The 72089-nt window shown below is 33.9% G+C and overlaps 6 protein-coding genes and 1 long non-coding RNA gene across 12 annotated transcripts; 3 read left to right on the top strand and 4 right to left on the bottom strand.

Moving 5' to 3' along the window:
• Positions 1-11239: 11239 nt before the first annotated feature.
• On the bottom strand, positions 11240-14230 carry LOC144566457 (annexin Gh1-like). Its single transcript, XM_078316482.1, has 5 exons — positions 13892-14230; positions 13618-13763; positions 12846-13064; positions 12102-12314; positions 11240-11703 (listed from the first exon to the last, which is right to left on the bottom strand). Exons 1-5 carry the CDS (start codon positions 13965-13967, stop codon positions 11416-11418), a joined length of 942 nt encoding a protein of 313 aa, XP_078172608.1. The 5' UTR covers positions 13968-14230; the 3' UTR covers positions 11240-11415.
• Positions 14231-15778: 1548 nt separating this feature from the next.
• LOC144566454 (branched-chain-amino-acid aminotransferase-like protein 1) lies at positions 15779-25349 on the bottom strand. 6 transcript variants are annotated; one of them, XM_078316475.1, is made up of 20 exons: positions 24773-25345; positions 24247-24345; positions 23766-23837; positions 23179-23271; positions 22658-22795; positions 22332-22390; positions 21886-21988; positions 20966-21160; positions 20787-20887; positions 20450-20504; positions 20259-20345; positions 20109-20160; positions 19807-19892; positions 19209-19262; positions 18806-18889; positions 18355-18426; positions 17823-17903; positions 16399-16434; positions 16182-16310; positions 15779-15976 (listed from the first exon to the last, which is right to left on the bottom strand). In XM_078316475.1, exons 1-19 carry the CDS (start codon positions 24848-24850, stop codon positions 16182-16184), a joined length of 1674 nt encoding a protein of 557 aa, XP_078172601.1. In that variant the 5' UTR covers positions 24851-25345; the 3' UTR covers positions 15779-15976. The 6 variants fall into 6 exon arrangements, 5 of the variants coding, with proteins under 5 accessions (XP_078172601.1, XP_078172602.1, XP_078172599.1 ...); XR_013515198.1 differs by lacking the exon at positions 15779-15976 and having other exon boundaries at positions 16012-16310; positions 18355-18458; positions 24773-25348; XM_078316476.1 differs by lacking the exon at positions 15779-15976 and having other exon boundaries at positions 16012-16310; positions 20966-21107; positions 21886-22011; positions 24773-25349.
• Positions 25350-30803: 5454 nt separating this feature from the next.
• LOC144566694 (uncharacterized) lies at positions 30804-33705 on the top strand. Its single transcript, XR_013515264.1, has 5 exons — positions 30804-31044; positions 31444-31503; positions 32255-32315; positions 32810-32951; positions 33343-33705. It is a non-coding gene; the product is annotated as an uncharacterized LOC144566694 (long non-coding RNA).
• Positions 33706-36330: 2625 nt separating this feature from the next.
• Positions 36331-39990, top strand: LOC144566262 (TLD-domain containing nucleolar protein). The gene is made up of 8 exons (XM_078316237.1): positions 36331-36658; positions 37299-37819; positions 38255-38327; positions 38425-38505; positions 38590-38653; positions 38738-38825; positions 38924-39008; positions 39605-39990. Exons 1-8 carry the CDS (start codon positions 36551-36553, stop codon positions 39686-39688), a joined length of 1104 nt encoding a protein of 367 aa, XP_078172363.1. The 5' UTR covers positions 36331-36550; the 3' UTR covers positions 39689-39990.
• A 624-nt stretch (positions 39991-40614) lies between these two features.
• Positions 40615-42948, bottom strand: LOC144566365 (uncharacterized). The gene has a single exon (XM_078316383.1). It carries the CDS (start codon positions 42010-42012, stop codon positions 40831-40833), a length of 1182 nt encoding a protein of 393 aa, XP_078172509.1. The 5' UTR covers positions 42013-42948; the 3' UTR covers positions 40615-40830.
• Positions 42949-49656: 6708 nt separating this feature from the next.
• Positions 49657-54873, top strand: LOC144565897 (inactive TPR repeat-containing thioredoxin TTL3-like). The gene is made up of 5 exons (XM_078315737.1): positions 49657-51248; positions 51998-52193; positions 52624-52796; positions 53152-53485; positions 54342-54873. Exons 1-5 carry the CDS (start codon positions 50263-50265, stop codon positions 54504-54506), a joined length of 1854 nt encoding a protein of 617 aa, XP_078171863.1. The 5' UTR covers positions 49657-50262; the 3' UTR covers positions 54507-54873.
• Positions 54874-56641: 1768 nt separating this feature from the next.
• Positions 56642-57998, bottom strand: LOC144566862 (nucleolar GTP-binding protein). The gene has a single exon (XM_078316900.1). It carries the CDS (start codon positions 57859-57861, stop codon positions 56860-56862), a length of 1002 nt encoding a protein of 333 aa, XP_078173026.1. The 5' UTR covers positions 57862-57998; the 3' UTR covers positions 56642-56859.
• Between the last annotated feature and the right edge of the window lie 14091 nt (positions 57999-72089).

The following is a 72089-nucleotide window of genomic DNA, read 5'->3' as shown; positions in this document are numbered from 1 at the left end:
CGGTTTGGATCGGTTATTTGAACTTTGAATCGATGATTTATGGTCCAATGCACAAGGGTGCCTATGCATTGCAATGCACCATAGCCCATCTCTCTCTCTCTCTCTCTATATATATATATAGAGAGAGAGAGATAGGCTAATATGCTTTCGGTAGCATATGGGCCGAAATACACACGGTCCAAATTTGAAATTTCAAAATTCAAAAAGTCGATCTGAACCGTTCATCTTGTTCTCCATATTAATATGTGCTTGGAGACCAAATTTTACATTTTTGTGAATTTTTTTACTATTTATTAAGTCACTTTGAAAATTACTGATCTAACGGTGGCTTAACAAAACAGTAAAACCGTTAGATCAACGATTTGAAAATTACTGATCTACCGAAAGCACATTAGCCTATCTATAATATGAGAAGGGTTAAAATGCACATTAGCCTATATATATATATATATATATATATATATATAGAGTAATGCTATGCTACTTCGCGAATTAAAAGGGTCGTTTTAATTCGCGCTCATATCTCTAGTTTTGAAGACCAAATAGCCGATCCAAACCGTTAGATGTTTAATCTATATTAAAATGTGCTTGGAGACCAAATTTTACATTTTTTTGAATTTGTTTACTATTTATTAAGATGGTTTGAAAATTGCTGTTTTTATTAAAATTCTGCACCATTAAAAAACAGTGATTTTCAAACCATCTTAATAAATAGTAAAAAAATTCCAAAAAATGTAAAATTTGGTCTCCAAGAACATTTTAATATAGATTAAACATCTAACGGTTTGGATCGGCTATTTGGACTTAAAAACTAGAGATATGAGCGCGAATTAAAACAACCTGTTTAATTCGCGAAGTAGCGTAGCCTTACTCTATATATATATATATATATATATAATATGAGAAGGGTTAAAATGCACCATTGGTTTTGTGCTCCAACCATACCCCACATCTCTATCTCCGTTTACAAAGTTCAATCAGTCGATCCGAACCATTCATCTTGTTCTACATATTAAAATGTGCTTAGAGACAAAATTATATATTTTTTGGAATTTTTTTACTATTTATTTAGATAGGCACAAAATCACTACATCTAGACCATCCAAAAACAGTGATTTTGTACCTATCTAAATAAATAGTAAAAAAATTCTAAAAAATATAAAATTTGGTCTCTAAGCACATTTTAATATGTAGAACAAGATGAACGTTTCGGATCGACTGTTTAAACTTTGTAAACGGAGATAGAGACGTGTGGTATGGTTGGGGCACAAAACCAATGGTGCATTTTAACCCTACTCATATATATATATATATATATATATATATATATATAGAGAGAGAGATGAGTGATCAAGTTACCACAATCATTTTCTACATTTTCAAAGTCCAATTAAATCGTCAATCCAAACCGTTAGATGTGATCTCTACAATAAAATGTGCTTGGAGACCAAATTTTATATTTTTTGAATTTTTTTTTTTTTACTATTTATTAAGATGGGTACAAAAACTAGTCAAATTCAGACCATTGAATTTTGTATCCATCATAATAAATAGTAAAAAAATTCCAAAAAAATGTAAAATTTGATCTGGAAGCACATTTTATTGTGTGGATCATGTTGAAAATGGTTGTGGTAACTTGTTGTAACTTGATACCTCCTCAATATATATATAGCATGCTACGCGTAGCATAGAGGTCCTCCGTGCAACGGCTCAATATTTAACTTTTTAAAATCCTAACGGTCGATCTGAACAGTTTATCTTGTTCTTAATATGTATTTGGAGACCAAATTTTACATTTTTTGAAATTTTTTTACTATTTTTTTTAGATTTATTGAAAATCGCTGTTTTTTTATGGTTCGAATTTACTGAAAACAACAATTTTCAATAAATCTAAAAAAATAGTAAAAAAATTCCAAAAAATGTAAAATTTGGTCTCCAAACACATATTAATATGGAGAACAAGATGAATGGTTCGGATCGACCATTAGAATTTTGAAAAGTCAAATATTGAGCCGTTGCACGGAGGACCTCTATGCGACGCGTAGTATGCTAGCATAGTCCATATATATATATATATATAGGGTCTGTCTAAATTGCTGCTGGCAGCATTTCAGCAGAGGTGCTGCCGGGGCTATATTTAGCCGTGTGATATCCAAACAACAAATCCAAACCGTTAGATATTTAATCTATATTATAATCTACTTGGAGACCAAATTTTACATTTTTTGGAATTTTTTTACTATATATTAAGCTGGTTTGAAAACCGCTGATTTCAGTAAATTTCTGCAGCATTGAAATCAGCGGTTTTCAAACCAGCTTAATATATAGTAAAAAAATTCCAAAAAATGTAAAATTTGGTCTCCAAGTAGATTATAATATAGATTAAACATCTAACAGTTTGGATTTGTTGTTTGGACATCACAAAATAAAAAAAACAGCGGCAGCACTGCCGGCAGAAATGCTGCCGGCAGCAAATTAGCCACAGCCTATATATATATATATATATAGAGAGAGAGAGAGAGATGGGCTATGGTGCATTGCAATGCATAGGCCATGGTGTGCATTGGACCATAAATCACTGATTCAAAGTCCAAATGACCGATCCAAACCGTTCATCTTGTTCTCCATATTAATATGTGCTTGGAGACCAAATTTTACATTTTTTGGAATTTTTTTACTATTTAGTAAGCCACTTTGAAAATCACTGATCCAACGGTGACTGTTTGGAACAGTAAAATCAGAAGCCACCGTTGGATCAGCGATTTTCAAAGTGGCTTAATAAATAGTAAAAAAATTCCAAAAAATGTAAAATTTGATCTCCAAGCACATATTAATATGGAGAACAAGATGAACGGTTTGGATCGGTCATTTGGACTTTGAATCGGTGATTTATGGTCCAATGCACACCATGGCCTATGCATTGCAATGCACCATAGCCCATCTCTATATATATATATATAGAGAGAGAGAGAGAGTAATGCTACGCTACTTTGCAAAAACCCAAAGCGAGAGACGGCAGAGGCGAATCGCAACTCCATCTTTAGCTCTCACCTCTCTCTCTTTCTCAGTCGCTCAGTCGATTTCCCCTCTCTAAAGTCTAAACCTAGCGCCTCTCTCTCGCCTTAGATCGCTCTGCCTCCGACTGGTCACTCGAAGTTCAGGTACTGCCAAATTTCCGGGTGTGAGTATGTATGTTTCAAATATTGTGTTTCTATCTCTCTGATGTCACTGATATTGTGTTTCTACATTACCTGTCAATCAGATTTTACCAAGGAAACAGGTACCAGTATGGTATCATTTAGACTTTTTTTTAGTTTGATTAAAGGGAAAGTTCAGCAAGAACTTTCTGAGATTTCAACAGCCTACCTCTCATGTTCTCTATTAAATTCAATTGATTGGTAATTTCCATGGGGTTACCATTCTGCGACCTAATATTCGTTTCTAATTTTAGAGAGTAGAGAATGAATCGGTGAGGCTTGCTCGGGATCAGTCTTATATCGCCTCAATGGGAGTTTATGTCTTCGACCGACAAGTTTTATTTAACCTTCTGAGGTAATTTTTCTATTAATTTGCTATTTGTTCAATTTTTTGCTTAATGTTTGTTTAGGATAGTGAGCATGATAGACATGATATCCAAAGAAGAAAATGCCTGCGATGAAAACTTAAAAGATAATGTACCATTGTGCCTATATTTTAATAACTTCCCTTTTTTTGGTAAAATGGACTTTTCATGTAGTAGCTTTAGCTAAAAATGGATTATATTTAGTTTCCCAATTTAGAAATCTACTGGCCCCAATTAAACAGTTGCAGAATCAATATTTGCACTATTAAATTTACAAAACCCATCAATGACCTTTGAAAATCAAATAACCAACAAGATCAAACACCTTCTCAATTTCACCTCTTAAAGGAAGAGGTCTGATTAGTTCTAATTCTAATATAATAGAATTTAGCACGATTTACTATAATTGAATCTTAGAATGCTTAAGAAATGACAAATTAAGATTATAAAAAGCAAAACTAGGATCGATGTTCTTAAAATTGTGGTAAGAATAAGACATATTTGTTTCATTCTTGATAATCTGAGATTGACAATACTGATTTTGAGTCACTTCACTTATGATTTACGTGCAGGTCGAATCTAAAATGGACCATTTACTAATAGATGATGAGGTAATTATTGAAGAGCCTTTGATGAGATGACAATTTGAGCAAGAACCTTCAACAAAAATACACCATTTGTTTAATTTGATCCATTGGCTCTCTTTGTTACATATATGTGGAGATTGAAGGATAAACAAGTGCAAAAATTTTGATTTGTAGTGATAGGATGAATGCTTTTGGAATAGAATTATGATGTAATTTGGGATAGTGATACAAAGTATATATTGGTCTAGTAATCAACAAACACTTGGTAACGTGGCACATGAAATTTGTGCTTTTTGTGAACTCTGTAATATGCTTGTATGATCATGATCAATGTATGATGTTTTTATTAATTTGTGAAAGAATGTATGTGTTAGTATTTGAGCATTCCCTTGTGGTGCTAATGTTGCGGCCCTTGATCTGCACCTTGTAGTAGGTCAATGGTTTCATCAATTTGCACTAATCTGGACTGTTTGATCAAAACTTTACAACACTAACACTAGGTAATTGTAGCATTTACTAAGCAAATATATTCTCTTTAGATTCATTTCAGAAGTGACACATCCAATTTGCTCTATTTGGTGTTTTCAATTTGCTCTATTCAATTTCATTTCATCAAAATTACTTATCAGATAGAAAAATGCACAACAACAACATTCACCAAATAAACACCATTTTTTTATATTTATAAAAAATGCATACATCCAACAATATGAAAAAAATTAGTACATAACCATAGAACAAAGCTTAGAACCATCTAATCTTCATTTTCTTTTTTTCTTTTTGAAGGTCAGCAAGCAATGGCCTGCTAACAGTTGTATTAAGAAAAATCAAAGAGTTGTTTATTTACAAGATTTCCTAGGCTATCTACTCTCATCCAGAACAAGCCCTGGATACTAACAATGTACACAACATTTCAAAAATATTGTAAAAGAGTGCAGCTCGCTCTCTAGCTCGCTGTTATTGTCTCATCTCAAATAAAGTAGTGCCATCTTTGTAGAGTGGTCTGTGTATCATAAATTAACAATTAATGACATAATAATTAAAGAAAGAAATAACATTATAGATGATACATGCTCTAGGAAGAAATTGAATTATTGATGCCAAGAAGAAGACATACTATCAGTACAAACATAAAATAAGCAATCTGCTAAAAAAACTGAAAACTGAAAATAAATATTTGAAACATACAGACTCACACCCGGAAATTTTGCAGTACCTGAACTTCGTATTCTCTGGCAGCTGTGGGAATAACTTCAGATCCAAGACTCTGCCGCTGCTTAGGATCACCACCGCTGGTTAGTCGACTCTGCCGCCCTCTCTCTTTCGTTTTGGGTTTTCGCGTGAGGAAGAGAGGAAGAGAGGGTCGGGGCTGGACGGTGTCGCCTCTCTCTCTCTCGCTTTGGGTTTTCGCTTTAGGTTTTCGCCAGGAGAAAGAGACGGAGAGGAGTCGGGGAGGTCAGGGGTTTTAATGGGAGATGTCCATTTCGGAAATTTACAGACAGAAATTTAAAAGGGTCCAACTGGAGATGTCCAGTTCCGCATTTTTTACATCTCATCATCTCTGATTTTCACTATTCTTGAAGGAGATCGGAGGGTCAGAAACGCGAATTAAAACAGCCCTGTTAATTTGCAAAGTAGCGTAGCATTACTCTCTCTCTATATATATATATATATATATATATATATATATATATATATATATTGAGCTGGTGCAAAAATATATGCATCATGCCCTCAGTAAGATTGTCAACATCCTCCACAAATTTTGTACACAACTGCGGAAAAAGATATATCAGTCAATGGACATGAGTTGTGCATGTTATTTTGGAACATTTTTTTATAAATTATATATGCATTTAAAAATTAAAATAATACATTCAAGTTCACAACCCATGTTCAGCAAACTATCAAACTATATATTTGAAATTTTAGCAAATTGTGTGTAACACGCGCTGCGGTTTTGTAAGTCGAAGATTCGGATCGGCATGCCACGTCGTTATATATTCCTTCATATCTATTCGCGCGTAGTTGTTACCTATGTATCAGTGCAAAAAATGTGTACCAGTAATTATAATTAAAACTTCAGTGCTGGAGATGTTTACCACTAGATTAACTACTTTTATTGTTTGAAAAAGAGGCTAATGCCTGTTTCAGTGAAGAAGCTTGTTCAAAATACAACCATAAGTCCAAAATTGAAAATACTGCTAAATGAGACAAATGGATTAACGGAAACTTGAAAGAAAATAAAAGTGTTTATGATCATAGAATCACATTGCATTAGAAAAGCATGAGCATTTATTTATTTATTTATTTTATATTTGTGAGATCAAACTAAGTTAATTTTACAAAATTTGGACTGGAGCTGAATCTCGCACAAAGATAATGTTTCAAATTGCCTAATATTTATTCCAAATATATCCATTATGATTCATGTTTTTATTAATATAAGCAACTAATTAAGATAGTCAAGAGGCATTATAAATTCCCTGTGCTAGCAACTTATTCCTCTAAATATATAATTTAATAGTTAACTACAACCACCTGTTATATAGTAATCACTTGGAATTAGTGTCGGCTGTTTATAGGTATTAGTGTCGGACATTAGGCGACACTAATCGGGCTGATACTAATACTTTGTAAATAGCCGACACTAATGTTTTTTTTTTTAAATAAATTTCAAAAATTCACTATAAATCATAGAAAATTCTAAAAATGAAAATTTTTGTTCTGGAATGCTCATATATTTTTGCTGAACTATATATAAAACAAAGATATCAAATAATTCATCATAATTTACAAATAACACTCACTAAATAAAATATCATCCAAATTGCTCATTTATTGTTATTCTTATAAATGGTTTGTGCAAACCCTAAAACAGAAAATACATAAAAGACATGACGTCTGTTTAAATACAAACCCTAAAACAGAAAATACATAAAAGATACATAAAAGACCCTAAAAACTCTAAAATTATAAAGAAAGGTACAAAAGTCTATGAAGGAAGACTCGGATCGCGAATCTGAGCCCGCAAAATGGCGAAATGACAGTTTTGGGCTGTGGAGTTCCTGTCAAAATTTCAGCCCGATCTGACGGACGAATCAAAAGTTACGCCCCTTTTCGTGAAGCATGCGCAGGACCATATTGCATCACATCTTCTGGTATTTGCCTAGAAGAAGCGGCTAGGTTTGAGAAGATCAGATCGGAGAGAAGCGTGAAGCGAAGTGAAGACTATGTTTTAAACCCTAGGCGTGCGTTTGAAAGAGGTGCGCGGGACTTAAAATAAAAATTTTTTAGCTTTAGTGTCGGCTGTTTATAAATAGGCGACACTAATAACTGAGAATTAGTGTCGGCTGTTTATAAAAATGCGACACTAATGTATTAGTGTCGACTGTTTATAAATAGCCGACACTAATTGTTAAGTATTAGTGTCGGTTGTTTATAAATAGCCGACACTAATACATTAGTGTCGCCTTTTTATAAACAACCGACACTAATTCTCAGTTATTAGTGTCGCCTATATATAAATAGCCGACACTAATATTATTAGTGTCACTAATATTATTAGTGTCACTAATATTATTAGTGTCGGTTTTTTGTAAATGGCCGATACTAAAGTATTAGTGTCGGTTTTTTAAGGCGACACTAATTGTATGTTCTCCACTAGTGAATTAAATTTTGATAGGAACGACTATAATTTAAATAAATTTGTGAGTTTTTAAAATTTAGCAGGATAAATAGGACATAATAATTTTTTAAAGAAGAAATATATAATGAAAACTTTTGTAGAGTTCATATACAAAAAATTCCCTATTTAAAATATAAATTTCTGAAGTTTTAGTTGACATTACTTTTATTAAATGATCATATACATCTCAATATTTTTTTAGATTTTTGTTATTTTTCATAATTGAACATGCGTCTCTTTTAAAAAAATACCATGAATCATACAACTACACTAATAAAATTAGATTTAAATACGTAATTAAAATCCACGATAATATATTCATCTTCACAAAATATGTATGTCAAATAGGTAAAAATGAAGGATAAATAAAATCTATACAGAAACAAAGCCATAATAATAATATATATGCGTTTTTCTATGCTCTATTTGAGGCGAATTTAAAAAAAAAATAACTTGAGGGAAATTAAATTAGTAATTTCTCCAGAGCTTCTAGGACTAAATTTACACTATGAATGAAACAAAATGCACAATTAAATAGTCAATAACTTTTCAAGAAAACAGCAGAAACTGTAAACAAAAAAAAGCTGCTCGTGTCAGCTCCAGAGAAGAGCATGCACCGCCACATCAGCCCACGACAAATGATCTCAGTACTACAATGTGACAACACCTCCTCCCACGTGTCTCCTGCGAATACAAAAACTTGACACTTATTCTCGGGTACGGCTGTAACACTCGTACATAGAGAGAGAAAGAGGGGGAGAGATCCATGGACAGCTCCAGCGTGGGGCTAAGCGTGCAAGAGCACAGGCAGAGGTTCTCCGATCTGAACGACCACCTGTCGTCGCTGGAGCTGAGTGATATCATCAGCTTATCAGGGCTTCCGGCCGGAATCAACTTTGCCAATTGCACCGCCTGGAGAGCGAGATCATGGAAAGGAGACCTTGTTTAGCTCCAGAAGGAGAAGGAAGAAGAGCTCAAGGGAGACACATGATGAGCCTCGATCATAGTGAGGCAAACCATATATTTTGCTTTTCCATTTCTATTTTTTTCCCAATTTTATTTATTGCATGTTTTTTCTTGAAGATGAACTGGTTAGACTTTTTTCATCCTTCAATTATATATGTCGAGTTGATGTTCTGATGGTAGTGGTTGATTAAATGTAGCACTTATGGTTTCTTTTCATGTATCGATGCAGTACCATGAAAGTTAAGTTTGTGATAAAATTCAATCATAAGTTCCAAATATCTCTGTGACTGTGAATGTAACATTAACATTTGTATAAATAGAACATTTATATATACTATGGATCATGCAGAGTAAAATTGGCATTCATTGGCAGCATGAAAATTTTATATAATTGTTCTCCATTCACATTTGACCCCTATCTCGTTCTGTCCCATACCTTGAAAGTCTCGTTTTGTCCCTGTCAACGACATATATAACATGCATTGATCCAATTCAAATTCATTTTCGTGCTGGATCATGCATGGTTATTAAATATTTGTATTTTTTTTGCTCTTATTAATTGCTTAATTTTTTTCAAGCAATGTAATTATCTTATGTGAATTTGCATGTAATTTGCAGTTGCAGATGACCGAGCATCCACAGAAACAAAAAAATCGAACAGCCCGAAAGCACAATTTCTCAGAAAAGGTAAAAAAAAAACTAGCTACTGTCTTAATTAATTGATGCGTGTTCAAAGTTGCGATGTAAGAGGTGAAGCCGGAGGACGAGAAGGGAGGGGTGAAAGAAAAACATTCATGTTGTTTTTGAGTTAAATTATAGGAGGTAAAAAGATATGAATGGAAAAAATATCTCTTCATTTATTTAAATTTTATTTTTGTTCAAAATTGAAGGATAAAAATTAAAGTTAAGAATCTTAATGTTTAGATACATTATTTACCAATTTTTAATACTTGTAAATAAAATAGAATAGAATAGAACTTTGCCTATGAATTAGACCTTGTATATTAGCTTCTAGGAAAAGTCCATATGTATCTCTTCAAAATATGCAAAATAGACTGTTGAAGGATTTAAAATGCTAATAAACGCTGATCTCTTGAAATTTAACACTAAAATGATGTTTAAACTATTAAATATTTTGCTTATTTCTAGAAGCGTCGAGACAGAATTGAAGCCAAGATGAAGGTTTTGCGAGAGCTCATCCCAAATTCTCAGAAGGTAGGAATTAACATGAATCAACAAATCGCCGCACAAATCTTTTGCTAATTTCTTTTATGCTTGATTTTTTAAATCATTGGATACTGAACTATGAGCCATTCATTTAAGTTGGACAGAGCTTCTCTTCTAGACAAAGCAATATCTCCGGCCATTTTTATTAATACCCTTGACAAAAAAAAACTTAATTTTAAAAATGTCATTTTGTATCGTTTTTTGTCAAAACTACCCCGACCGCCAAGCCCACGGGTGGCCCAAATATCCAACCAAACCGCCCGTGGCTGGGGCGCCTCACGGGTTTTTTTTTTTTAGAGATCTTAGTATTTTGATTTAAATAATTTTATGAAGAAAAAGTTTTCTTATTTATAGTGTATGTCAAAAAATAAAACATTTGATATATTTATGAAGTGATGTCGTAACTCTTTATAACTATGATTTTTATTTTTTATTTTTTTTGGTGAACTTTGATTTTATTTGTCAGTTGGATATCACAAGTCTAAATATAACACTAATTAAGAACTTGACTTTTATTCAAAAAATTTTAAGTTCTGACAGTTTATTGATCTCTTTTTTTCGATTTTTATAATATATGTATAATATATACACATACATATAAACATACACATATACATATATACACATATATACATATACACATACACATATACACATACACATACACATATATACATGAGGAGGGATCAAGTTACAACAAACATTTTCTACATTTTCAAAGTCCAAATCGTCGATCCAAACCGTTAGATGTGATCTCTACAGATATAGTTATAAAAAGAAATAAGGAAACAGATCGCTAGATATTCATTCAATTTTAATTGTGACAAACTATGTAACAGTCTGTGTGGCGAGTATGTTTTTAACTAAATTTAGACTTCTACACATAGAATAGATATATTTGATCAAAAGAAGACAAATTATGTAATTAGAGAACTGATATTCAATTCAAAAATTCATCTTCCAATCTCAACTGTTGACAGATCAGGACAACTACGTGTATAATATAAGAATGAAGATATATATATGAGGAGAGATCGGGTGACAATATTCTCATTTGATCTACAAGAAAAATATTTTTGGTTTTGAGCTCTACTGAGAATACTTTTTGTTTAGCTATAAGAAAAATCCGGCTTTTCTGACCTCGGGTTATTACAGAGCTTGAGAGATTTCGTTTATGAACCTAATTCTAATAGCAAGATTACCGTGCTAGAAAAAAGAACTTATTCCATTATGCAAAGCAACATACAAACCTCAAGTCTCATTACACTCAAGTTGTAAGTAGTACAACCGGCAAACTTCAAGGTCCTGTTTCCAGTTATTCCTGAAACCAATTTTTGTCTATTTCACTTCAAGAGCTCTAGTAATAGAATGCAAACACTGAAATTTCAAGCACCTAACAGAGCAATGAGCATATTCTCATAATCACCAGAGGTGTCACCAGCCACAGCACGATCAAGAGGCACACTGTTTCTCTTGAGGTACGCCTCTTTGATCAACTTCATGTCAACTTCAGTACGGGTTACAATAACCCTAGTTAGGGCATTTTCATCAGTTCCAAGCCCCTCAATGGCCACACGAGCAACCTTTGCAAAGTATCTTTCTGGGCAGCAGAAGCAACGCACTACTGCCCTTAGGGAAGCAAGGAACTCATCCTTGGGGTCTGATTTCAGATTCTGTTTTTAAAAGAAAGAAGAAATTAATGAGCAGATATTGCGGCAAAAAGATTTCTGCTAAGAGATTTACAACTGAAGTATTTTCCTATGAGAGAAAATTTTCCGTGCAGGCCCAAATTCAATTAAACCATTTTAATGAAACTAGTCAGGAAAAGGTCCAAGGTGTAGTTTTCTAATAATTAGTAAACAATTCTTTTAAAAATGATAGTTTTCTTTCTTTTATGATTCTTCTTGGCTTCTTTAGTACTTCATTGATGTACTACTGGAAGAGCACTAAACCGAAGCTAGAATCCCAAATTCCAAATACATGCTGCAATGATTGTGTACCGATTCATGACATGTAACTATAATGCCTTATGCAGCATGATTTGCACTGAACACAAATATTTAGTATTTACCTTGTTGAAAGCATTCCCAAATTCATTATTGAACTGATTGAGAGTGGCAATGAGTTGGGGTTTGCTCCTGGTAGAGAGAATCCTGATGACTTCTTCATGATCATAAGCCTTGTCAGAGATTTTCTCATGCAATATCTTTGCTTCAGACTTGGCCAACTTCATGTTTACCTCTGGACCCTCATAGCGGTGCGAGCTAACAAGTGGTCCCAAAAGCTGAAAAACATGAACAAAAGTTAACAGATACTTAACATTATGAAGTTAGTCTCTTAATAATAATCTGGGTATTGATAAAGTAACAATGCACTGATCTGACCCAAGTTCAATTAGTTTGCTCCATATAAACAACAAACATATCACAATAATATGAAAGATATATATACATATCCAGCAAAAATGCTAGATGCTCAAATTAATAACCTAAATTTACAATGCAGATGCTCAAACATGAAACATGAAAGTACATTACCCATAATCCACATGTCATCTCTTATAACATAAATTTACCACTTAATTTTATAGAATTTTTTTTTTTTTTGAGAAAAATAGAATTTTATTATTTGATTTGATTTTCCTGGCACCATTCGCAAACTTCAAGGGCTTAAAAAAGATAAACATTTTCTAATTTGTATGTGCCAAGTGCTCAAATTACTTAGATTACATCAGGAAACTGCCAATGGCTTAAAACTAAAGCATATTGATGTGCAAGTCAATCGCTGAGTGTGACAGCTAGAAGATAATTGGTACCTTCCGGAAGCTTCCAGTAGTGTGTGCAGCCACATCCTCCTCAAGAGACCTCTTGAAGAGGGTATGATAAGCCTGCCTCACTGCAAACAACTCGCTGGAAGTCCTGGCACATGCAATTTCTATGAGCACCGGATTTCCTGGTTTCCACTTTAGCACTGCCTCATTCGCTAGCATCGCATCCCTCTCTGCCGGGTCCCGCGTCCACAGAATCACTGCTCTCTGTTATTAAAATCACTTAAAGTAAATCAAGGTTGGAATCCCAAATAAAAGGGGAGAGATTTCAGGAAATAAATTATATTGTACAAATTACTGCTGAAAACCACTACATTTCTGCGGAAGCGTATCCTCTGCGGAGTTTTTTCGTGCGGAGCTTTTAATCTGGTCTGTTCGTTTCGGATCGGACGGACCCGATTAAAAGTTCAGCAAATTTTGATTTTTTTTTCAATTCGGGCAAGATCTGATCTGGTCCGTTCGATCCAAAACGAACAGACCAGATTAAAAGCTCCGCACGGAAAAACTCCGCAGAGGATACGCTTCCACATTTCTGCTATATTGCAAACTTCCCTGTACGTTGAAGCATATTGATAGTTATGCTAGAGGAGGTTAAGGATTTATTGATATCGAATTGAAGAAAACACTCAAGCAATTCAGATCAATCTGAGAGCAACGAAGAACTATTTTCAGCGAGAAAAATATGAAGTCATGGAGATTTGCATTTCACGATGTTATATAGACAAAATTTTAAGTGAAAAATAACAGGAAGACAAAAAACCTCAAAATCTCCGGAAATCTCGTCATTGAGCGACTTGAGCAGCTCCTCTCCGTAGATCTGAGAATAGGTACTGCGGATCAAACGGCGTTGCAACGCATTGCGATGAGCCAGGATCGAGATGATCAGAGCCTCGTTTGTGCCCCATCCTACAAAGATATTGAGCAGCGTGATGAATCCGAGTTAGATCGAGAGATGGACATCATACGATCGGGATGAGAATAGAATGCAGATCGAGGATACAAAAGGAGAATGAACGAGAACAGGAAATGCATACCTTGAAAAGCCTTGCGGAGTTGCTCGCAGTCTTCGGCAGGGGAAGGCACGGTCACAGGTACAGTCAAGGTCGCCATTGTTGATGGAATTGAAAGGTTGAGCACTTGAGCTGGAGTTCCTGCGAGTCTCCTCTCCTGGTATGGGTTGTACTAGTTTTATGAATTTTGAGAGGGGTGGTTGGGTGGGTTTTAACTTTCGAGGGTATGGGTCCGGGTTTACGCGGGTTTATCCGCTGACATGGCCCTGGTTCGGATCTGCTGTTCTTAGTAAAGATATTTACAAAGTAATTCTTGCTTCATGCAGCGTAAGTCACATGCAACACTGTTTCAACTCCAAAGTCCATGCGCTGTATGAAGTAAACTGCTCTGTCAATATCTTTATCCATGTCTTTCTCAAGATTTAAGAGAGGGAAGGATCACAAACGGATCTGATCCACAACCCGAATGTCCTAATGGGTTGTTTAAAATTTTGGTTGGTATCGATGATCGATCTGGTCCTTGCATTTTAGATCGGACGGAAGAATCGTAATACCAGGGTTCTAGATATAAGGCGAGATAAGCAGCGATATAGATAATCCTTCCATTTGATGATATATTATCTTATCCGAACCGTTTACTTATTTATAATCCGAGCCTTTCCGCCTCCCAGCCTTGAATAGTTTAAGTGATATAATATTCTGTAAATATGATGCATTACTTGGTAGTTCATAGTTAGCATCCACAATCAATTGCATCAAGTCAAAATTTAACATTATCCAATTTGCTTTTTTTTTTTTTGTGTGTGGCAATAATAGCATTAGCATCCAATTAATGGATTGGAACAGGGAAGCATGAGCTAACATATTTATTTACAAAATCTATTAAAATATAATAATACTTTTCAGAGCATCTTCAAGACGTCAACTAGAGACACAATGACAGGAAAAATTATATAGTTTCCATTTCTTATGAAATGAGTTTAATAAAAAAGGGACAATTTTTTTATAAAAGTCCATAAGCAACGCAATTCACACTTATTAATGTGAGCTTTCTGATCGAAATAAATCTGGGAATTTGAGGAAGTAAAATTGCTCCAAGCCCTCGTTTCCATTTGATTATAACAATCAGATTCCAAAAAAAGTATCAAATATATTTTTAATGCATAAAATTTTGTTATTGACTCTGAGTTAGAGGTGTAAACGGAGCGAATTTCGGAGCAGATAATATACTTAATATTTATATCTTAAAATTCATAAGACTTAATTATCTGATAATTATTCATTTCGTATCTGTATTTCACAAATTATCCGCTCCATATCCATATCAGTTTAAAATGGATTTGATTTTATATTTTGACATCTGTTTACTAGTCATATTCATATCTGCTCATTGAAACGCGGATATGAAATGAGTAAAACTAGATTGTTGTTAAATTTATGAATTTTTTTGTGAACTTAACTCTAAAACTTATTAAATTTGTTTTAAACGAGAAATTTATACTGTTGAAATTGATATACTTCACAAGTAATGCATTTATATGCAAAAATAAATAAATTATTGAATTAATTTTATAGAGTCAACTAGTCAAGTGATAAAAAAATATTCAAAAATTGAATACATTAAAATTAATTTATAACCATTCTAATTTTGACTGCTTGACTTTGTACTAAATTAGTTCTAAATTTTAAATTTCCGTATGTGGACGCATCACTCGTAAGATATATCGATTTCAATAGTTTGAAGTCATTCCAATTATTGATTTTAGAGTTAAGATCACAAAGAGCCTTAAATTGAATATTTTTTGTAAATATCCAAAATTTCTTACTAAATAACACATTTTTTGTAAATATCCAAGATTTTGATTATTGATTTTAGAGTTAAGATCAGAATATTTACTATCCATAAATTTCTTACTAAATAACACATTAATTATTCACAGAATCTCAACAAATATCCAAAAAACCTTTACTAGGGGTAAAATTATTATAAAGGAAGAAAAAAATATATATCTTCATGCACTCAGCAAATGTCCATTTTTTATAGTATGGATCAGACGATTCATCCTGTGTCAAGACTCAAGCATGCTGTCCTTGTCAAAAAATCATGTACTAAATAATGAAAATTTGTGGGTCATTAGTACAAATTGGAATTGGTGACTTTATTAATTGAGCATCTTAAGATATGACATGTTGATAGCAAGTACACTTGGAGCTTAATCATGACAAATCAGAGAAATATGTAATATCAATGGAGAGAGGGGGGAGGGTTCTAGTTATACAAAAAAACATACAACATAACAACAGAAAACCCCACCTAGGCCATCTCGCTCCTTGGTATAAGAACGCCAGAATCTTCGGTTATTGCTTTATAAGCATGTTGGATCTGTTTGGTAACTGGCCCGACCTTTCCATCACCAATAATCCGTCCGTCAATCATCAGGACCTAAATGTAAAAATAATACATAATGAGAAAAAAAAAATCTTGTAGATCTCAAAAAATAAATAGACATCTTTCATATCACTTCACTTACGGGTGTGATTTCTCCCATTGTTCCAGTTGTCCATACCTGCTTAGTGAAATGTCATTCAGTTGATACAATTGGAAAATAAATAAAAAATTCATATAATAGATAAACTATAATTAACAAAGAAGAAAAAAGAGTGTTCCTGTCCTTGCTTTTTATCGTTTTGGATTGTAACAGGTAGATTCAATACAGATTTGAATGTCATCATTTTCTTTTTCTAATTCATAAAACCCAATTAGGGACGAACAAAACAAATCTAAATTAGAAGGACTGAAGAGAGGAGATCATTCCAGTATCCCACTGGTAGGGGTGTAAACGGTCAGATACAAATCGGATAGTGGTCAAACCATATCCTTATCCGTTATAATTTTTCGGATACGGATACGAATACGGATAGTCTCGAATACGGATACAGATCGGATATTAAACGGATACGGATACAGATCGGATATTAAACGGATACGGATACAGCTCGAATATCGGACGGATACGAATACGAATATGAATATAATTCGGATAATTAAAAATAAATTACTAATGTACATTATAGTAAAGAATAATATCTAAATATAATTTTTTTATTCATAAATTAGATCTAGTATTTTTCATAAGAAGTTTGTTGGTTGCAAAATATATATATCAAAACATTAGTCACTAATCATGTCATAGTGTTATATAGCTCGTCAAAATATATATGTATATACATTTTAATAAATCATTAGTATGTATATACAATTTAATAAATCAATTTAAGAACATAGTACATTTGTTGTGGTAGGGGTGTAAACGGTCGGATACGGATAGTTACGGATAGTTAAAATCCTTACTGTATCCTTATCCATTATAATTTCTTTGATACGGATACTGATAGTCTCGAACACGGATACGGATCGGATAATTTAAGTAATTTTTCAGATACGGATCCAGACGAAATCGGATAATATCCAATCCGTTTACACCCCTACCCACTGGTATTGGTTCAATATTTACATGCATTTAGACTGTCCGTGGCCTTTTGCACCAAATATTTTGGCTAATTTTTTCCTATGAAGAATGTTTGGCAGTTTTCAATCTTGCAATTAACATGTGGTGGTCTGTATGATACAGTTGCAATTCACACCTAACAACTTGAACAGTTTGACAGAAAACGACAATGCATCAAAGTATTGACAGTTTATCCTTAAGATTATATGTCATGAAGCCTCTTTGGAGGCCCGAATTGAAAAATTAATAAGTACGTTATGCTTGAACTACTTGCACTTCATCTGCTAGAACTAATGTAAAAATTCAGGAACAATTTGGTCATTGTCAACCTGATGATTTTGAATATTAGTTAAATACCAACAATGAGATGTTAAATTTATTTGCAGCTATGAAAATGATTGGAAGTAATTTGCAAAGTCATTCAATAATCAGTTGCTTTATTATACCTCGTCGGCAGCATGAAATTCTGAAAGGCTGATGCGTCTTTCGTGAAGTACAAATTTCTCTTTCACAACAAGATCCATCACCTACAATTTGATAGAAAAGATTTGTTCATTTCCTATATTCGGGTCTGTATAAATATAAACTATGTTCAAGTTGGGTTCAACATACTATTTCCTTTTTTTGTGCAGCCCTCTTGATCTCTAAATGAGGTGTTTAACAGGGTCAAGGTTCATTTCTGGGTTAAAATGTTGCAGCAAAAATAAAAGAACTCTTGAGATTGTTCATCACTAGTTTCGAAGGAAACTATGCCACTGTCTGAAGCCTGAACCAAACTGGTAAGATGGAGCTAGAGACTGATCCTATAGGGTAGTAGAAGCTTCAAGGCAAGCACAAAAAATTGAACTCATATAGTTCGTAGATTTTATAAATCTCTACTCCTAATATTTTTAGTGCTTCTCCCATCTTCCTCTCTAAGTTTAACCTGAGTTGGTATGTGAATTGGTGTTCATTAGTTTAAAAGTAAATATAACTTACAGTAGCACGAGTGATGCCCGGTAGGCAGTAGTCGGCATGAGGTGTGAACACTTGTCCTTTCTTAACCATAAACTGCATAAATTATATATTCCTCGTATTAGCATCTTGGCCACAGACACACACAGAGGATAAGATAAGTCAGTCGTGCTCATCTGAATTTTTTAATTTTGTAATTAAACCATTGTTTTCATTAAATTATTTTGTCGGAAACTCCCAATTTATTGTTGTTTGAAACACACCCTTGATTTTCAGAAGATACTTTATAAATAAAAAGGAGCACAAATTTGATAAGATCACCTTTTTTTCCTAAATACCACTCTGTCCTCTTAAATAAGTTAGTTTACTATATTTAAAACCCGTACTTGAGATTTGAAAAAGAATATCTCCAACCCACTGAAAAGACATCCTCTTATCATGGTGTGAAAAGATATGGTGCAGTAAGCACACTTACGATATTGGTAGCATTAGTTTCTGACACAAAACCATCTTTGTCTAGCATAATAGCATCTTCAACTTGAGCAACATTCCCTTCTATCTGTATACAAGATACAAACCAAAGATTTAAAAGACTATCAACAATTTATCAAATTAATGAAATTTCACCTCCCGCATTTTCTTTTGAAAATAACTAAACAAATGCATTACTTTGTGCAGAAATACAAACCTCATCACACAACATTAATTTTAATCATTTACAGAGAAATAATAATTTAAATTCAGTAGCAAGTGAAAAGCAAATCTCATGGGTCAAGTGGTAATTTTGCATTATGTGGGAGTGCTCCACATGAAATTCAAAAAGGTATTCTTTTGCAAAGACATGAAATTCAAAATGTCTGGCATGAAACTTTGACAACCTTTGCGAGAATGTTGTTGATCAGGTTATTGTGATGGATCTTCGAATCTATGCTCTGCAATGCAAGTGAAAAAAAGTAAAAATCATTTGAATATAATCCCAATTTAAAGTTAATAGCATATTTCATCTTATCTTTTAGTTTAAGCTTCATAGGAACTTGGGTATAGTTATACAGGATAAACGAGTGTAAGGGCTCAAGTTGGTCTAGGTATGGTTTCTTTTTTTATTACTTTTGACTCATGGCAAAGTATAAACAGATTAACTTTAAATATATCAACTTGAAAGATATCAATTATGTCCCCCAAAAAAAATACAAATCCATAAAATTTTTGTATCAAGCAAACCCTACAAGCAAGAAAATATCTTTTTGTACCCCTCCTTGCAAACTTAATTCAGAAGAATTCCAAATCACTGATCTACAGAAAAATGAGAGGACGAACGACTGAGAGATATTTTGGGTACTTCCAAAGTAATCTCATGTGGAGCGTATCTGTCATACTCTCCATATTTTAGACGGGCATATGAGATATTTATCGTTCGTAGCAATATATGAAAGAGGTTATTTTTTTTTAAACCACGTTCATTAGAGAAAGACGTACATTTGGGGAGTTTCGGCGAGTTGTAGCTGTTATAAGCTTGATCCCACCTGTGTTATCATATACTGGCGGCTTCCATTCAGCAAGAACTAAAGTTTTTCCAAATTATATGCAATTAGATGACTACTGAGAGCAAAACGGAGTTACCAATTAAATACACAACAAAAGAGTTCGCGTTTCCTTTCTTAATTGTGCTACTTAAAGTATAGATGTAACCTTTATAGAAAGTAACCTATATCAAGTAAATAATTAACTTTTACTAAAAGAAAAATAAATGATAAGTTAAAAGCAGATGAAAGACTCACCAATTAATGTGCATCCATAAAGATTAAACTCCGGACTCATTCCAGATGTAACCTTTGTAGAAAGTAAACTATTAGGAAAAATACAATACAGACAAAACATCTAAGAATTTCACTTCAAATGGTAATTAAAAAAACACAAAAAAAAAAAACCTTTTTTCCACGAGTAAGAGTGAGCCTGATATGAGAATTACTGAACATGCCATTAGCATTGAGAGTTTTGAAAATTGCTTCCTTAATCTGAAATTTGTATTCCAAATTAAAGCTAACAACAAGATAATGAAAGACATCTGAAAGATAAGATCATTACAAAAGTAAACTTATAAGTTAATTATAGTAGTTACCGCTTCCCTGCTCGGAACATTGGCAAAGGCTAATGCTTTAGCAGAATCAAACAACCTGGTATAAAAGCAAAGTTTCCATAAAGAAAATAAGGTCTTGTTTGCTATTTGGTTACATTGCGGAGTAGTTACAAAAACTGGGTTATGTATAGACTTATTATCTCACTTCATGAAAGAATTGAGGTAATTTCAAGTTTAACTAAACCTGATTACACATTAACACAGCACCTGCTGGATTTCCGCATACCTGGCAATAAGTACGGCACTTGATGGTAGGATGCTGCACTGGTAAATACCAAATCATACATTTCTTAATGATTTATATCAAGGAACACAGTACCTGTCTAAATGCTCCTCAAGTTTAAAAACCCTTCCATTGTAAATCCGAAGCCCTTCCCATGCTGCATCCCCTCCTTGCACCACTGAGTCAAATACAGAAACCTAAAAGAGTTCTTCGGTTAGAGACCAAACTCAGTAAAAACAGATCTAGTTCTTTAAAATTCTAGGTAGGGGATGCACCTTTGCATCATTACGTGGCACTAATTCGTCGCCCGACCATACGAGAATTTTCTCATTTTCTGGCACGGGAAGAGGTGGATCAGGCAACAAAGGCCCAAGCGGAGATGGATGAACTGTTTTTCTCATTTTGCTTCTAAGCATCCTGTAGAAAGGCATGCTCTGCTCCAGCAAATCATATAACTGAACTGGTAAAGTCTGAAAAAAAAGCCTAATTATACATTTTATGCATAAAAAATATCACCACCATCTTATATTTATCTGAATTGGCAATGTACTGTTTAATATTGAATGCCAGCTAGATACAATACAAAAAAATCTTATTAAATGTCATTGAGTATTCAGGTAGGAATTATGTCCTTATTATACTTATAAATGAAATCTCCAAAGAGAAAGTAAAAAGACTATTATTAGTTGAACCAGAGTGGTCCCACATACCAGTGGGAGTTGATATCAATACAATGATATGGGTAAATCTATAGACTAACAAAGAGTGAGGCTATGGTACTATGAATAGCGCACTTTGGTCCGTACTATGGATCATCTTCATTCTCAAAGTCCAAATAGTCAATTTGAACCTTTCATCATGTCCCTATGAAAATGTAATTGGACACCAAATTTTACATTTTTTAGAATTTGTTTACTATTTTTTAAAATAGGTACAAAATCACTTGATCTGACCATCCAAAGGTAGTGATTTTCTACCTATATAAATAGTAAAGAAATTCTAAACAATGTAAATTTTGGCCTCCAAGTACAATTTCAAATAGAGATCGTGTTAAGCGGTTCAGACTGTTTGGACTTTGAAAATGAAGATATGCATTCATAGTACAGACCAAAGTGCGCTATGCATAGTACCATAGCCTCACTCACTAACAAATGCATGTAGTAAAAACAAGGAAGAAGACAAGATAAATTCTTACTGCTGGATATTCACGAGGCTTTGAGAAACCAGTTGATTTGTGCACGCCACTGTACCACCATGGAGCCCACACTCCATCATACTCTTTAGGACCCGCTTCCCATCTTTTCTTATAAAATATGAAGGCCTTATTAAAGGCATAATTCATTAAAATAAGATGGCGATGCACATGTTTTGCTTGCCCCTCTCATGACCACCACTCCGGTTGGGTTCCATTTCTAGCCTATCCCAACTTGTTTGGGACTAAAGGCTTGGTTGTTGTTGTAATAAAAAGGGAGTTGTCGTCAATATGGGGAATAAAAAAACAATGGGTCTTGGATTCCTCCTCTTAATATAAAGCACTGTAGTGTTTGTAACAGTAGCGACAATATATATTCAAGTAGCAAGAACAGGTATGCACTGAATTATCTAATTAAAGTAGGGAAAACTCTACAATTGAGACTCTACCTGAGCATAGAAGCCTGAAAAGGAATATTCAAATCCTCGCAAAGCCCATGCAAGACAGCCTAATATGCATATGCACATATATAAGTTAGCCCGCGTCCAAAAATTAAACAAAAACACAATCAATAAATAAATTGTGTAATAAATTTACAGAAAATCATTTTCAGTTGTTTTGAATTATATTTTATAGAAACTAAAATTTGTGTTAATTAATCTTGGTTAACTTGAGACTCAAATGAACAACTATGGCTAAACTGGACACGGTTGTAACTGCAAGAAATTTGCGAATATAAGGATACAGTAATGCTACAAGCGAAAGTACGACAAACCTCTGGGTCCTTTTGTAAATCTTCAGCATCTATAACAGGTGGAATTTTGCCTAGCTCACTTAATTCACAGTATATGGATGCCAGGCCAGCTAGACCAATCTCAGAAAAGGATGGTGGCACAACTTTATCGAAAGATGGCTGACGTTTTTTTAACAAAAACTATTAGTTGTTCAAATTGTATACATAAGCATTTGGTATTAAGTTTACTTGTGACATTAATATACTGGATTGTACCAGTATGTAGTACAGGTCTTGGTACAAGTTGATACAGGGTCCATGCAAGAATTAACTAAACAACTAGTGTCTTTTTGTTGTAAAATTAGACATAAATTTTATGTTAATTTAACACTAACCCAAAAGATCTCCCATAGGTGCAGATAGCTCTGTTATCTACTAATACATGGTACCAAAATTGAGATTACCATGCCAGCTGTCTCAGAACAAAGAAGTACTGGTAACAAGCCTAAGTGGCCGTGTGTCATTCAGACTCATTGATTTACAATATGATAAAACCAATGTACCAAAGTATGAAGAGGGTTGCGTATTAATATGAAATGCTTTCCTCTCTTCATTAAATCAGCAGTCAAATCAGGCGTTCGTTGCTTTGCTATATGCTGAAATATATGTGCAAAAGACAAATAATTGTCATATGGAAAACTACAGGACAGATAAGATAGTAAACAATACCAAGGTGAAAAGACGAACAGAAATGCAACCTAATAATAATAAGAAGAAGAAGATTACAGCGAAAGGTACCTGTTACTTCTCTTCACATATGCTTGTCACAAAAGCACTTTCATCACACCCCTAAAACTCAAGTTAACTTCTCCTTTTTATTGGATGATTCTAAATGAGTTCAAAATTTCAAGGGCCCTTCCAAATTTCATATTTATTTCAAGACACCTTCTATGTGACAATGTGGACACCTTCTATGCTAGTCACAAAAGCACTTTTATCACAACCCTAAAACTCAAGTTAAATTTCAAGGGCCCTTCCAAATTTCAGATTTATTTCAAGACAATGTGGAAACCTAATTAGGGCTGGTTTTACAGAAGAAAGGTTGACTTTAAGATAAAACTTGGATACTTATAATTAAGAAAATTGTGACCTTGCAATAACGGTATTTCTTCTCTCCAGGCCCAAAAATCACCTCATTCAAAACTTGGTTCCCATCTGATTCCTAAATTAAAAAAAAATCAGTGAAGATGTTGCCTAAAAAGATGAAGATGCAAATTTCTGCGCACCGATTTGAGGGGAGCATGACTAAAGATGATTACTTTCTTATTTTATTCCAAAGAAGCTGGTTATACAGTGTCACTGTTTTGGTTAGGTTGATAATGAATCTAACACGTGCTTTACCCTCTAATTGGGTTTCTTTTTTTCTATTAGCTCATTTTCTTAAAATTCAAATTTCAATATCCAACTTAGAAGTGATTTAGAATTTTTCTGTTGGAAAAATTTGCTGAGCTTGATTTTGGCTCAATCTGTGACATCTTAACTATTTTGATAGGGACCAGTACATCAGCCTGATAAATTTTGTAATGGAAATTGTCATCCCTCAAATTCATTTTTCAAACAATTGAAGTTACCATTTTAGACAAGACTTCATTGAGGTAAGGCCTTTCAACCCCAGTAACTCTCAAGAAATTAGCATAGAGTGGTTCATCAAGCACTTCAATGTCATCCCTCTAAAAAAATGAAAAGCAAGAAAAATTAATAAGTAATAAAAGGAAGAAAAAATAAAAATCATATGTTTAAATGGACACGGACTCAAAGGATTGACCTAACTGCTGTACCACATAAAATATTTGATTTTTTTCTACTTTATTTGGTAAGTTTGCTTCATGTGTGCTTAAATAAATGTCACACGGTACATTCAAAAATATATTTCTTAAGCACATGAAAGTAGCTTCATACTTAAAATTTGATTTCATCAACATGACCATATTTATTACACATTAGGTTTCCATGCTAATAACACTCTTGTCGAATTTCTTAATACACGCATTAATGGCATTCAATCCCATGGCCTTTAGTGAGGCGTTTCAAATCCCACTCTTGGGAGTACAAGAGACCATTATCACAAAATAGGAGGGTTGAATTGAAAAATCTGACCTGAGCGAAGGAGTACATGAGACTTGTGCTGAGTGATCGTGGCGTCGACCATGAATGAATCACCTCCACCTCCCCCATCTCTCTCTCTCTCTCTCGCTCTTTTAAACCTTGGCAAGGGCTGCTACCTCTCTCTCCCTCTCTCTCTCTTGCGTCTTTTCAAAACTCTTCGATCTACTATATAAATTGCTAACCATTGACAAACTCCGCGGTAGATGACGTCATTAAAGAATTTGTTTACTCGATTGAATCAATTAATAATATTATCTCATAGGATCCTATTAAAAAAAATTATCTTTCAAGAGTTACAGAGTACTTCGTGCTAAAAAAAAATCGAGAAAAATCTTCACAAGAGCCCAACGGATTCTGAGTTCAACTAATACAATTTACGAACCATGAACAAAACTACTATGGAGTTGGATCATCGGACTATGAGAGCATAAGTGCATAACTGGCTTGATCGGAAACAGCGAAAGTAGAAAACGCGAAATGGGAAAAGAATTCGAGTAACAGCGAAAGTGGAAAACACGATTTCAGTCGACGAGATTTGGAGAGGCAGAAATCGCAAAAAAAATTCCCGTCAAAAGAGTAGAGATATGACAATTTCGCTACAGTGAAAATACGCACTTTTACCCTCCTTGTGTTCCTCTCTCCTCTCACATCACCAGTCACATTCTAGGCTCTGTCAAGTCTCTCTATCCTGGATTCCTGGTCCTGGAGCTAAAAAAGATAATTTTTTTTATAAATCATAATTAGAAAAAGGTTTTTTTTTATGAAACCAACGTGATTATTTTTTTTTATAAAAATTATAAGAATCGAAATGTCATTTCGGTTCTGAAATTTTATTTTTTTTTAACCGAAATGACAATTCGGTTCCATGTATTTTTATAATTTTTTAAAATATTTTTTTCTCGAAATCTATAAAAACGACTAGTATCGAAATGTCATTTCAGTCTCAAAAACAAAAAGATACCAAAATGATATTTTAATTCTTATAATTTTTGTAACAAAAAAAAAATAATCATGTTGGTTTCATAATTTTTTTTCTAATTATGATTTATAAAAAAAATTCTAAAAAAGAGTTCAAGATCCTCTCTCTCATTTCTCTCTTTCCAAGTCTTTCTTCTGAAGCCTTTCCCTCCTTCCATAACGTCAGGTGCATTGATGGCACTATTTCTTCTCCACCAAATCTCTCTGCTCTTCTTTGTCCCATTTAAGTTTTAGATGACATGATTTGTAAATTAAGTTTATTGATAGGTTTATTCTGTATCGTTCGACGTTGAATTCTTTTGTTTAACTTACTGTTTCCGATCAATAAAATTCAATCTCAAATCAACTCATTTCATTTTTTTTTCTTTTCTATTAAATTGAATTCTATTTTCATTAAACTTTATTCCGATCAGAGTAAACTGAAGATGTAGATTTGCAAAGTTGGTCACTTGGCAGTTTGTGTTGTTTGTCTTTTTCTTTTTGGTCTTGCTGTCAATTGTGTTTTTATTCTGCTTCTAGCTAGCAAAAAAAAAAGAGAAATTTAGTTATATCCCCATCAAAACTTGTCTTTTTTTATATTTCCCCATCACAATTCAAAATTTAGTTATATCCCATCAAAACTCTACTATTTTATTTATATCCCCATTTCATCATTTAACTATTTAAAATTTAAAATTAATATTATTAAAAAACTTGAAAAGACGATTTTGCCCCTAAATAATCAGGTGCTAGTCCCTTCCTTTTCTTTCTCTTCACGCTAATTTCCTTCCCGCTGAACCTTCATTTTTTTTTTCTTTTTCCCGCGTTTGTTCCGACGCTCCCTCTCCCTCATTTTTTCTCTACCTAATTCAATTAATCTGATCTACGGTATGAAACTTTTATCAGTTTTTTTTTTAATTCAGCAATAAATTATTCTATTCCACTGATATGAACTTTTTCTTTCTTTTTTTTTAAGAAAAATCCATTTGTTGCTTTCTTGTTGCAGTTTTGAGTTGTTTTGCTTACCATCGTACATCTCAACTGGGTTCTCCTCTCAATCCTTTTCTTTCTTCTCCCTCTCACAAAAATTGTATATGATGGACGAAGATTCAAACAATATTGATCCGTTTTCTTCGTTGATCATCAGTTCTAACAATAATCAAGATGATAATTTCTTGTGTGACAAAGACGAAATTTCTCGTAAGAAGTTGAAGGCAGTGAGAAAGAGAAAAAATGTGATAGTCAATGGTTCAAGGTACTTTCATGTTGACAGTTCAAAATTCTGATATTTTCACTCTTTTTATGCATCGGCAACAATTCATTTAAACACAAACTCTAGTTAAAATTGAAACTGGTACCAAACTGGAACCATTTTGTTTTATCTAAAGTAATCTTATTAATTTTTTTTCTCTAATTTTCAGCATAAACTCATTGCGTTACAAGTTGAAGGTTAAATATGGAGGACAATTTAGATCAATCAACAATGGAAAAAAGGAGAAGTATTGTTATGGCAAACAAGGGACCTTGTATTTTGAGGATTTTTGTGTTTTTAGGAAAATGCAGAAAACATGAGTCTTGTCAGAAAGGATTAGGTGTTGACTATTGACAATCTTTTTGTTTTACTTGAATTTTAATCTCTGTTAGTGAATATTGATCTCTGATTTGAAAGTATTTTGATTGGTCATTAGTGCATATTAATATCTGTTAATGATTTTAGAAGTTGAATAGGTTTAGTTTACATGTATGATAATGATTTCATGCTCAAATCAGTGATATCATTTTTTTGTCGTCTGACTGTACCAGTACCCAATATCAATAACCCTTTTTTGTCCTCTTACATAAAAATATTTTTTAACATCATGATTAAACCGGTTATCTCCACTATTAGTCAGGCTTCCAATGATTCTGCTCCTAATGTTTTGAAGGTATTTTGACATTTATATTTTTGTCTTCATCAATAATCAGTACTTCATGATTTCATGCTCATGGCCTGCACATAGGAAATTGAATAGAGTGCGTAGTTGTTGTAGTTTTTTTTTTTCTTTTCAAGCTTTTTTCATTTTTTTTCTGCAATTACTATTCATGTAATGTCTTCACTGTGACGTTTTTTATTAAAACAATCAATAAGTATGAATGAAACGGGCAAGCAACTGAATTATCTTAAATGGTGGTTATTGAGAGTAGCTAGTAAAGAGTTTCAAGTCTACTGTGTCGTACCAGTAAATCTGCTCGGTCGTACCAGTTAATTTTGAATCATTGGTACATACTAGTAAATAGAGAGAGAGATCTGTCAGAGGTAGGGCTGGCAAAAAAATTCGAGGTTCGTGATTCGATTCGGGTTTGATTCGGGTTTGATTTGAGTTTAATTCGATTCGAAATGGGTTCGAATTGAAACGAACCAAACCAGGTTCGGTTCGGAATTAATTCAAATCAAACCCAAACCTAGCATGGTTCGATCGAAATGGCTTCGATCATTTTTATGGTTCGAATCTCATAATAACATCGGCCGTCCATTTACCTTATGAAATTAAAATCCAAGATAGAGAGTCATAATTTAACTTAGCCGACACTCCCTCGCTCTCAAATCTCAATAACCTAGTTCTCTCTCCACCTCTCCCTAACTCACTCTCCCTCTAGCTCTAAAATCTAACTGACGCTCTCAGCGACTGGCTGTCACTCCTCTCTCCGGACTAGATGATTGTATCTCATCTCTCTTCGGTCGTCTCTCATAGTTCATACCAGGAAAGCCGTCTCTGATGTATTTTTTCATGAACAATTTTTCAACTTAAAAATACTCATTTCATAGTTCATACCGGTAAAAGGAAGCCATGTGAATTGTCCCGCGAGAAAAAAATTAATATATAAACTACCGGTATAACTAGGACTGCTAAAAAATAATTTAGTTCGTGATTTGATTCGGGTTCGATTCGAAAAATGTGTAGTTCGAAATGGGTTCGGTTCGAAATGGGTTTGGTTCGAAATTAATTCAAACCAAACTCAAACCTAAGGTAAGTTCGGTTCGGTTCGTTGCCACCCCTAGTCAGAGGCATGGAAGGAATGTTACCATATGACCCACTGTCTTTTCGATATTCAAATTGTAAATAGCAGACTCCAAAGAAAGAAGCACGATACTTGACGAAGGGCAGAGAGGCAGGAAAAAGAAACGGAAGGATCAATGTGAAGAGAAATGGAAAAGAAACGGAAGGGTAGAGAGGCAGGAAAAAAGAAAAGGAATGGTTAGCACCTGATTATTTAGGGGCAAAATCGTCTTTTCAAGTTTTTTAATAATATTAATTTTAAATTTTAAATAGTTAAATGATGAAATGGGGATATAAATAAAAAAGTAGAGTTTTGATGGGATATAACTAAATTTTGAATTGTGATGGGGAAATATAAAAAAATACAAGTTTTGATGGGGTTATAACTAAATTTCTCAAAAAAAAATTATGCTCTTAGCTTTGTTTAAACAAGGGTTGGTGTAATTTTTTTTTTTTGATTAATTTTATTAAATGTCTTATGCTTTAAAAATATAATAAAAAAAATTGATAATAAGAGCGTGGAAGAATTATTTTGTACATGTTATTGTACAAAGTAATTGATAAATACAAAATCATATATCTTAAATTTTGTACGTATTGTTGTGATGAGATTGACGTATATACAATATTTTTTATTTTTTATTAAATATTAATTTATGATGAGATTGATTCATACATTATATAATATAGTTTAATCTAACTAATAATTTATACTCTTGAATAAAATAGGATCAATTATTATAATTATCTATGTTATATTAATTATTATAATTATTTATATTATATTTATACTATGAGGAGGGATCGGATGACACCGTTTTTTGGTGACATCAGATGACAATGTCCATTTTCGAAGTTTCAAAGTCCAAATAGTCGATCCAAACCATTCAATATGATGGATATATTAAAATCTACTTGCAGATCAAATTTTACATTTTTTTAATTTTTTACTATTTATTAAGTATTTAACAAAATCGCTATATTTGGACCATTGAATTTTTGTACCCATCTGAATAAACCCAAAAAAAATTCAGAAAAATGTAAAATTTGATCTGCAAGCACATTTTAACATATCCATCAAGTTGAACGGTTTAGATCGACTGTTTGGACTTTGAAAATGGACGGTGTCATCCGATGTCACCAAAAAATAGTGTCATCTGATGTCACCAAAAAACGGTGTCATCCGATGTCACCAAAAAACGGTGTCATCCGATGTCACCAAAAAACGGTGTCATCCGATGTCACCAAAAAACGGTGTCATCCGATCCCTCCTCTTATACTATATAAGGAGAGCTCAAATGCCCATTGCTTCATGCTCCAATCGTACTCCAATATCTTTATCTTCAATTTTAAAATTTAAATAGATAATCTGAAACACTCAACATGATATCTATATTAAAATATGAATAGACACCAAATTCTATATATTTCAAAAAAAAAAAATACTATTTTTAAAAATAGGAACAAAATCACTATTTTTTTAGAAAATTGTAGACCATCTAAAAACAATGATTTTGTACCTATCTTAAAAAATATTTAAAAAGTTCCAAAAAATATCAAATTTGGTCTCTAATCATATTTTAATGTGGATATCATGTTAAGCCGTTTGGATCGTCTGTTTGAACTTTGAAATTAAAGATAAAATTTTGAGGTACAATTGAAGCACGAGCAATGGGACATTTGAGCCCTCATATTATATTATGCACATGATATGTTTGAAGTAATTTATGATGAGATTGATTCTTACATTTTGTTATATAATTATAACTCATAAAAGGAGAATGGGGTGTGTACTGTAGCTATGAACAGTGACACCTCCATTTCCTGCCTTCTGATTCTCATCCTGCGTTTGCATTTACCTCGCTGATGTCACATGACATCACCAACAAAAGTTTCCCAATTTTCCTCTTATCTCAAGATCCATCACGCCGTCGATTTCTGACCTTCGCTCTCTCCCTCATCTCTTTGTTGTGTGGCTCTCAGCTCGACGCCACGTGCCCCTTCTATTTGGGTACCACCTACCTTCTTCTTCACTGCCATGCCTATTCCTTTTACTTCTGTCATATATTTGCTACTTACTCTCTTCAGTAATGCGCGCGCCATAGCCGCCCCACAAAAAAAAGCCCCAAATCACTCCCTCGGCCTCTCTCCAGTTCGCATCAGATCCTAGCTGTCATCTGCTGCTGCCTCGCGCGTGCCACATTGTGAGTTTCTCCACAACGTGTTGGTTCCCCGCACTCAGAGCCTCCATCTTTTCTGTGTCTCTAGGTATTTTTCATCATTCTCATCACCAACTTCAACCTTCCAGCTAATTTTTTCACAATCAATTTGCACTTCGTTGCTCCTCCACCTTCGACATTGCCATTAGGTAACTTAATTGATTCTTTACTAGAGTTAATTGGATCAGGGATGACATTTGATCTTTATCAATGACTGGCGAGCAGTTTCTATAAATATCTCAGTTTGTGCCCTAAGTCATAGTGTCATAGTGATGCCTTTCAATTTTATGTACCTAGAGTTCATATTTTAAAAGTAGAATAATAATAGTTACTGTAACAATTAGCTAGAAAAAAAAATATGATGATCCGTATTCAACATTCCACGATCAATTTGCTGCTTGGGGAAAAAAAATTTACTACTAACCATCTATCTTACCACTTGGCTCAGTCACCTACAAAAGAAGAGCACAAGGTTGATTGCACAGTTGCCCCTCCTATTTAACTTCAGGTTTGCTGATTTAATTCCTTATGCCTTACGATTTGTTCCTAATGGTCTATTATTTAGGCTTCTCACTGCTTGCCAATGTTGCTTGATTGATCTGAGCATACTTACTAGAAAAGAGAATGTTAAGTAGAATTTTCACTGCTCTAGATTGTGTCTATTTATCAGAATTTACATCTGAGCATATTGGAAATAGAAAATGGAAATTATCTTCTACGTTGGAATCCAATAAGAATGTACATGAATTTTGGCTTTGGGGTTTTGGTGCACCTGATTTGTCCTCAATCGAATAAATGTGTTTACTACATTTATTCAATTCAATATTAGTAGCTGCTACCAATCTTTAAAAAAAAAATTATCCTCAATTTCCTGTAAATCGTGCAAGGAGCTTCAAGTTTTTTACCCTGCGTCAGTTGACTAATGCTAGATGTCTTAGTTCTGCATGAATTTAACTCAGATCCTCCTAATTAATTCTCAAATTTTGCAAGTATATAGAAGAGTGGACCAGAAACAACAAATTTAGGAGGAAAGTAGGAAACCACTTAGTCCGCCCCTTCTGTACTTATTTAACACTATAAAAGCCCTAACAGAGAATCAGTTCATCCAAAAATAGCTTTACAATAAACAAACAAACAAATGAATAAATCAAAAGAGCAAATGAATAAATACAGTTGAGACTCTTATCTTTGTATAATTACAATTGAGGCCCTCAGCGCTATTCATTTTTTTGTACATTTTTTGTCTACATTAATGCAAGATACATGATGGACATCGCAAGATACATCATCTAATAATCAAAGAGAAAACCTCCAAGCAAGGTGAAATTTTGCTCCATTGTATTTGATTGTTCTTACTATTTCATTCTTACAGTAATTATTTTAGTACATCACCCAAAAGTAACAATGGAAGGCTACAGTCATATGGTACCCGGGGCGAACAAAAAATGCTTGAAATATTTACCTAGGGCAAACAAAAAATACTTTCAATTAATTTTACTGTATTATTTTTCCTCCATATTAATGTTGGCTATCACTAGTCAATTGGGCGAATGCACACCTTTATAAGTATCATGTTGAAGTTTTCATAGTCAACTCTTATATTATTAAAATATATAATAGATAACTCAATTGCTATATATCTAATTTCAGTAATGCGTAATTGACCCATTTTAAGAAAAAAGTTGCCTCTGTTCCTAAATGCTACATAAATAAAATTAATCAACTATATCCAAATTATTTTGCAAGATTTTTTTACCAAAATTTATCCAAATGCAAACTATTTTACATAGCCCCTTTCTCTCCTATGTGGTAAGGTCTGGCTTTCCAGAAGTGGTGGTGTAGTCTTTCTTTCTGCATATAAGAACCTGAGTTGCCCGTGTAAGGAAAGTCATCCATCGTGGAGTCTGCGAGTGAGCAACATGCGAGAATTTCAGTCGATAAATTTCAAACACAGAGGTAGTGACACGAAGCAGGTTTTTCCATCAACTAACTTAGCTCAAAACCTAGAATATGCATGTATGATATTCCCACTAAAGCACAACTCAAATAGGGACTCAACAGCTGCTGCTGCTAGACAATATTATTGGGCATTTGAACTCAACTTCCAATCTCATCCTTTGTATTTCTCTTCTCTAATGCTTCAAACATTAAAATGACACATGACAGTACCACAATTGATCAGTACATACCAGGTGACATTGGGTAAAGACTTTTTCTGTATAAAATGCCAAAATCCAGGTTGGTGGAATATGATTCTAACTTTGATCTGACACTAATTAAATAATATAATAAAATATATTTGGAATTCTTTCCTCTCTAAAACTTCTAGCTTTGGAAATTGAATTAGGGCAACCCCACACTGCAAGCTTGTAAGATTCTATGAAGGAGACATGGTGTGAATACTTTCATTATAAGAAAAGTGATCTAAAAAATGAAGTCTGGTGAGTAGAAATGAAAGTAGCTAGCAGGAGAGGAGCAAGTAAAGAGACGAATTGGTGATATTCAAGAAGAAGACTGTATCTTTCATACTCGTAAATGTTTGGCCTAAACCTAATGTTCCTTTGTCAACACCAGGTGTAGATTAAATTTCTGTTACAAATATAGAGAAATAAGTAGGCCAACTATCATCTTAGATAGTAATTAAGTGTATATATGAACTCAGTTTATCAAATACTTGCTACAGGAGGTTCAATTCAATATGATGCACAGTTCAAATGTTACCATCAGAGATTACACGAATAATGAAATGTACATAAGTGAAAAATGTGGTCGCAACAGAAACTGAAAAAAGTATATCCACTTACACTATTAATTTGGATATACATGGTTAACACCATCAATCATCTTCAACTAATGCTCACAACAACAAAAAAAACAACAAAACCATTAGCATGTCAACACATTCAGTTTTCCTCCTAGGCCCAATAAAAGAAGTCAACACATATGTGCACCACTCATCTGCATGAATGAGAAACAACCAGTTTGACTTGAAACATATCAAGTATTTTTTGCAGGTTATAATTTTCAGAAATGATCATATTTGCCCTTCAGGTACAATAGTTGCAAACTTTGACTTAACTAGGTAATTTCATTGTACTTTACCTTCTAACTCATATATATTTTGTATACACTACAATACTGGCACCCAAAACGATTCGTCAGAAATTAGTTCCAACTTAGCACATCTAACTGAAATTGTCTTTTTTATTTTCCTGTGTAGTTAAAACATCTATTCTTAACAAGAGAAAGATTAAATAGATATCCAATGTTTAAATACAACTTATATTCTTCAATCCATGCAAGCGAAAACTATCATTTGTTAACTTTTGTTTCCTCGAATGTCTCAATTTGTGATAATGAAAAATTAAGAAATTGAATCAATTAAAATGTTAGCTGCACTGATATATTTACTTCCCTCCAATTGTCAGTTGTATATTTCCAGAGCAATGCTGGTCTATTATCTTCAGAGTAAAAATTACTGTTTTCTTATTCAAATTCTCTGAAATGGATAAATTATATGTGGCTCGGTGTACCATCTGCTCAATTATAGATCTCTACTCTCTCGAATTTGAACTTATGCATTAGATTCAAAGAAGACAAAATTACAAGATGCAGCTGAAGTCAGATTTGCTTACAAAATAATTCCATACTTTATTCACATAATTACAATTACTCATACTATTCCACTTTATTTGCATTTTGTAAAGAAATTTCTCCAATGAATCGGAGGATTCCATACTTTATTCACATATTTACAATTACTCATACTATTCCACTTTATTTGCAATTTGTGAAGAAATTTCTCCAATGAATCGGATGAAAATTACGCACAATTTAGTCATTTTCTTCCATGATTACTGTATAAAATTACGCACAATTTTCGTTCGGAATTTCCGTTCGATAATTTATAGATTCAAATTCCGCCACTACTACTATACAACACAAGCAACATTACAGTAACATCGACGAACAACAGCTTCATGACGGTTGCGGTGTAGCCGCAACATGAAGCACCTAGTTTTATCTAATTGATAATTTATATTTTAAAAATAATAGGATCAATAATCGTAATTATATATATCTTATGATAATATGCAGAAGCTGTATTTGAAGAAATATATTATTTATATATACGATGAAATTGATTCATACATTATATTACATAATCTTATCTAATTAATACGTTATATTCTCTTAAAAGATAATAAGATCAATAATTATAATTATTTATAATTTTATGATACAATGCACAGAATGTTATTCTCATCCACTGCAGAGCTATGGAGTTGTTTAGGTGGAAATAAATCTGTGATTCCAAAGAATCACAGAATTGCAATTCCAAATCCACCACCACTGATCTATTTTGAGATTCATGCATAAAAGCTATTATGTTTTTGAGATTTGTGCATGAAGAGAAATTAATGGATAAATTTTGAATTGCAGGTCCCGTGATTATTTGGAATTATAGGATCTCTGTAATTGCAGATTTATTTCCTGTTTAAGTATAAAATGGCCTCTCCTTGAAATAATTACAGATTTATTCCCTGTTGAATTGTAAGATGGCCTCTCCTTGAAATAATATCAAGTGGTGTAGTGCCAACTGTCAAGTGGGACACTGAAAATGGTCGATTCTTAACTTTTATCGGGATCTTAACAATTGTCGGGTCTCCTTCGATGAAGTAGATAGCTTAGGTACAGGCGGAATTGCTCGTGTTGGAAGGATTGAACATTTTGGAGGGGTGAAAGACGGAAAGGTTTAGAAAAAATTTCCTCAAAAAATAGAAGGTTTAGAAATAGGCCCAAAGATGAAGGTGTCCGGTCAGTGAGCACGGTGTGAATTTTTAGAACTATATGGGTCGAAAACCATGACAAGTATGAATATCACATTAGCACCTGACCTTTTCGGTTCCAGATCCAAATGCTTCAAAAATTCAAGGCCCTTCGCGAATATTAATTATACTGATACTGGTATTATACACACACTTTCCTCAAAAAAAAAAAAATTATATACACTTGTCGTCTCCGTTTTTTCTGTCCGGTCGAAAAAGAACAAAATATCCCCCAATAATTCTGCCTGCATCTTATCCGCTTAGGGGCACACGCGTGCTGTACTAAGATTTCCTAACCGTCTGATCTCCTGAGTTGATTGTACATGAACCCCGAGAATATCGAAGACTGAAGGATGAGTTATTTTTGCGGAAGATCTCTTCAATCTGGACTTCAGATCCAGTTCAATACCTGACCGAGTAAAGTGAGATCTGACTCGTTAGTTTTTATCTGGCACGATTCTCAAAACGGATCTCCTTATATCTAAATATGCACCGTATTACTTTTTGAGCCGGTTAAGTCCGGTACCTGAGGGGATTCGGACTCGTAAATCTTCGCCAGTTGTAGAGAGAAGGGTTATCGAGATCGAATTCCGATCAAGCGGCCGGGAGGTAAAGACTAAAGAGAAGTGCAGAGGGAATAAGCGCGAGAAATCAGCATTTTCCTCTTTTGCTAAAATTAGCCAATTAGGTGGTCAAGTGAAGAAAGGAGGAGTATATTAGCTGGAAATGGGGTATCTGCCTTCTATTGGCAGCAAAGCTGCGCACTTGGTCTCCGATATCACCACCGTTATACTAAATCCCTTGTCTGACGATGAGCATTCTAAACCTCCTCCAGTTAAGCCCTTTTATTTTTCTTTTTAGTTTTTTAATCGTATCTATTTAATTGCCTTATGTTACTTTTGTTGATCAAAGCGTTGGAGAGATTCATTCGTAGCTCTTTCCATTTGGAGAAACTCCGATCGATTGTGACAAGAGTGAAGTTTTCTAATTTTCGTTTTGGAAGTCGTTCATAACTGTAATGCTTTAATTATGGCTCAATTCAAAGGGGATTTTGGTTTATGCATGTCGCTGGCTGCTTGTGTAATTCAGCAATTGGACTGTATAAGCTCCTGATGACCTGATAAGTTCAATTTAGTTTGTGATTTGAATTTCTTCTCTTGATTTTTCTCTTTCTCACCAATTAAGAATCTCTGTGAAAATTCGGTTAGAATCTAAGTCAGATTTTTCTGGTCAAGCACAATCTCTTTGAAAATTCGGTTAGACCCAGGTCTGAATTTTCAAGAGTAGTACTTTATATTTTCTAAGGTCAAGCATAATTTCTTTGAAATAGCATTTGGACATAGTGCTACTCTATTACTAACCAAATTCCCTAATCAACTTGCTAATCAAATCCCATATGCTCCTTCAAAAATAACATCTCCAATTATTTTACAGTGTACTTGATTGGTAAAATCTTCATTTATATTTCTCATAGGATGAAGATGATGAGAACTCAGAATCTGAACAAGAGGAGAGTCCAGTGACACCAGATGGCCCCGACACATCATCTTTTACAGCATTTCTCATCTCTCTTCTTTCACCAGATTCTCACTCTGATCACATGGAAAAAGATTTGAGCTCAGAATCATCCGAAAACCCTAATCAGGCATCCACATCAGAACCCAAGTTACCCAAGTCAAAAAAGAGCATCATTTCCCGAGGCAAGCAATCTATTGGCAAAATCATCAACAAGGCGGCCAGAATCAGCGGATTAAGACCAAATCCTGAGTTAAAATCAGATGGCAACTTGGTTGACCACGCTGAAACAGTTGCACAGGATCCAAAACCTGAAACTGCACATGTTACCGTGCCAAGGCCGGTTGAATCTGCACCGCAACAGAGGGATGATCCACTAATGTCTGAACCGTCAATGCTCATGTCAGAGGATATGAGAACAGCACTCTATTCTTCCCTTCCAGTACTTGTTCAAGGGAGGCACTGGATGCTTTTGTATAGGTTAGTCCTATAATTGTGTAAACACCAGCAATATGTGCTCTGCTTTAGGTCTACTATTTGACACCCAAAGATTCTCATTTTGCAATCACTACCTGCTGTTTGTTGTATCTAACCATTAAAAATAGGGTGAAGTCAAGTAAAAAAAATGACTAAATTGCCCCTGACCTTCTTCTATATTAGCTCAACTAAATACATTGATAAAAAAAAGTCATGTACATTCATTATTACAAATTTATTCCATTTGCTTGACATTGATTTGATTTGTGTATTGATAACAAAAGGACCTTACAGTCAGATACAAAATGTAGAAGTTAAAATTGTTGGATGCTAGATGTGATTGTAAAATACTGTTACTTTTAAAAACGAGGACATTTTGGATTTTACAAAACCTTTCATGATTTTTCTTATTTCCAAAAGTTAATTTACTGTTTGTAGTACTTGGAGGCATGGCATCTCGCTCTCAACATTGTATAGGAGGAGTGCAATCTGTCCTGGATATTCCCTTCTGGTGCTCATCTGTTTTCTATTATGCTCTTTTCTTTTATCTTTTGAAAAAATGTGATTATAATGGCTTTTGTTGCTTCTTTTAAAAAAAATAATAATAGATTGTTGGCGATAAGAAAGGTGCAGTTTTTGGCGGTTTAGTTGAAACACCGTTGCAGCCTACTAACAAGAAGAAGTATCAGGTTGTGTGTTGTTATACAGATCAACTGTGAATGATTTTGACAGTAGTAGATTCTTGACTTATTTTATTTATTTATTTTTACTAGGGGACCAACAACAACTTTGTTTTTACCGATCTGGCTAGTTATCCTGTCATATATCGACCAACAGGTGACTTGAAATTTTAAATAATTGCATTTGATTGCTTATATTTGTTATAGCGAGTATTCAGATATATTGCTTCTGTTCTCTCAGGTGCAAATCATTATTTCACTCTCTGCGCTACTGATTCCTTGGCTTTGGGTGGAGGCAGCCACTTTGCACTCTATCTTGATGGAGACCTGTGAGTTTAGATTACTTGTTTCTACTTCCCCTGTTTCATTGTGCGCATTGTTTGGAGATAAACACGTCTTATAATCGATTATTGAATTGTTTCTACAGATTAACTGGTTCAAGCTCTACGTCAGACACCTTCAATAACCCGTGTCTCGCACATTCTGAAGATTTTGAAGTAAAAGAAGTCGAGGTATGGATTGAACAACTTGAATTAGCTGTTTTGAACATTTGACTATAACAAGTTTTTATGTAAAACAAGATCTGAAGGGTAACCCAGTAATTGTCGTATTCTAATACCCAATAAGACTAAGAGAGTTCAAATGCCTCCATTTTTGTGCCTCCATAATGCCTCCATTTTTAGAACTATAATAAAATATAAAATGTAAAACTTACATAGCAAAATAAAAACTGTTAGATATGATCTATGTCATTTTCTCTATGCACGCATAAAAGATTACAAGTTGATTTTGTTTGGATTAGTATTAAGAGCTTGCAAAAATACACCAATGTGGATAAATTCTGGATATTGAGTTTTCAACTTATTGATTTATATAAAACCAAAAACGAAAAGTGATATTTTTTTATGTGTATGTAGAGAAAATAATATTGATAACGTATAACGGTTTTATTTTGACATATAAATTTTAAAAAAATTGTTATTAAAATATGGAGGCACTTGAACCCTCCTCAAAGAGACTAATAAGCTAACTAAAAGAAATGGTATTTTGGTGCTAGATATATGGGATGCAAGTGAATTCACTAATGTGGTGTTTCTTTGAAATGCAGTTGTGGGGTTTTGTTTATGCATCACAATATGATGAGATGGTCAACCTTTCTCGTACTGAGAAGCCTGGCATTTGCAGATGGTGAGCTCAGAAGTGTAGTAATAGTAGGTGTTGTTGGTTGTTGACATTATCTTGTTGTATATAAAGGAGTGCTTTCTATGGTTATATAAGCTGAAACCCCTGAAGGAGAGAAAGTGAGATAGAGAGCATAAGCATAAACCAGTTTAGGCAATTAATAAGTAACTCCATTGTAAATATTGTTTCTTTTATCCACTGGCGTCTTGCTTGTGTTGCTGGAAATTGCAAGTTTTGGGAATTGGCTCTTGATAACATTACTGTATAGCCTGTAATAAGCTTAGATGTATAATTTATTTTTGCAATTAATTATTCTCCCTTGTTTTACTGATGATTAGGACTGAGTTTCGATCAATTGTCTGAGGAACATTCTAATTGTCCTTTTGAGATGTGTTATTTGGGGATGGAGAATTTCAATTAGGTTTGTCAGAATGGGTACTTGTAGTATATTTCGAAAGGGGGCTCGGTGAGAACCTATCTACTTGACTTGAGCATTATGTAGCCAGTAGCTTGTACCAATTTAAAGGAGAACAAGGCCAATATAAAAAGTTTTGACCTGTACAAAAATAACTGACCTGTAATTCTTAAAAGTGAAATGTTTCAACGAGCAAGCGAAAATAAGTATTATTATTGTTACGAGCACAAAAATTTGCATACATGTACCAATCTGTATCCCTCGATGGAAAAATCCTTTCTCTGAAGTCTGCAAAATTCTGGTACCAATTCCTACAGAATTATAGCACCATAGTTCTTCTGCCACCCCAAAAATATGAGAGGTTGTAGTTGGATCATTATTTTTGTATGAGTTGCCTTTGCTGATTAAGTTGTGATATGTTAAATTATAACCAATCTTTCTTTTTTTTTTTTGAAAGAACAAACTATGAATTTTACTGATTTCACCATACGAACATAATCACTTAGTAGGGCGTCCATTGATAGTTACAAATATTGTGCATTATTGCATCTTCATTGCATGGTTATAAAACATTTCGAAGACTAGATATCTTTTGTTTTGACCTCTTATTAAATACTTATTTGAGTGGCATATTTAAGCCATGTCAAAAAATGGGGGAAAACATTAGCCTACCATATTTTTCATGTCAAAAGGAAAAAAAAGAATAACAAGTTTTTTTAACCAAAATTTAATCTCTCTCAGCTGTTCTTACAATCCTCATCTCCTTCCGTACCAGCATACACCTTCTTCCTCCTATCCACGCGAGAGCACACAGAAATCACCACAAAGCACAGAGCATACACTGCGTGCACCTGCCACGTGGCACGTGGCGCCTCTCCTGCCGCAGCCTGGTGAAAAACTGCTGTGTAATAATGCAACCCTACTCCTAAACCAAGTGCCATTTGCACCAATCCAAGCACTCTCGTCGCTTCTCCATTGGACGGCGATTCAAAAACAACAACAAGATCTGACAGTTGAAGTAGAAGGTATGCAATGTAACCGAGGGACTGCACCATTTGTGTCCATGTGTAAACAGTGGGAGATTCCACATGGAAGAAATTCAGGGGTTCCTGACCTGTTAACACGGTGATAAGAGCTAGCGTTGCAAAGTAGATTGCTAGGTAGGCCTGAACAAACTGGAGTAGAAAGAGACAGGAGCCGAGACGGCGAACTATGGTGACGAAAAGAAGTAGTGTGAGAATTATAAGAAGAGCAGAGGCAAGTGGGGCTATTTGCGGGGCGTATTTGGTGTCAAAAAATGGACTGACAGTTTGCATGACTCCGGCATTAGCGGCAGAGAGATATGTTCTGGAAGTAGTGGAGATGCGTTCTAGATCGGGGAGAAGGGTTCTCTGTAGTCTTGCCGGGAGGTTACGAAATTCTGTTAAGAGATCGGCGTCTTGTTCATCAAATGATTCGTCATGCCATCTAGGTTGGTTCATGGTTGAGATAGGTTTAGATTTGGGTTCCAATTTTTCAGTTTTCTTGGTCTTTATTGCATTGGAGGTGGAGAGTGCAGGTTTATTAAATTGCATTTTGGTTGCATTTTTGGAATTTTGATTTACAGATCTCGATGAATTGGTATCATCAATGGTCTTCTTCTTATGGAGCTTGATTTTGGTGGTGGAAGTGGTAGAGCTGATTTTCTTTGATTTTACGAGCTTTGTTTGATCTTTCTCTTCATCTAGATCAATAAGTTTTCTATTTGAAACCAAGATCGATTTCTCTTCTGCATCAGTTGAAGAGAAGATAAGTGCCTTCCGGTTCAAAATCTTTGATTTTGTTGAAGCGAGTGGGGATGGTGAAGCAACAGATAGTGTGATATGAGTGATCAAAAGCATGTAAACTAGACAAGCTGTGGCAAAGAAGAGAGAGGCCATGCCTGACTTAAATGAGTATAGCAATTTAATTAGAGGGAGATGCAGAGTAGCAGATGGTACCTTAATTGGAGAAGAGTTAGTTATATATATGTATGTATATGTGTGTGTGTATTTTTATCTACCTAGGATTGGAGAGTAATAAATAGTATTGTTGAGTGTGAAAGGTGGGCAACTACAATGCCGTGTTGACAGAGGGGTCACTTACTATGGTCTCACACCAGGGGCATTACATTATGGCTACACAGAGTTCATCAATTTCTCAGTAACTGTACATAAGGTTTTATCTTCTAGAAAATATGGTAGATTGGATTTGTCAGTTTTATCTTTTTCATTTTTTAATTAAACAGTTTTACTGATGAGACCTGAATTACAAAAACAGGCTTTACGAATGCGAATCAAAGTCTACCTGAGACCCGAACGACAAAAACAATTGCTCTAAATGGGCCAATGGAATCATTCAAAATTTCAAATCCAACCCTACCTGCTACCCGCTAGATTGCAATCGCACCTCTATTAGTTACCAAGTGAGATAGTGCTATCTATTATTGAAACAAAACAACTTGATATGTGTCTGATTAGGCATCTCAGCTGGAAGTAAGATTACAGTTAATGAACCAGTACAGTTGTTAGGAAGTAAACTTAGCATGAAAAGAGGGGAATCTAGCAGGACCAACCAATATGTGGTCACACATAATGAACCTTTTAATCATATATACTTTCAATCAATAATATATTTATTCTAGCAGGACCACGTCAGACTTCCATCACCATGCACAAAATGTTCCAAGGTAAAAGAGAAAGCTGTGTGAAAAGGAGAAGAATAAGAAGGGATAATTAAAGAGCTCTCTCAATCTGAGCTTCTATACTGATTTCTATAGAGAAGCAGATGTGAAAAGAGAAGAACAGTATCATGGCTGCTATATCACATGAGGTGTCATGGAGATCTATGGAGAGCATGTGCAATGGTATTTTAATTCATACACATTCCAAAATAATTTGAAAAAAAAAGGGAAACCAAGTATTTTTGTTTAGGTAGTTCTTTGGCTCATGATATATACCAGAAAAACATGGTAAAAAAAAAGGCATCTATGTCGATCAACCACCTAATTAATTTAACATCTGCATAATTAACATGAAGGTGGAATACAATGAAAGTTATGAAGTAAAACCAACATAAACACAAATTAATAGGAAAAATCTGAAAATGTTTCTATCAATGGATCATAACATAAGGCTCTAGCACACTTTTATCTCGGCAGTGGTGCATGAGCGATTGCACAATGCTGATTTATTGCCTGTTTGCTGTGTTTTTTTAGTCACAAAAATATCTGTCTCTCTCCTTCCAGGAGCTAATTAACGACCTAAAAATTATTGATATGTAATTTCCTAGTAACAATGTAAAAATAACAAAAGAAGCAAAGACATATCTTATTTTTGCTTAACCAGAATTCTCTATTCAATATAAAGATAATGCATATACGTTAAATTAGATCTAGATATATCAACTTGTGAAGAAAATGACATCTGATTATTGGCTTTAGATCTGTCTTACGAATCTTAAAGGTTCCTCACATGTAAGCACATGGTTCTTGGGGACCCACCGTATTTTCCAAAATACCAAAATATTTTTGTACTTCTGTTGTGTCAATTTTTTTTCATGTTCACTCGTGGGGTAATAATGTAAGTTGTTATGTTTTATTATTTTCTGTAGTTCAATTTTTGTCGTCTATTTTTTTAAAAAAAAGTTCTTACCCGAAAGTCAATCCAAAAGTCAATTTAATTGACCTAAAAAAATTTATGGCCCAGCCGAAAAACAAGAGAAATAAAAATAAATAATAATATTGAGTGAAGAAGTTAAGGCCTATTGAAGCCCATTTGAATAGCCACAACGCAAGTGTTTTAAGCCTTCTTCTTTTTAGCAATTTAAACCTAAAAAAAAAAAACAATAATAGAGGCGCACAGTTTAGATCCGATACTTAATCCGACTTGCCGACATATTAATTGTTTTAGAATGAAGTGTTTTATATCTTCATTAATCCTATGTGAAATATTTTTTTGGTAAGTAAGATAATTAAAATTGAGATTTTGTTTCATGTTTTCAAACTTTTGCATATAGTCTTTCATAGTTTGAGTTTGATACAACCTTTTCAATTCTTCAAATGCCCTCATGTTTTCAGTATCAGCAAATCTTTTTTTTGAATAATTCCACCGTTTCAGACCGTGTGGAATGATAGTGAATAATTATTGCATATTTCTCTCTGCCCCCTTCATGAGCTCGCACATTGCATCCAGTTATGTTTCGATTGCTTGCTTGCTTCATAAATACAATACGCATAGACACGCAATTAACGTGTTGGTTTGCGTCCATGCCTATGTCTATGCAGCCGAACCGGCTCTATGAGTACTCAATCACGTTGCACGGGCTGCCGTCCAACGTGCGCAAGGACCTGAACCACAGCTTCCCTTTGAAGACCATCTTTGACTCGCTGGAGGAGAAACGTATTCTCGCCACGCTCTTCCTCAAGACCCTGCGCAAGCTCAAGCACCGTCAACTTCCTCAAAAATGTTCAGATGTTGACGGCTTGTCACCATAAGTTTTCAATATATATATATATATACGAGGTTGGCAAGTGGTAGTTCCTGAGTTTTAGTGCTACCAATTAGTTTTTCAATTTTTAAAGTTCAAAATATCGATCCGAACCGTTCAAGTTGATCTCTATATTAAAATGTGCTTGGAGACCAAATTTTACATTTTTCTCAATTTTTTTATTATTTATGAAGCCACTTTGAAAATCGCTGATCCGACGGTAGGTTAACAAAACAGTAAAATCAGAAGTCACCGTTGGATCAGCGATTTTCAAAGTGGCTTAATAAATAGTAAAAAAATTCAGAAAAATGTAAAATTTGGTCTCCAAGCATATTTTAATATAGAGATCAACTTGAACGGTTCGGATTGACGTTTTGAACTTTAAAAATTGAAAAACGAATTGGTAACACCAAAGCTTAGGAACTACCACTTTGATCTTAGTTCAAAACGTCGATCCGAACCGTTCAAGTTGATCTCTATATTAAAATATGCTTGGAGACCAAATTTTATATTTTTTTGAATTTTTTTTACTATTTATTAAGCCACTTTGAAAATCGTTGATCCAACGGTGGCTTAACAAAACAGTAAAATCAGAAGCCATCGTTGGATCCGCGATTTTCAAAGTGGCTTAATAAATAGTAAAAAAAATTGACAAAAATATAAAATTTGGTCTCCAAGCACATTTTAATATAGAGATCAACTTGAACGGTTCAGATCGACATTTTGAACTTTAAAAATTGAAAAACTAATTGGTAGCACCAAAGCTCAAAAACTACCACTTTGATCTTAGCCAACCTCTATATATATATATATATATATATAGAGAGAGAGAGAGAGAGATGGGCTATGGTGCATTGCAATGCATGGAGGGGTTTGTGCATTGGACCATAAATATAAAATTCAAAATTCAAAATTCAAATGACCGATCCAAACCGTTCATCTTGTTCTCCATATTAATATGTTCTTGGAGACCAAATTTTACATTTTTATGAATTTTTTTACTATTTATTAAGTATTTTACAAAATTGTTGATCCAACGGTGACTTAACAAAACAGTAAAATCAGCAGCCACCGTTGGATCAACAATTTTGTAAAATACTTAATAAATAGTAAAAACATTCAGAAAAATGTAAAATTTGGTCTCCAAGCACATATTAATATGGAGAACAAGATGAACGGTTTGGATCGGTCATTTGAATTTTAAATTTTAGATTTATGGTCCAATGCACAAACCCCTCAATGTATTGCAATGCACCATAGCGCATCTATATATATATATATTAATTCTCCTCTTGTGAGTTATTTACATGTTACTAATTTTTAGTTCCTTTTGGTTTTCAAATTATGAAAGGATGGATATTAATTAAATAAGATGATGAGCTGCAGAGTGGTGAAGGATAAGTGGTGTGGATTCGTGCAATTTTGTTGGATTCCAGTAGCTGTTTTTGCACGAAAATTGATTAATTTTAGATAAAAGATTAATTTATCTAATATACTAAAATTATATTATTTCATGAAAATTAAAGGAATATTAAGGTTGCCTTTGGCATTGTTAATGTTTCTCATTTTTCATTTTTTTTATTTGCAATCAAAGTAATCACGTTTGAATAAATTATGATGATGGTTGTCACTATATTTATAAGAGGAGGGTTCAAATGCCTCCATGTTTTTGTGCCTCCATCATGCCTCTATCTCTCTCCATTATTTTCAAAGTTCAAACAGTCGATCCGAACCGATCAATCTAACCTCCATACTAAAATATGTTTGGAGACCAAATTTTATATTTTTAGGAATTTTTTTAGATAGGTACAAAATCAGTAAATCTGAACCATCTAAAAACAGTATTTTTGTATCTATCTAAAAAAATAGTAAAAAAATTCCTAAAAATATAAAATTTAGTCTCCAAATATATTTTAGTATGGAGGTTAGGTTGAGCGGTTCGGATCGATTGTTTGAACTTTGAAAACGATGAAGAGGGATGGAGACATGATAGAGGCACAAAAACATGGAGGCATTTGAACCCTCCTCTATTTATAAAGCATCTGATCTATATTTCTGGCCTATTTGAAATGGATGTTTATGACACTCTCATGCTTGGAGACTGGAGAGTTCGTAGACTCTACGGTACATAACATAAAACTTTAGTTTGAAATTCCAACCGTCCGATCAAATTAAATCTGAACTAATTTACAATGAAAATTCCGGATTCAAACTCAAATTTTGAGTTATCTCGGAGAACGAATTCATGCTTGGAAGGGTAGATGTGGCAAGAAACCCCACTTTTTTTTTTTATGTCTACAGCAATTAATTTTTAATCTTTTGGTGATTTTATGGTTTCTCATGATGTATATTAGTTTTTATGTATCTACTGTTCAACTTTATGTTTTATGTACAGATTAGAGCTGGTTTGAACTTGATGCTTCAAAATTAATTTTAATTTGTATTGAAATAAACGACTACAAAGAAGCTGTAAAGTTATGAGGAAAAATTGAAATCTCCACTTTTAAATAACCAACAATTCTAAAAACTTATTTTCTAATCAACTGTACTACTTTTTTTTTTTTTTGTCAATTTTATCTATAAACCAACACAAAACAGTTACTGGGTTCGAATGCGATAGATTTTCAAATCAAACTAAAAGAAACACTAATTCTACTCGTCTTATTCGGCCCAACAACCGGTCCATTCCAGTTCGGTTGACGAGCCAAGTCCATCTTAATATGAGATGGCATGGGCATGGCAGTGTAATTTTTATTTTGCCTATTTATTTATGAGGAGGGTTCAAATGTCTCTATTTTTTAAAACTTTAATAACTCAAAATTTAAAACTTAAAAGTCAAAATAAAACCGTTGGATATGATCTACGTCATTTTATTTATGCACGTGTAAAAAATTATGACATTTCAATTTTATTTTAATTGTCATCAAGAGCTTGTAAAAAATGCATTAATATGGATGATTTCTAGACGTTGATTTTTGAACTTATTGATTCACATAAAAGCAAAATTAAAATGTGATAATTTTTTATGAGCACATAGAGAAAATAACATAGATCACATCTAACGGTTTTATTTTGACTTTTAAGTTTTAAATTTTGAGTTATTAAAGTTTTAAAAAATAGAGGCATGGTGGAGGCACAAAAAATGGAGGCATTTGAACCCTCCTCTTTATTTATAACAAGGAATGAATATAATGATAACTATTTTTGTATGATAATTGATAAATTTATTATCTTAATAGGAAAAAAGTAAGTTGTACGAGTATTTTTTTTGTATGTCAAATTTGATGTTATTTCCAAGTTGATTGGTCACTGATTAAGTGCGGATAAAATTCAACCTTTTGATAGATAATCAATCGATTTTAAGTTAAATTAAATTTGCTAAATAATTTATTTACGATATATTAATTTTAATTTTTTATTTCGATAACTGTAACATCTGTTGTCACGATCATCAAATAAATTTATCTTTTTTGAAAGCTTGGTAGTGAAGATCAAATAAATTTATGATTAATATAATTTCTCAGGTTTGATGGGTTGTCCCCCAACTAGGGCTGCAAATGAACCGAACCAAATCGAATTAGACCGAATTTGAATTCGAAATTATTTCGAACCGAACTCAGTTCGAAATTGAAATAGATTTCAAACCTAAAATGCTAGTTCGAATTTGGTTCGGTATAATTCGAACTAGTTCGATTTGATTCGAAATTAGTTCGAAATTGAAAGCTTAAAGGGAAATAAATCTGCTGCGATTTCATGAAATAAGAGCGATTTTAAAGCTTAAATTGAAAAGCTTAACGCTTAAAGCTCCGAATTCATGGAAGAAGAGCGAGGAGGGAGGGGAGAAGAGGTTTTCGGGCTTGCAACTTCAGGGGAAATAAATCTGCTGCGATTCCAAATTCCTTCCTTCATTTGTTTAGAGATTTGTACATAAAAGGTAACTCCTCTTTGAGATTTGTGCATTTTAAAATTTGAAGGGAGGGATATGGAATCGCAGCAGGTTTATTTCCAACTTCAGAAAAGTGGGCCCCATGCATTGAATGCGCTCACAGGAATTTGCCCACGATTCGCTGGTACGCATTGAATGCGCCAAGATTAGCTACAGCATAAACGAATTGGGCCTACGAATTGAACTACAGCGTAAATGAATTGGGCCTGGTTCCGCACTACAGCGTGAACGAATCGAACTTGCCCAGATTCGCGAACCACACGAATCGAATTGGGCCTAGTTCGAATTCGAAATTGAATTAATTTCGAATCAAACTGGTTTGAATTAATTTCGAATCAAACTGGTTTGAATTAATTTCGAACCGAATTACTTTCGAATCGAATTATTTTCGAACTTTTTCAAATCGAACTCGAATCGAATCACGAATCTCGAATTTTTTGTGCACCCCTACCCCCAACATTGCATGTCTTGAAAAGTTTTCATTTTTTTGTTTTGCCAAAACTTGCCTGTCAAATATAATACAACATTATTTCTGTCGCTCAATGCAAAATGTTGAAAGGATAATAGTTACACATAGTTGATCCTGGTGACACCCATAAATTACAACCTGCACTTGCCACCTGCCTACAAATGGAAAATGGATTTAAAGGAAACATATATATATAAACATTTAATTGTTGAGACTAACTAAAAATAAAATTGACAGAACATGTTTATACCTGAATTTGAATTATCTATTCTGTGACTTTTGTCACCCACAGACAAAAAAAAATGAAAAAAAAGTTAGTATTAGCCATCTTATCCATTTTTTATGCCAAGAGTACTTGCTATCTCTCCATCCAGTCCAGAAATATAGAAAAAAAAAAAAAATCAGAGCAAGAAAAAAGAAATAAAAATACAGCTGGGCAATTTGGTTTGTGTACGTGCGAGGCACCACACCTACGTGAGGAGCTGAACCTAGTCACTCCATTAAGCTCCTAATTTTGAGACGAAAAAAATAATTGAAAAAAATTGAAACCCAACGAAAAACCCAATATAATTTTATTATTATTATTTTCTTCTCAAGAATACAAAACTGGGAAAACCACCACCAACTGTCTGAAATACACAGCTCTAAACTTAGAAAAATATTCTAAGAAATGCAACTTCCCTTTTCCTTTCCAGCCGTGATCCAGCGCTTACCTCCTCTTCTTTCTCTTTTCATCTCAGTACCATCCCGAAAATTATTCCGAGAATTCAAATCAATATTTAAATCAATCAGCCACTCCTTTTTTTCTGCTTGGATTGAGCTTCAAAATTTTGATATCCCCATTGTTAATTAAAAAAAAAAAAAAACAGAGCTTTCACCCCATTTATTTACTGTGATTTTTCTTTTCTTTTGTTGTTACGTATAACTGGTACCTTGTGTCAACCCAATCACACTCAGCTCTCAATTTCATCCCTCCATTGGCGCCACGTAGACATTAATTTATGATGCCATATAATTCCCCTGCAACAACATTGGCTTCTCCATCACATTATTTCAGAGGAAAAAAAAAAGGAAATTAGAGAAAATTCATGAAAGCGCACTAACCCCCTCCCCCTTCCCCCCTTCAAGAAAAATAAAATAAAAATAAGTCATCATAAACATCCCTCAATTCCCTCTCCAATTTTCCTTCCTCCTTCATGGAAACAAAACTATAGTTGTATTTTTATTACAATTAAAGGAGGAGCAAAAATGGGGGACGAGAAGGCACCGTCGGGGTGCTCTATGTTCGGCATGTTCAGGCGCAAGCGCTCGGTGTCGGCGACATCCATCCCCCGATTTGACCCCGACGAGGGTTCCAAGGCCTCATCAAGATCAGCCTCCTTGCAGAACTCTCAGAGCATGACCAACGAGGTCTCGAGTGCAAACAGCTCACGTAGACGACCTGGACCCGGCTTTGCTGTAACCTCTTCTGTGGCCCCACCGAAGCTCTACGTGCCCCCGGCATTGCCGCACGCTGGTACCGAAACATCCCTGGTACCAGCAAGATATCCTGTTCAGCAAAAACCGATGGGCCAAAAGCAGCCCGAGTCGAAACCTCCTGTGTCCCCAGGTTATACTGGCCTCGCCGCAGAGCTCGATAAAATGATTCACGATCGGCACAAGGTGAAGGGCGTTAGCGGCTTGATGCGTGCCACATCAGGTAACATGATGATTCACGGGAGCCTGGGTAATCTCGGTAGCCAAATTCCAAATAGATTTGCTAATGTCAATGAAATAGACCATCATGGCGGCCACAACCCGAATAGACACAGCAATGCAGCTAATGCTGGTTACCAACAAGGTGGCACCAACTTGAATAGAACCAACAATGGCAATGTCATGAATGGCAACGGCATCCCGAGAAGTGTTGCGCTGCCAATAGAGAATGCGCCGGCACGGGAGGAAGCAGAGACGAACCCAGAGCTTTGTAGAGTGCTGTCAAGACGCCTCAGTCCAGAGGAGTTGAAAGAAATGGGGAACGAGGAATACAAGCAAGGGAGATATGCCGAGGCATTGGCATTGTATGATAGAGCGATTGTAATGGATCCGAAGAAGGCAGCGTATTGGAGCAACAAGGCCGCGGCTTTGACGGGGCTCGGCCAGCTTCTAGAAGCTGTAACAGAGTGCAAGGAGGCCGTCAGGATCGATTCCTCCTACCACCGTGCGCACCATAGGCTCGCCAATTTGTACCTCAGGTAAATGTGGATTTAGACTTTGGTATTCATTTAAATTTACCTTCAGTGAGGAATAACAAAAATGGTGCATGGACAGAAATTACAATCTTTTTATTTCATGCGATTTGGTTGGACATCCAAATTTTTGTAATCCATTGCAGAACCCAAACACTAAAATATTCTGGGCTGGATCAGAGCAGAGCTGAGATGGGGTAAAAAGGAGGCCCAAAATAACCCATGATTAGATCTGGTGTTGTAACTTTATTAATATTTTCTCAACTTTGCCCCCAAAATTTCATAGTCGAATTCGGGCATTTCAATCTGCCTATGTATAATATAGGTAATTAAGCAAATTATTCAACTGCTTTATTTTGTTGAGATCAGATGTGCTTGTGCATGGCGGTTACTCCCCATTCTTTCTTCAGGGTTACCGTTAATAACGACTTTATATCACTTTGCACACAAGGTGTTTGATAGATTGTTCCTGTGAGCTCTCTGTTGCATAGCAAGTTAGCAACATGCTCCTGCTTCCCTGAAAATAATTCTCAGAATGTCTGACAAGGAGGGCTATAGTATTGCCACCTAAAAGCTTCTGAATTTCTTGTAGTATTGCTTCTTTTTTACCAATATGCAATCAATCATCAAACTTAGTTTCCTCTGTCGAGTGGAGTTGTTTCAAGTTCAGGCCAGACATGATCAGTGTTATTTCCAGACAATTATTTTGTAGAGATACATGTACCTTATCATAATAAAAAAATGCTCGATTTCAGATTAGGAGACCCCGACAAAGCCATCCACCACTACAAACTGTCAGCAAAAGAAGCCACTAACACTGACATTTCTAGAGCCCAGTCAGTGAAGAACCGAATTGCGAAATGCAACGAAGCACGTAAGCTTAAGGATTGGGTGAGTGTGACAAAGGAGGCCAAATCTGCTATTGTGGATGGCGCCGATTCTGCTCCTCAGGTACTCGGTCTTAATCTTAGGAAAAGACAGGAAAAATGTAATATTACTCTTGTATTAGTTTGTGTGTGTGTGGGCAGTGCTCTGGTATGACTAAGTTTCTTATTTGTTCCTCTCGAAAATTTGAAATTTTTTTCCAAAAAAATACTCTTTATCTTATTCAAATCTTCAAGAGGCAAGAGTGACCGAGTAAGTGAAGTTTCTAGGGCAAAATAAAATATTTAAAAGAGTACAAAGGTATCACTACAGAATGATAACTCAATGATCATGCTCAGAAGGATTTACTCTTTGAAGAAGCATATCATGTGTGATACTTTTTATTTTTGGAAGGGTGATAATGCTTGATTTGAAATGTTGCGAGCCTACCCGAAACATGCCCTTCTCTTTGGGGATATATTTACTTGTGTACTGATAGTATTTTGCTCTCTGAAAGGTATTTGCATTTCAAGCAGAGGCTCTGATTAAACTTCAAAACCATGACGAGGCTGAATCAGTGCTGATTGATGCACCCAAGTTCGATGTCAACGAATCAACTAAGTTTTTCGGTACCATTGCCAATGCATTTGTTTTAATGGTGCAAGCTCAGGTGGATATGGCGGTCGGCAGGTTTTATTTTCTTTCTTCTTGGAAGAAAAATTAATGTTTCTGGTGTGTTTTAAATCCCAGAAACCGTAACATGTAGAACTTCTCTTTTAGATTCATTTGCTGTAATATGACCATTTTGCCCTTTTTTTTTAGTTACATCCATAAAAACTTTAAAGTAACTTGATAGTCTCAAGATAATATTGTCAATGAAAAGTGACATTTACAATAAAAAATGGTTTGAGCACAATATAGTGCAAATTAAACTAAAATTTGCTATAATGAAGTACAAATTTGCTAAAAAATGTGTTTATTTTATTCTTGTGGCATTTACAACTGCTTCAACAGGCTCATCAATTTTTCTTCCCTATGTTAACAGATTTGAAGATGCGGTTAAAAATGCTACTACAGCCTCTCAAATTGACCCCGGCAACCGAGAAATAGCAAACCTGGTCAAAAGAACAAAATCTGTTGCATCGGCTCGGTCAAGAGGCAACAACCACTTCAAGGCGTCACGGTTTCTTGAGGCATGCATATCATACGGCGAAGGCCTGGGCTACGAACCGAGTAATTCCGTGCTCTTATGCAATCGGGCTGCTTGTCAGTCGAAACTAGAAAATTACCAAAAAGCCGTTGACGATTGCAATGCAGCACTATCAGTTAGGCCAGCTTATAGCAAGGCACGGCTCCGACGAGCTGATTGCAATGCAAAGGTATTATTACTGTACAGTACCAGTTTTTTTTTGCAGATATATTTATGAGCATTCACTGTTTGAATATATTTTGATGATCCCTTCATGATTCATAAAGTCATTTAGTGCACATCCCAAATAACTCTAAAAACCCAAAAAACTAAATAAAGGTCTAATGTCTTGAAAAAAGGTAGACAGTTGAAAAATGGGTATCCAATTTTAGCAGACGCCATGTGGGTCGTAGCCCAGTTGTTTTTTGCCAATCTGGTGGCCAAGATCATTTCATTTTCTTCCCTTAAGAGCAAATTAAGCATGCCTTACAAAATACAGGGTGCTCCTTTTTCTTTCCTTGCACAAATATATTCTTCTTTGAGTGAGGCTATGGTACTATGCGTAGCGCGGATTGGTCCGTACTATGCATCAATATCTTTGTTTTCAAAGTCCAAACAGTTGATCTGAACCATTCAACATGATAACCATATGAAATGTACTTTAAATCAAATTTTACGTCTTTTAGAAATTTTTTACTATTTTTTAGATAGGTAGAAAATTACTTGATCTAAAAGTAGTAATTTTCAACATATCTAAAAAAATAGTAAAAACAAATTCTAAAAAATATAAAATTTAGTATGCACATATATTTTTATAAGGAGATCATGTTTAATGATTCAGATTGACCGTTTGGACTTTAAAAACAAAGATATTGATCCATCAATACGGACCAATCAAGGCTATGCATAGTACCATAGCCTCACTCATTTGTATGTTTATTCTTCAATTTGTTATCCAAAGAGATGTGCAAAACCTATGAACATGTCTGCAATTCAATGTGTTCTCTAATTTCATTTTCTTTTTCTTATTTTTTCTCTTTAAAAAGCTGGAGAAATGGGAGGCATGTATAAAAGATTACCAGATTTTGATGCAAGAGATGCCAGGAAATGAAGAGGTGAGCAAGGGCTTAGCAGAAGCCGAAGAAGAATTGAATAAGAAACGAGGAGAAGAAACAAAAGATAGTTCTCTGATCGCTCATTCACCCGATTAATGTATATTTCTTTTCTTTTCTTTTTTTCTTATTTAATTAGCCAATGTATGTAGTGTTTCTTCTTCCCTTTTGTGGCGACAAACTGTGATTTAATGACATGTTTGATTTTTTTTTTTTTGGTTTCTTTTTTTACGGGTTTGGGGCAAAAGAACAAATTTTGAGCACATCTGCAAAGCCAGATCTGCTTCTTCATTTTTTTGCAAAAAGTTTGGTTTGTATTCTTTTCTTCTTTTTGCAATATTCTTGTTTTCATTGATACTATAACAGTGTACATATTAGTTCTTCTTGTTCGGTTATTTGTTCTTTTGCTTCTTTATTTTCTTTTATGTTTTTGAAATATTAGCTTGGGGTTTAAATTGTTGGTTAATGAAAAGGGTTAATTTCTCACATACCCTTCAAGAGTTTCCTAATGAAAAATGTGCAATAAAAGGAGCTGAGGTGATTATGCAATGAGTCAAAATTAGTTAGAAACAAAGAAAAAAGTTTCTTTTGTGATTCCTTTTGTGCTGAAAAGTAAGTACAAAAAAAGAATAATTAAAGCATATGAAGAGATGCTTATAGTACACATTGGTTCCAGTGATAAAATGCTTTACCAGTACAGTTGTGTACCGGACAAATGTTTTATGAACTTTTAGTACTAGCAAGCTGCACCAGCACCACTACGAATCTAATGCAATTCTCTGACAATTATATCCAGATTTATTTCTTATTATTGTAATCTTTTTTTTAATTGAAGCCCGTAAGCGTGTTTGCATTAAAACACAAAAATTCCTGACAGGAATTCATGTTTATTTGGGTTTCCCAGTTGTATTTGTATGACATATGTTCTCTCTTTTCTTTAGAATGTCTCTATTCAACTGATTTATCATTAGAAGCACATTCATGCTAGTTGGAACAAATTAAATACCAGCATTTTTTTTATTCTCAATACCTAATCCAGCTGATTTTCAGTTGAGGAGTTTCCGTTTAATTTTTTTTTAACATAGTTTTGGTTCCAATGCAATACAGCCATATTCAATTTTCACAATTCTAACCCCAATATAATTATTCTGTTATTCAATCATATTCTAATTCTGTTTGCCTCTAAATATACCAGAATAATGCATATAATACTGAACATGACGTCTGATATCAGTGCAACAACATAATCATTTTATAAAACCGCCATCCAGCCTAGCAAGATAATGAATTAAATATTAATTTCAACAATTAAAATTAACATAAATAAAGGAACCCAATGCATGGGCATGAAAGAGAAGCCTTCTTTTTCTTCTTTTTTTCTCTGTCGAGATTAGTTTAGAAAGAGAAGTAGCATCTTTCTTTCCTAAAGGCTTGGCATGCTAAACTCCACTAAGCCAGCCTGTTGGGCCCACAAATCAGAACCCCTACTCAAGTTCATCACATAGTACGTACACCTAATACACTTGCTTCACCATTAATTAAACTTCTCTTTTGTTCTTTTTTTCCAATTTTTTAATGAGAAAATGCTGCCACCTTCACCCTCCCCCACTTCTCTCGCCTAAGTTTTTTCTTCAATAAATATGAGTTCACATATCCTTGATCTATCTAATCAATCAATTCATATTGTGAGCGACTATTAATTTGTATTCATATTGTCACCGTAATAAGTTATGTTATGAAGTCGATGGTTTTGTATGGTTCTGTTATTATTTATTATATCAGTTGATGAATTGACAAGCAGCAACGGACAACGGTTGCAATTTCATTGTGAGGGATAGGTGCATGAATTGCCAACCTATATAATTTCTTTTTAAAAATCCCATATCAAAATCATCACTAAGCATCATGGTTATTTTCTTAAACGGTAGCCTTTTTAACACCCTTTTATAATCAATCAGACCCTTTTCATCATTCCCATTTCTCGGTTTCATCATGTCTTTTTCCTTGAATTTTTTCTATAAAAAAATTCAATGCAAAAGGATGAGCTACGTACCGGTATTGTATTATATTATTGGGCTGTAAAAATGTACTTTTACAGCGCAAAAGAAGAAGACCCGACACGGATGGATGCGTGCACACACGCACACGCCATGTATTCCCTTCAATCAATTTTGATTCCAAACAAAAGTTACCAAATTTAAATATATATACATATATATGTTAAAAAAAAAACAGGAAGAAATAAAGCCAAATGTTGGAAATTCTCTGTACATTTTTGTTGGATTATATATCCCTGTTCCAGCCATTACTATGCATTTAAAAAAAAAAGCAAACATTCCCAAGCAAGTATTTCAAACCTCACCATAAACAAAATTAGAAAATACTAGTAGTAAAAAGAAAAAAGAAAATCATTTAGTAGCATACATACTTGCATCAATTTCACAGTAATAAATCATCTCTTCCAGCTCTGACTCCTCGCCAAGAGATCCATCTCTCCTCCTACAACCCAAGTTTCTTTCGCTATATCCATGGAAACTTTGAAGAAATCTGGTGCACATCTCATTACAACAAGCTTCTCCTTCTCCTTCTCTCTCTCCTTCTCTTCTTCTTTTGCCTTGTTTGCAGTCCTCGTCTCCTCTGTTTCCAACTCCTCTGCTCTGTTTGACAAACCCTTAGCTGGTGCCGACCGACACCTCATCAGAAGAAGCGCATTCGGTGGCGGGACAGCCTCATCTTTCTCTTCGCTTTCTTCATCCTCATCCTCTTCTTCATCATTTTGCACTATGTCTTCCTTCAATTCAATATGTTGGTTCTCTTCGATCAGCATAAACCATTTAGAGAACACATCTTGAGAGCCACTCGTCTCCTCTTCTCTCGTACCCCTCGATCCTACATCCTCCTCTTCGTCAGATGTACAATCGATCGAACCAGCAAAAGAACCGAAGCAACCCATGTTGAACCTGAGGCCATGAAAAGAGCTAAAAAGCTGTGAAGCATCCTTTTTTATCCCGACTGCTTCCCACCAACTGCCGGGCTTCTTCTTCCCGTCCTTGCGTATCCTCTCAATCTCTTCCATGACAGAAATCCAGTTCTTGTTCTCAGCACTTGGCCGGGAACTGGCGTTGCTCGATCGGGGTTTACTTGGCCGAACCTTGATCTGTCCAGCACATGTAACTTTAGGCGATGTTGGTTCATCCAATTCCGGGCCAGAATCCCTGGTTTTGCTCTTAAAAAGAGGGCTAGAGCGGTCGCGCGAGGACCCACTAGTGCGTTTGGTTGTCGTCGGCTTGGTTGTGTGACGGTGGTGGTGCCGCTTCGGAAATTCATGCGGTCGAGATGGGCTGCATATAGCCTTTGGCATGAGAGCTAAGTGAGCTCTGGAAGGGAAACACACCAAGAGATCAGTTTGGTTTCCCCCATTGTTTGGTGCTTGTGTCACGAGCTTTCCTTTCATGGAATTGTGTGCTCCTCTGTTTCTCTGTCTCTCTGAGTCTCTGTTTTAGTAGTAGTACTGAGTAAGGTTCTGACTTGTGCTTTGGAGAGAGAGAGAGAGGAAGGAATGGGGATGGTAGCAGTTTAAAAGGAAGGTCTCGCCAGCTTTCCTTGCCTTTAGGCTGGCTGGCTCGAAAAATGACGCTTTTCTTTTAAATAAAGAGAGATTTTATTTCTCCCAGAAGTTTACCCTGTTTTTCCCTCCAAGGTCAGGCCTCGAGTTGTAATAAAAAGTTGCACTACAGTTTAAAGGAAATTTTTATGTTTAAAGAAAACTAAATAAAAATATTTGAAATTATAAATTAAAAGTATTTGTAAATACAGGTATTGATTTTAAATAACAAAATTAAACTATTGAAACCGGTCTATTTCACGAATCACGAGTGATGGATTTACGTGCAAAATTTATAAATATTCGATTTAATTTAGTATAAAATCGATGGGTTAAAAAGTGATGGAGAATGATTGCATTAAAATTAACTTGCAAATTTTTTTTTACTGCTTGATTTTTAAATTAATTTAGAATTTTATAAATTCTGCATTTAAATGCATGCTCGTGAAGCACATCGGTTTTAACGATTTTGGTTTATCATTTGAAATCAATATGATAAATTGTGTTCTTTATATAAAAATAAAATTATATAAATTATTTAAACAAAAAATAATGGATAAAGATTGTGTTTCCTGAAAACAAAAACAGGACTTAATTTTTTTTAATAAAAAAAGATTCATGAGTAACAAATGCAAAATATCTCTATAGATATATTTTTTGTATTAGGCTTTTTTTCATTTGAGATAAAATGTATTATTGTACTTAATATACTTAATATTGCTTCTTAAAACAAACAAAATTGGATTAATTAAATTTTGTTGAGTAAGGCTAGGGTATGACGTGCTCATAGTCAGTGAGCAGATTTCTTCTCACTGATAGAGAAAAAAATTTAAAATTTTCGTCCTATCTTGTTTATCAACGAATATGTGATAACAGGAATTTTAAAAGAATCTAACAACAGAAGAAATTTGCTCACTCAAGAGATCCTGTGAGCACATCACACCCTAGGCTTACTCAATTTTGTTTACAGATACAAAACAAAATAATTTGATTATTAAATCTAATTTCGCACATGTAAGTAAAAATAATGAATTACTTGAAATGTTTAAAAAGTGAATATCCATTATGTTATCCACAGTATTAATTCTTACAAAGTGTTGATTCACATCAAAGAAAATTTTAAGAGTCATATATATTTTTTAATATTTTGTATACACAAAACAAAAATAACCTTAGATCATATATAGTGGTTTTATTTTGAGTTTGAGTTTTAAAATTTTAAATTGAGATATATTGAAGCATCATAATTATTTGAACATTTTCAATTATTAATAATTTTTTTAACATAATATTGAATATTACAGATAACTAACTACTTAATCACTAGATTATAGTAAACTCTTTTCTTATCTGAAATTTATTTTATTTGATTTAAAATTTTTTGCTAAGATTATTAGATAATTTTTATGTCAAGTGATTAACTTTCTTATTTAATCTATATTTTAAACTATTATATGTTTTAAAATTACAAGCGAGATACAATCTGTAAGTCTTCTAGTCTGATTTCTGCATGACATTCGCAATATCAGTAACAAGAGGGGGATATTGAATGGGAGAGGATAATCAATTATCAATTCTTCTCTTTGCTTATTTTATTTTCTTTTCTTTTCTTTTCTCACTCGTGGTCGTGGATTTGCTTTTGGATGATGATCACGGCCTCACGGGTGAGGTCGTTTTTCTTTTATGCTTTTGTTATATTTTTGTTGGATAACAATATTCAATATAACATCTCTTGATAATTGTTTGGGCCTACATAAATCTCCTTGATATGATATATAGGTAGCTCATTTAATTCAACAATGTTTTAAAATATCCTTTCTATTAATTAGACTAACACAAAGTCATTATTACGCTTTTTAAATAACCACCGCTTTAAAGAGAGTATATATATTTTGCTATAAGCCTATAAGGCTATAACTAATAAAAGCCTAACTAAATTACCTTTTGAAAATACTGCATTTGGTCAGCACGGTAGGAGTCTTCTGTGCCCACCTGTGTGCAACAAAATATGTTATGAATCATCGTGCCATTTTTATCTGTAGCATTTTAAAAATAATTTTTTTTATTAAAGTAGCATCTTTTGTGGAAATTTTCGAAACATATTATGGAAGCTGTGAATTTACACCGAAATTCTTATGTTTACCATCTCTAAAAAAAAATAAACCAAATAACCATTTAAAAAAATAAAAATCAATTTTTTATCAAGGTTCTAGATAGCAATTATAGCGCTATAGCTTTTAAGGTTCAAAAAAGCTGTAGTGCAATCATAGCTAGCTATTTAGAATCATTATAAAAGAAAAGTGGTTAATAGCGTTATAGCTTTTAAGATCCGAAAAAGCTATAGCGCAGCTATTGTGTAGCTATAACTAGATATTTAGAACCTTGATTTTTACCATCTCCACCAATTGAATTGGCGGACCAAATATCGGTCTACCAATTGAATTGGCGGATCATATATTTTTTTATATAACAACTTGTCGCTTAATTAAGTAAACAATCTCAATTGTGGGCAACATGTTACAGTTGTAATTTATGTTTGTTAATTTCAAGACCAAGAAAATTATGTGGATGCGTACATTATTAAGGAAGCAGTGCTCCTAGTCATTAGAAATTGCTCTGGTTATTATTAAGATAAAAATTGAATACAATCTCAGCCGCCAACTGAATTAAGCGGTGGGTTGCTAAATAAAAAAAAAGGTCACCAATTGAATTGAAAAATATAATTTTCAAGAAAAGAAACTGGTTCTTTGGATTTTTTTTTTTTTTTTTTTTGGAGATGGTTAAAATAAAAATATCAAAAATTTACATTTCTCCGATGTTATTCACAACATCGAGCTCATTTTTTTTTAACTATAAATTTATCTAGTTCAGTTAGTAGAAATAAAAAATAATTCTTTTTAAATTAGTCTTTTTTTTCAACTTTTGAGTATGGTTAGTAATAAAATAATAATTACGAGAAACAATCTTTTAGAAAAATATTATATTACTTAGTACAAAATATGAATTTGTTTTCTCAATTTATGAATCATTAATTGTGCGCCAAAACAAAGTTTATTAATCTCAAGTTACTCCTTGACTCCTTGTACGTCATACAGCGTTTGTTCTGCCACGTGATTTTTTTTTTTTTTTTTTTTTAAGATTAAGAAAACGACATGTAACGAACATGTTCAACCCGCCAAGTGGACCCCATAAATGAGGCTTTAATTAAAGCTTACTGTTTTGTTGGGAGCCGCAGCTCCTTATTAAAGGCCTGTTTGGATGTAATTCCGAAAATACTGTTCACGTGGGAAAAAAAAATTTACTCGGATTGAATTTTTTTTTTCTCACGTGAACAGTAAATTTCAGTTCAAACTTTTTCTATTTCTGTTCCTATTCTCATTCCCACTGTGCAGCCGAACAGGACCTAATTAATTTCTTTCAATTCCTGTTCGTTTTATTTTTCTTCTTTTGGAGGCGGGGGGATGTTTTAGAGGAAGGCCTCACCGCTGACATTTTTATTTTTACTCCATTAAAAAAATATTTTAATAATAATAACCAAAGTTTAGTAACAATTTTAAAAATACCCTACCCGTGGAATTTTTCCACGGGCTAGAATTTTTTTTTTTTTTTATAAAACAGAAATTTGTTTTTATTTTTTATTTTTTGTATTGAAATATTAGAAATGTTGGATATATTTCTTTGAAAATAGATGGAATACAATATAATTTGATTTATTAGAAAGACTGTAACAAATAACCCGGATCAATATTTTTCAGGCCGGATTTTTCGCGGCTGTAAGAAAAATTAATATATTTCTTTATGTGTTATTGGAAAAAAAAATAAAAATGCTTAGATTCTGAGTTATTGATCCCGGTTCAAAAGTCACTTCTATGTAATATAGAAAATATTGTGATCCTTCTAGGACATTTAATTTATAAAAAATTGTATCTATTTTGAGAATTCTTTTTGAATAATAATTATTAAATAACTTAAAGTTTTTGTTTTTTTTCAAAATAGACTCATGACAGTGTATAAAAAATATATTAATTCTCTACTGAATTAGTAAATTCTCTACTGAATAGTAAATTCAAAATAGTTGTCATGACTCATGACAGTAAATTCAAAATAGAAAAAAAATACAATAAAAAATTGCAATGATTGTCTAAATAGTAAATTCTCTACTGAATTAGTTGTCATGACTCATGACAGTCTATAAAAGTTGTAATGACAATCAAACTACGGCCATTTTTATTAATAACCCACAAAAAAAAGTTTTTTACAAAAATAACCTCAAAATCTAATTTTTTTCAAATATAACCAAACCGCCAGGGTTGCTGGCGGTCCACTTCTATAGCGGACCGCCACTATTCCTGGCGGTCCACTTTTTTTTTTTTTTTTTTTTTTTTTTTTTTTTTTTTTTTTTTTTTTTAGAGATCTGATTTTTTTTCTTAATATTTTCATTTGTGAAGTTTTAGTTTTTTTTGTTTAGGGTATTTGTCAAAAAATTAAGGACTTGGCATTTATTAAAATTTTAAATTTCAAGTTCTGACAGCTTGGGCGGTCCACTAGGGACCAGACCGCCAGTATCCCTGGCGGTCCGCTAGCTGTCTTATAAGCACGCTTTCTCTCTCTCTCCAGCACACAGTCTCATTTGTTAAACCACAGAGAAGAAAGAGAGAGCGATTTTGGCGATTTTGAAGCGATTTTAGGCGATTTAGAGGCGATTGCTACAGGTATTTTATTTTTTATTTAATTATTTTCTGTTTAATTTTTAATTAATAATTATTATACCCGCAGTATGTAAATACTATAAATTAGTCTTTAATTAATATTATAATTAACTTTTAAATTGCAAAAAATAATGAATCTATTATACTGTAATTCTTATGAATTTTTTTTTTAAATGTAGTTTGTTAAGGAAAAAATGCTGGTTGCACTGTACGTGGGCGGTAAGCTAACTAAGGGTGTAGAGGGCGTGTATTACTCGAAAGATGCCTCATTCGGCTTGCAGGTTAATGAAAGAACCACATTTATTGAACTTAAGCAACTAGTATACGAAAAGACTGGTGTAAACCCCAACCGGTATGACTTAGAATTGGCTACCCGAATTGACACACAACGGGCTGGGGCGGGTAAACCTTACTTTGTGAGTTTTCCTATAACAGATGAGGAGTTGTGGAAGGCTGTGTACCAACAATTTGAGTCTAGGGGGGTCGCGATGATAGACTTATATTCCAGGAGGATTCCCCAGGCCGGGGCTAGACCTTTTAGTGCGGCTGGGGCTGGACCTTCTAGGGCTCCCCCTGTTGGACCTTCAGGTTATGACAATTCGGCTTATGACAGCCAGGGGTACCACCACTCCCCTCATGACAGCCAGGGGTACCACCACTCCCCTCATGACAACCAGGGGTACCACAGTCCCTGTTATGACAACCCGGGGTACCAAAACTCCTGTGAGTTTACTGAAGTTGTACCACCACCACCACCACCCAGACAGGCACCCATAATCCCTACATTTCCAGCTATACCAGAGTCAGTACCGATACAGTTATCCGTTAATCGAAATGATACTAATATTGATGTTGATGCTATTGATGCCATACCGGAAAGAGAAATGGAAACTGGAGATGAATACCAAGGAATTTGGGAATCTGATGACTTATCAGATGGTGATGCAAATGTACCAGGTTTGTCCAGGGAAGAAAAATTCCCAATCAGGGGTCGGGGGAATAGGCATCCTGTCGCCACATTCAACGATACCACAGCTTTTGAAGAGGCTGACATTAGTTTCTTTGGTCCTCGTGTTGTATACAATCGTGAACTTGCCCCAGGGCAAGTCTATACCAACATAGATGAACTTGTAAAGAAAATTCACGAGACTCACGTTCACGGCAACTGGGAATGTATATTAGAAAAAAGGGAATCAAAAAGATTGGTTGTGATATGCAAAAATGCCCCTTGTTGCGAGTTTCGCCTTTATGCAACCCCTGCGGGTTCGGGGGAAGCATGGATAATTAAAAAGTGTGAACCACCTCATACATGCAAGTCTGCTTCCACAAGGACAGACCATTCAAACCTGACAGCATCACTAATTGCCGATGCAATTGAGGCAGACATTAAGTTGGATCCATCGATGAGCATCAAGGCGGTGGCTATGGCCGTCAGACACAAATACATACATGTAATCCCAAAATATAACAGGTTGTGGAGAGGTCGTGAACTTGCGATTTGCAGAGTATTCGGTAGTTGGAAGGATTCATACAACTATCTGACACCATTGCTCCAGGCTATGGCAAGTACAAATCCTGGCACCGTATTTCAGCGGTGGCATGGCCCCATTTATGACAAGAATGGAGTACTAATAGAGGGAGTTCAACAATTCAAGGGCATAGCATGGGCTTTTGGTCCTTGTATCCAAGCTGTGCCATTCATCAGACCCGTTATCAGCATTGATGCATGCTTCATGTCTGGCCGTTACGAGGGGAGGCTACTGATAGCATGTGCATATGATGCTGAGAACCAGTTGTTGCCTTTGGCGTTTGCAATTGTTCGGAAAGAGGATGGTGAGAACTGGGGATTCTTTATGCAGTTTTTAAGAAGACGGGTGGTTGGGCCAACAAAGTTTTTCTCTGTAATATCAGACCAGCACAAAGGAATAAAATATGTTTTTGATCGTGAAGAATACGGTTGGTCAACACATACTGGCGAGTGTGTGCACAGGTTGTGTATGCAACACGTTGCGGAGAACCTTAGCAAGGCAACCGGAAACGATAGCTGGGTCCTAGAAACATTCAGACGTAATTGCAAAAAGAAGAAGCCGAGAAGGGTGGAAGAGATGAGTAGAGAATTTGCAAAGGTATGTGTTTGTTGATTGTTTACATGTCTTATTGTACTTTGTTAACATATTTTTATTTTAATTGTTTACTTATATTATTTTATTTCCTTATTTATATGTAGTATATGCCGAAAGCAAATCTCTACTTAATGAAGGTGGGCAAAAATAACCCCAGAGATGTCGAAGAGCCACCAGCATACGAGAAAATATTTCAAGCACGTGATGGAGGTTACCGTTGGGGAATTATGACCACCAACGGTTCTGAATCGCTGAATGCAGTCTTCAAGGAGAGCCGGACGTTGCCTGTGGCTGCAGTTGTAGAAGACACTTTCTACAAGTTAAATACCTGGTTTCAGGAACGGCGTGCTAAGGCCGCAGAATTAATAAGGATGAACCAGTCATTTTCAATAAGGGTGGAGGAGAAACTAAGAAAACACAGGAACAAAGGTGCAACTATGACCGTGATCCCGATGGGTAATGATGGTACAGAATTCGAAGTGCACAATCCAAATGAGTACGTTCCTTCCAGCCGTAGAGCAGATGGCACTATGGAATTTGTGAAGAGGGCTTTCAAGTACGTAGTGCAATTCCGAGAGGCAAGAGAGGTGACCTGTACATGCCAAGGACCCCAACTATCTGGAATTCCTTGTAGTCACGTGATGGCGGTATGCCGAGTGAGAAACTTCTGCGAGGATCACTATGTCGCTGACATGTATCGTACCGATTACCTTGCTTCTACTTGGGGTGGATCTTTCCATTCTTATCCTAACCAGCATGAGTGGCCTGCGTATGTCGGTGATAGAATACTCCCTTCAGAAGGATGGATAAGGAAGGGGAGGAGGAGACACAAACGTGCTATAATGACCATGGACGAGATGGGTGGTAGGAGGCCATCGGGAAATCAGGCTCGCCGTTCCGTTTCTGACAGGCGCAGGGCAGGTATGTAGCATTTTTCGGAATTAATTTATGATTTTATTATATTAATAACTGAATTCTGTTGTTATGTTCAGATGCCATAAACGAACACAATGAAAGAGAAAATGCGAGAGTTGTTGCTGAAGCAACTGGTAGAACACAACCACCTCTTGCGACCCAATCATCTAGTAGCCAAGGGTCTACAAGTACTGCTGCTCCTGCAGCTGACACCAGAAAATCTTCTCGTCTATTGGGTCTATTCCGACGTCGTGAAAGATGAACTTATTATTTTGCTTAGGTGAACTAAGTTATGTATATTTGTGAACTTCAGTTGTATCGTTGAACTTTAATTGTATTTGTGAACTTATTATTCCGACGTCGTGAAAGATACGTTGTAATTTCAGAAGACCATTTCGATGTAAAGCAGAAAAAACATAAAAACCAACATGAAATATAAAATAAAACTGCAATCATAATAAAGAGCTACAGTCCAAAATACATCATAAAAAAACTGCAATCATAATAAATACATCATAAAAAAACTGTATATGTATATATGTATGTGTATGTGTATGTGTATATGTATGTATGTATATATGTATGTATGTATGTATGTATGTTTGTATATATGTATATATTATACATATATTATAAAAACCGAAAAAAAAAGACCAACAAGCTGTCAGAACTTGAAATTTAAAATTTTAATAAAGGCCAAGTCTTTAATTTTTTGACAAATACCCTAAACAAAAAAAAACTAAAACTTCACAAATGAAAATATTAAGAAAAAAAATCAGATCTCTAAAAAAAAAAAAAAAAAAAAAAAAAAAAAAAAAAAAAAAAAAAAAAGTGGACCGCCAGGAATAGTGGCGGTCCGCTATAGAAGTGGACCGCCAGCAACCCTGGCGGTTTGGTTATATTTGAAAAAAATTAGATTTTGAGGTTATTTTTGTAAAAAACTTTTTTTTTTGGGTTATTAATAAAAATGGCCGATCAAACTAAGAGGAGGGTTCAAATGCACCCAAATTTTTGTGCACCCAAATGCACCCTATCTTTCAAATCCTTTTTCTCCGTTTTCAAAGTCCAAATAGTCAATCCGAACCGTTAGATGCGATCTATATATTAAGATGTGCTTGGAGACCAAATTTTATATTTTTTGGAATTTTTTTACTATTTATTAAGCCACTTTGAAAATCGCTGATCCAATGGTCCAGAAAATGTAAAAACAGCGATTTTCAAAGTGGCTTAATAAATAGTAAAAAAATTTCAAAAAATATAAAATTTGGTCTCCAAGCACATCTTAATATATAGATCGCATCTAACGGTTCGGATTGACTATTCGGACTTTGAAAACGGAGAAAAAGGATTTGAAAGATAGGGTGCATTTGGGTGCACAAAAATTTGGGTGCATAACGCCAATATTTGTGGTAAAATAAAATTTGAATTTCTATAATGCTATTGCTGTTTTCTTTTCTTCATTGAATATTTGACAACCTTCAATTATTGGTTATGGCTCAAGTTAAATCCATTATGGAATTAGATGAGATCTCTTTAGTAAGTAATAATAATAAAATAATTCAATAGAATGGAAAAGAGTAATTAAGAAAATTATTGCAAATTTAATTTATTATCTAACCAATCCTTAATCCTTTTATCTAGTCTTGCGCCTGTTTGTATTCCACGCACATGTTATGTTAAAGGTGCAATTATAGTCTTCCTTTCTTATTTATATATCTATCTATTTAATTATTTATTTATTTGTATATTTGTATATTTGGTTATTTATTTTTGCGGGATAATGTATATATGATAACAAGCCAGCTCATAAAGTTTTCCTAGAAAAGGAAACATCAATACAACCTATTTATGATTCAATTTTCAAAATAATTCAACCACTTAACATATAAAAGCTCTTTAAAGAAAAGAAAAAACATCCTTTTCTTATTTGCAACGGACTTCACGCAATGCAAAAAAATAAAATAAAAAATAAATAACTGTATTGTATGTGCGTTGTACGAAATTAAAATAAGTAAATAACACACAAGTTATTTGATTTTGTCAAGAACTTAGTTGTTGTCAAAACTATTGAATTAAGTCATGTATTTTTCATTTTAATTCTAATATTTGTGCTTGTGTACTGCATGAAACTAAAACAAGGCAGAAGTCATTAGCTTTTGTCAAGGTTGTCAAAACTATTGAAAGAATTCAAATTTCATGCATTTTTGTTTTGAGTAAAAGTTGAAGGTCAAGTCATCAAACTATTTAAAATATTTAATATTACAATAAAAGATTTTTTTCTATTCGGATTTCAAACTTATGACCTCTCACACAAAGACCGTATGCGTTTGCTATTAGACCTATGCGTTTGCTATTAGACCAAAAACTGATTCTTATTTTTATGCACTTATTAACAACGTAGGTGTTAGAAATGTTGGATGCATCTGTTAAAGTTTTGTGAAATCTAGATTTTTATATGTAAAAGCAAACCTTATAAAAAAATATTGTTTATTTTTAATCATAGATAGTTTGGTAGAAGGTGCAGGTCTACCAATCTCCATTAGTGAAGGATGCATTATTCCATCCATAATTTATTGAGAAACTTGCATGGGAATTAAATAAGATTATTATATATACCAATACTTTGATACTAATATATACTATATAATTTAGCAACTGCAACACTAGGAATCTAATACAATGGATATAATCATGCAATTAGCTCCAAGCCAAAATGGATGAGGTGTGTGCTGAGCGTGTAAATAAATTGGCAATCATTAATTAGTTGGTTTGATGATTAAGTCGTGTTGTTAATTAGTTCTACTTCAGAAATTATTAAAAAAAAAAACGAAATGGATGAAATTCAAATCTTCACATTCAAATTTATGTAAATATATGTCGATATGAGCTCTTGTCTCTTGACCGTTTAATATCATTTGATATTTTTCTAAGAATAAAATGATGATTAAAGCGTAATATTATAAGTTTACAACCACATCAAATTTGCATATAATACATTAATTTTGATTTGATTTGATTAAGCTGAATCGAGTTGAACTTTAATTAATAATCAAATGGGTTCAAACTAATATGAAACTTTAAATTGATCGAGCTCGAGCTCTATAGGAGTTCAATTATTAACATTTTTATATTATTTTTGTATTATATTAGAAAAACTAATTAAAGTGTAAATTAACTAATAGTTGTTGTTTATAGCAATAATCTTTTTTTTTATTTGACTAATTTGAAAAACATACAATTATTGAATTTTACAATTTCTTCTATTTTAGAGTTATACATGTTCAAGACAATTGGAATTGCAATGTAGATTGTTTGAACTGAAGAAATCACAAAGATATTTATTAAGGATTTAAATTGTAAAATTATAAACTTGGTAAAGTGCGTTTGATGTTGTTTCAACAGAATACAAACGTTGATAACGTTTGTAAAACGTTATAACGATTTAACCTGTAAGAAAATGTTGTGGAATAACTTGGTCAAATATAAATGAATCAAAAACGTTGGCTCAACGTTTTAATAAAATTTCAAACTTTAGAAATTTATGTTTCTGATCAAGTTTTCACAGAGTGAAATCGTTGATAACGTTGATAACATTTTAACTGAGCTCACAGGAAAAGAATAACCCTAATTTGAATTTTAAACTAAATGTTGGTAACATTTTATAAAACATTGTAACGTTTTAAGCCAAAAAGCTCTTTCTGGAGCTGTCTCTATAAATAAGACTTTGAGCCTTCTCCCTAAAGCATCACAACTGATTCTAACTTTCTAAAAGCGAAAATTATGTGAGCTTAAGTCCTCCATTGTTAATTAAGCTTAAAACTTCAATATCTCTCAAACAACTTCAAACCCACTTCACTAATCTTGAATTAGATTAGGTTAGAGTGATATATTGAATGTTTATTTTGAGGATCTAAACTTTGAGACTCCGTTCTCATCTCAAGTTGGCCGTGTGACTTCCCTTTGGTTGTTAGGGTTCACCGGTTCACAAGTTGTAAACATTTCTCGTTAGGTAATAGAAAGGCGCACCTAAAAGAGGTTGCGACGCCCCAGAGACGTAGGTCTTTGTTTTGTGAAACTCCATTATCACCTTGCGTGTCAAATTTCTCTAAACTCATCTATTTACTTTGAATTGCAATTATTTTTTTTAATTTTGAGCAATTAGCTGTGCATTTAGAATAACAATAGTTGTTCTTTTCTAACAACAATATCTATTAATCATCAATATTTTGTTGATATACGTAACAAAATTTGAAACGGAAAAAGATTTAAAATTATTTTTAAGATAGTGAGGATATTATTTTATAATGAATGAATATTTTAAATTGAATAATATGATTATCTGTGGAGTTAATTTGAGTCAGCTCGAGCAAGTTAATTCAAGCAAGTCCAAACTGAAACTGAAACTGAATTTGGTCCAATATATATATATATATATATATATATATATATATATATATAGAGGTTGACTAAGATTAAAGTGGTAGTTCCTGAGCTTTGGTGTTACCAATTCGTTTTTTAATTTTTAAAGTTCAAAACGTCGATTCGAACCGTTCAAGTTGTTCTCCATATTAAATTGTGCTTGGAGACCAAATTTTATATTTTTCTGATTTTTTTTACTATTTATTAAGCCACTTTGAAAACAGCTGATCCAACGATGGCTTCTGATTTTATTGTTTTGTTAAGCCACCGTTAAATCAGCGATTTTCAAAGTGGCTTAATAAATAGTAAAAAAATTCATAAAAATGTAAAATTTGGTCTCCAAGCACAATTTAATATGGAGAACAACTTGAACGGTTCGGATCGACGTTTTGAACTTTGAAAATTAAAAAACGAATTGGTAGCACCAAAGCTCAGGAACTACCACTTTGATCTTAGCCAACCTCTCTCTCTATATATATATATATATATATATATAGAGTTAGGCTGGGGTGCTATGGATAGCATAGTGGCCTCTCGTGCTACGGCTCAATATTCAAGTTTTCAAAATCCAAACGGTCGATCCGAACCGTTCATCTTATTCTCCATATTAATATCTGCTTGGAGACCAAATTTTATAATTTTCTGAATTTTTTTACTATTTATTAAGCCACTTTGAAAATCGCTAATCCAACGGTTTTACTGTTTTGTGCAGTCACTGTTGGATCAACAATTTTGTAAAATACTTAATAAATAGTAAAAAAATTCAGAAAAATGTAAAATTTGGTCTCCAAGCAGATATTAATATGGAGAATAAGATGAACGGTTCGGATCGACCGTTTGGATTTTGAAAACTCAAATATTGAGCCGTAGCATAGAGGCCTCTATGCTATCCATAGCACCCCAGCCTAACTATATATATATATATATAAATTTAAGTTAAATTTAAATCGAACTTGAACGAACAACAAGCTACATACATCCTTTATTCCTTTCACATAAAAGACGTATATAATTACTACGAGAATTTGTTTTATTTGTGAAGATAAAAGTGTTTAATAATATCAGTACTCTCGTGAATTTCTCATTGATAATATTGATACATTCGGAAATAACAATTTCTATCGATTTACTCTCGAGACATTGACAATAATCATTTTTTACCCACACAAATAAACATATTTTTGTAACATGATCCAATAACACATAGTAAACCAATGTACCAATAAATATATTAATTCAATATTTTTATAATGACTAAATACAACGTCTTTTGTATACAAGATCACGGATTGAAAATCTAAATAAAAGTTCTTTATAAATATTGAAATTTGAAAGACTATACCTCCATTCTTTTCTAAAAAAATAAATAATTTCTAACCAAACAGGAGAATAAACATCATTTTAAAATTTGATGATAGCTTACTCCATTTTTTTCTCATTTAATAGTCAGGAATTGTCCTTTTCAATCGGATAAGAGTAGGCGCTATCATCCCATCTTTATTGTATGTTTGTTCTTGCAATTTCATGTTGAAGATATATTATACAAATCAATGCCGACACATATTTTTCTTTCACTTTTAGTGAAAGAGAAAACCCATGTCTCACTTTTTTAGGTGCCATAAAACTTGAAGAAATAATGTTTTCAAGTCAATTGTCAAATAATACATCGTCAGTTACACAATTAGCTTGATTCCAATGAAGATACATGTTTTTAGTTATGGATATAAATTGGTTTTGACCACAGAAAAAAAAAGTAATTAATTATGATTGCTTCTGAGTTCTTTTTTTTTCCGAACAATAAGAAATTGGACGGTTTAAGTTTGTATTATTCAATTTATTTATTTGATAAAAATATTTTGTAATTCAAAAAAATAAAATTATAAATGTGTTTTATCATTGAATAGGAAGTGTA

This window comes from Carex rostrata, chromosome 15 (assembly GCF_964058835.1).
Source record: "Carex rostrata chromosome 15, lpCarRost1.2, whole genome shotgun sequence".
Taxonomy (NCBI): domain Eukaryota; kingdom Viridiplantae; phylum Streptophyta; class Magnoliopsida; order Poales; family Cyperaceae; genus Carex; species Carex rostrata.
Note: the sequence above shows the minus strand (reverse complement) of the source record. Positions and strands in the feature narration are given on the sequence as shown.

Coding starts and splice junctions, on each gene's coding strand:
- LOC144566457 (XM_078316482.1), bottom strand. CDS start 13,967: ATGGCGACCTTGACTGTACCTGTGACCGTGCCTTCCCCTGCCGAAGAC. Junction 13,065..13,617: donor AGATTTCCGGAGATTTTGAG/GTTTTTTGTCTT, acceptor TTTTAATAACAG/AGAGCAGTGATTCTGTGGAC. Junction 12,315..12,845: donor CTACTGGAAGCTTCCGGAAG/GTACCAATTATC, acceptor CATGTTTTTCAG/CTTTTGGGACCACTTGTTAG.
- LOC144566454 (XM_078316475.1), bottom strand. CDS start 24,850: ATGGGGGAGGTGGAGGTGATTCATTCATGGTCGACGCCACGATCACTC. Junction 16,435..17,822: donor AATTTCATGCTGCCGACGAG/GTATAATAAAGC, acceptor TTCACTAAGCAG/GTATGGACAACTGGAACAAT. Junction 16,311..16,398: donor CAATGGGAGAAATCACACCC/GTAAGTGAAGTG, acceptor TTTTACATTTAG/GTCCTGATGATTGACGGACG.
- LOC144566262 (XM_078316237.1), top strand. CDS start 36,551: ATGGGGTATCTGCCTTCTATTGGCAGCAAAGCTGCGCACTTGGTCTCC. Junction 37,820..38,254: donor CACTGGATGCTTTTGTATAG/GTTAGTCCTATA, acceptor TACTGTTTGTAG/TACTTGGAGGCATGGCATCT. Junction 39,009..39,604: donor TTGAAGTAAAAGAAGTCGAG/GTATGGATTGAA, acceptor TTTGAAATGCAG/TTGTGGGGTTTTGTTTATGC.
- LOC144566365 (XM_078316383.1), bottom strand. CDS start 42,012: ATGGCCTCTCTCTTCTTTGCCACAGCTTGTCTAGTTTACATGCTTTTG.
- LOC144565897 (XM_078315737.1), top strand. CDS start 50,263: ATGGGGGACGAGAAGGCACCGTCGGGGTGCTCTATGTTCGGCATGTTC. Junction 52,194..52,623: donor GCGCCGATTCTGCTCCTCAG/GTACTCGGTCTT, acceptor GCTCTCTGAAAG/GTATTTGCATTTCAAGCAGA. Junction 52,797..53,151: donor GTGGATATGGCGGTCGGCAG/GTTTTATTTTCT, acceptor CTATGTTAACAG/ATTTGAAGATGCGGTTAAAA.
- LOC144566862 (XM_078316900.1), bottom strand. CDS start 57,861: ATGAAAGGAAAGCTCGTGACACAAGCACCAAACAATGGGGGAAACCAA.